At 39.9% G+C, this 72,089-nt stretch overlaps 1 protein-coding gene and 1 non-coding gene across 3 annotated transcripts; both read left to right on the top strand.

Moving 5' to 3' along the window:
* Nucleotides 1-39,963: 39,963 nt before the first annotated feature.
* LOC142161690 (F-box/FBD/LRR-repeat protein At1g13570-like) lies at nucleotides 39,964-42,304 on the top strand. 2 transcript variants are annotated; one of them, XM_075236615.1, is made up of 2 exons: nucleotides 39,964-40,188; nucleotides 40,872-42,304. In XM_075236615.1, exons 1-2 carry the CDS (start codon nucleotides 40,108-40,110, stop codon nucleotides 42,075-42,077), a joined length of 1,287 nt encoding a protein of 428 aa, XP_075092716.1. In that variant the 5' UTR covers nucleotides 39,964-40,107; the 3' UTR covers nucleotides 42,078-42,304. The 2 variants fall into 2 exon arrangements, with proteins under 2 accessions (XP_075092716.1, XP_075092715.1); XM_075236614.1 differs by having other exon boundaries at nucleotides 40,771-42,304.
* Nucleotides 42,305-43,870: 1,566 nt separating this feature from the next.
* Nucleotides 43,871-50,672, top strand: LOC107831998 (uncharacterized). The gene is made up of 7 exons (XR_012701901.1): nucleotides 43,871-44,372; nucleotides 44,996-47,469; nucleotides 47,979-48,042; nucleotides 48,149-48,248; nucleotides 48,355-48,840; nucleotides 50,185-50,470; nucleotides 50,581-50,672. It is a non-coding gene; the product is annotated as an uncharacterized LOC107831998 (transcript).
* The last annotated feature ends 21,417 nt before the right edge of the window (nucleotides 50,673-72,089 follow it).

Below are 72,089 nucleotides of genomic sequence, written 5' to 3'. Positions count from 1 at the left end.
TTGGTCTGAATTTCTGGTTTGGATCAAGTGGGCTCGGGTGTTGACTTTTGTTTACTTTTTCAAAAAATGACCTAAATTGAATTATTTGCAATCATGGGTAGTTCCTAAAGCATAAATTGAATCGTTTGGTTGGTCATTTGCTAGATTCTATTGGTCCAAAGGCTTGTGTGAAAGGATTAGCTGTGATTGAGTATTGAGTGGCCTTCGTAGCGAGGTAAGTGTCATGGTTAACCTTAGCTTGAGGGATTAGGTATTATGTGCCTATTTGCTATGTGTTTGTATGTTGAGTACAATGGATAGGTGAGGTGACGAGTACCTATGCGTTGTTGTCAAGTCATAACATATGAGTGAGTCTTATTATTGTAATTGTGGTATTCTTTGATCATATTGTTCATGATTAGACCAGCTATTTGTTATGTTGAACAACTCTTATCATGTTTTACGGAATCTGGTATTGATTGGATATTGACTCCAAAGTTGAGGTTAGTAATGTGGGACTAAATGTTGAAGTAAGACTTGTTCTTGATATTTCTACCTCCCTGTTGTTATTGTTCGTTATCTTGGTGAGGGAGAGTGTTAAAGCACAAAAGGGTAATGCCGTGTAATGTTTAGTGAGTGATAATGCACGAAGGGTGATGTCGTGCCATATTCTTTGAGTGATAATGCACGAAGGGTGATGTCGTGCCATTTTCTATGAGTGATAATGCACGAAGGGTGATGCCGTACCATGTTATGAGAGAGTTAATGTACGAAGGGTGATGTCGTGCCGTTTCTATTGTTTCCTATGATGAGGTTGAGAGTAAAAGCACGAAGGGTGATGTCGTGCACTTTCCCTTACTGTGTTTACTTGTTTCTTTATGTTAAAGATATATCGATTAATTATGTTCTCATTTTCGCTGTGATTCCTTGTCATGTAACCCCCTCAGCATGTCCCCTTCCCAATATTTCTTGCCTTGCTTCTTTAGTTGTTGTTATTGTTGTATATATTGATATATTGTACAGATTTATTTGTAGGTGTCTTGTCCCAGCCTCGTCACCACTTCGTCGAGGTTAGGCTCGACACTTACTAGTACATGGGGTCGGTTGTACTGATACTGCACTCTGCACTTTCTGTGCAGATTTTGGTACCGACTCGGGTTGATCGAGATTTTAGCTGTTGGACCGGTTATCCGGAGACTCAAGGTAGATCTATCGGCGTTTACAAACCTTGAAGTCCCTGTCTATCTTTTTTGTTTTACTGTTTCTTTCATTCAAATAGTTGTATTTCTCTCAGACTATTACTAGTAGTAAATTCTAGAATGCTCGTGAATTGTGACTCCAGATTCGGGTGGTAGTAGTTAATGCAGTGTTTATATTATTCCGCACTCACTATATTTCATCTTAGCTAATTTTCTGTTATCTACTGAATGGAATAAGGATTGGTTTAATGATTCTCTAATGTTGGCTTGCCTAGCAAGTGAAATGTTAGGCGCCATCATGGTCCCGACGGTGGGAATTCCGGGTCGTGACATAAACATATCCCAAAACTTGGAGTCACAAATACATGAGCATCTAGAGTTCTACAAATAAGGTCTGAACAAAGTACAAGTGTTTTGGAACACGATAAAATAGTAATGATAGAATGGAGGGGGACTTCAGGGCTGCGGACGCCGTGAAACTATACCTCAAGTCTCCAAATGAGACAAAATCCAAGCAGAAAGCTACTAAGCGCCGCTAGGACCAATACCAAAATCTCTACAATAAGTGCATAAGTGTAGTATGAGTACAACCGACCCAATGTACTCTGTAAGTGTCGATCCTAACCTCAACGAGGTAGTGACGAGGATATGACAAGACACATACATAAATACACATGTACAAGCATATATAAAGTAGCAGTAATAACAAAGAATGATAAAATACTAACTAGGAGGGGACATGCAAAAAGGGGAAGATATAGTAAATACGGCAAGTATGAAATCACAAAATAATCAAGTAAATCACTAAACGGAAAATCAATTAAATCATTGATATGAAAATGGCACGACATCACTCATCGTGCTTTACTCCCGTCCTCACCATGTAATAATATGAATATAATGGCACGACATTACCCTTCGTGCTTTTACTCTCGTCCTCACCATGTAATAATAATATGAATTAAATGGCATGACATCACCCTTCGTGCCTTTACTCTCATCTTCACCATGTAATAATAATATGAATGAAATGGCATGGCATCAACCTTCGTGTTTTTACTCTCGTCCTCACCATGTAATAATGATAATATGAATGAAATGGCACAGTATCACTCTTCGTGCTTTTACTCTCATCCTCACCATGAAATAATATAAATCTGAATAATAAACAATGTGGGGAATGATTTAATTTCAATTATGGTGCCAAGACATCAAACTTCCAAAATATTCAACATCTTTAAAATAAGCAATAACTACGAATTAAATAATTAAAGAAGTAATAATCTAACCTAATCATGGATAACATATTTAACGAAACAATATAATACAAGGAAACAAGTTCCACCTGCATGCTTTAACCCAATGACAACGTATAAGTACTCGTCACCTCACATATGCATTGTCCCCACACATAAAACACGTAGAAAATAGACCAACAAATCCCAATCCCTCAAGTCAAGGTTAACCACGACACTTACCTCATTCCGTAATCAAAGAAATCAATCAACTATGACTTTCCAATTTAAACAAGCCTCCAAATCAACCAAATATAGCAAATATAGTTTAAATAATTCAAAATAAGCTTTAGAAACTACCCACGAGTGTAAAAGGTTCACTCTTTAATGTTTTTGGAAAAACGTCAACAAAAGTCAACCCCAGTCCCTCTTGGTCAAAACCCAAGATTCGGACCAAAACCTGATTACCCATTCACCCTCGAGCCCGGTTATGTGATTTGTTTTGAAATTCGACCTCGATTTGAGGTCTAAATCTCAATTTTATAAAAATCTCCAATTCTACCCAAATCCCTAATTCCTACCATGGAAATCCTAAATTTGATGTTCAAATCTCATGAAAAGTGATGGATAATTGAAAGGAAATGTATTAAAGTCACATAATAATGAATTTGGAAAGACAAGTCTCTTGAAAAATCGCCTCTAGAGTGTTTAGGGATGGGAAATTGTGTAAAATGAGGGAAGTTCAGTTTTCTCCCGCTTTTACCCAGTTGCAGATGTCACAATTGCGATGTCTTGTTCGCAATTGTGAGCATCGCAAATGCGAGATAAGGGTCACAAATGCGAACCCTGCCTCGAAACACCAGAAGTCGCAAATGCGACATCTAGCTTGCAAATGCGACATTTAGCTCGCAAATGCAAACAACCCACCTTCGCAAATATGACAAGATTCTTTGCAAATGCAAAGATTTCCTCTCAGTGCACTGAGTCGCAAATGCAACTCTGTGATCGCAAATGCGATATCTGACAGTTCACTAATGCGATATATTGATCGCGAAATCGAGGCCAGCTATTCCAACTTAAACAAACTCATCCGAAACACGTTTGAATGCCCATTGGGCTAAAAAACAAACATGCACACAAGTATAATAACATCATAAGAACTCGCTAGCGTGATCAAAATACCAAAATAACACCTAATTATGAATCGGACATCAAAATGCATGAAATTTTAACTCAAGAACTTTCAAATTCACAATCGAGCGTCCGAATCCTATCAAATCAACTCCGTTTTGCACCAAATTTTACAGATAAATCTTAAATAGTAAAATAAACCTATACCAAGTCCTGAAACCGAAATTCATACTTGATAACTATTAAGTCAACCTACGGTTAATCTTCGGAAATCTTTATACCTTCAAATTACTAGTTTTCAACAAATAACGTCAAATCAAGTTAGGGACATCTGGATTCAATTTTGGGCATATGCCCGGGTCCAAAATCACGATACAGGACCCACCGGGATCGTCAAAATACCGATCCGGGTCCGTTTACACAAAATATTACCTGTAGTCAACTCCAATCATTTTTAAAGCTAAAATTTATATCGCTTTTCAATTTTTCACATAAAGGTTTTCAAGAATAAGACACGGATTGCGCACACAAATCAAAAATCACTAAACGGGGCTAATTGAGGTTTCGAAACTCGGAGATAAAGGCTAAAATTCAAAATGACCTATCGGGTCATCACAATGATAATGAATGCAAATAAGGCACGGCAATCCCTTTGTGTTTTTCTCTCTTCCTCACCAAGCAACTATACAAATCCGAATAATAAAAAAATAAGACGTTAAACAATTTCAATTCAATTATAGTGCCATGATATCAAACTCAACTTTCAAAATATCCAACATCTTTGAAGTAAACAATAAATGCGAAACGAATAATTAAAAGAAGTAATAATCTAACCTAAGCATGGAAAACTTAATCAACGAAACAATACTGCAAAAAAACAATTTTCACATGCATGCTTTAACCCAATGACAACGTATAGATACTCATCACCTCATATATACGTGTCCCCACGCATAAAATAAGTAGCAAATTGACCAATGAGTCCTAATCCCTCAAGTCAAAATGAACCACGACACTTACTTCACTCCGCAACCAAATCAATGCTCAACCACGACTTTTTCTCCAGAATTGGCCTCTAAACCATTCAAATCTTACCAAATATAGTTCAAATAATTCAAAATACGCCTTAGAAACTATCCACGCGTGAAAAAGATTCAAATAGCAATGATTTTGGAAAAAGTCTAAAATATTAAACCCCGAGCTTGCTTGTTCAAAACCTGAGACTCAGACCAAAACCCAATTACCCATTCACCTCGAGCTCGGTTATGTGATTAGTTTCGAAATACGGCCTCAATTTGAGGTCTAAATTTTAATTACTCAAAATGCCCAATTTCTACCAAAAGACTTGATTTCTACCGTGAAACGGCATAGATTAAATGTTTAAAATCAATGGGTATTTATGGAAATTAAGGAAACGAGTTAAAATCTACTAACCTATGAAGGTGGGATGAAAAATCTATTCAAAATAACCTATAGGCCGAGCTCAAACATGAAAAATGGTGAAAAGTGAGGAGAACCCCAATGTTTAGATGTTTTTAAAACTGCGCGTCAGGTGTTCTTCGCGTTCGCAAAACACCTGACACGTTCGCGAAGGAGACTGGACATTTGGCCTACGTGTTTGGGGTAAACATTTCACATTCGCGAAGGCTTATTCCCTCTTGCCTTCGCGTTCGTGATCTAGGGCCCGCATTTGCAATGAGTGTCAGCTTAGCCTTACCCAGAACCCCATAACCTATCGTGTTCGTGTAACTACGTTCCCGTTCGCGAAGGGTAATCCCTCAATTGTTTCGCGTCTGCGGCCGCATCCTCGTGTTCGCGACTGCATCATCCCATTCGCATAGAAGGAATCTGCCCCTAGCCCAACTTCCCCTTTGCGATCGTGAGAGTATCTTCATGATCGCGAAGCACAAGACACCAGATATCATCAAATAACTGAAACCAGCAACTCTAAGTCCAAAAATGATTCGTAACCTATCTGAAACTCACCCGAGCCCTTCGGGCTCCAAACTAAACATGTGCACAAGTATAATCACATCATACGAACTCGCTCGCGTGATACAAACACCAAAATAATACATGGAACTATGAATCGGATATTAAAATGCATGAAATTTGCAAAGAAACTCAAGAACTTTGAAATTCACAACCGAGCATCCGAATCCTAGCAAATCAACTCCGTTTTGAACCAAATTTTACAGACAAGTTTTAAATAGTAAAATGGACCTATACCAAGTCTCGGAACTGAAATCCGAACACGGTTTACATAAATCAATCTACGGTTAAATTTAAAAAATATTTAAACCTTCAAGTTACTAGCTTTCGACAAATCAAGTCAAGTAAAGTTAGGGACTTCCAAACTCAATTACGGGTATATGCCTAAGTCTAAAATCATGATACGGACCTGTCGGGATTGTCAAAATACCTATCCGGGGTCGTTTATACAAAATATTAATCGTAGTCAACTCAAATTATTTTTAAAGCAAAAAATCATGCTTTCTTCAAATTTTCCCATAAAAGTTTTTTGAAAAAATACGTGGTATGTGTACGCAAATTGAGAAACACTTAATGAAGCTAATATAGGTCTTGGAACACGGAAGTAAGGGCTAGAACTCAAAACGAACTATCAGATCATCACATCTTCATTTTCGTAGTTACTCTCTAATGTCCTATGTTTCAATATATTAATAGAATCTGAAGATCAAGTTACACCGTTGAAAATTAAACCAAGATTAATTAGTATTCCTATAACGACCCGATCAGTAGTTTTGAGTATTTTAGCCTCGTTCCCCTATTTATTGCCCCCTCTATGTTATATTGTGGTTATGTGACTTATAGGGGTGGTTGGTTTGGTTTCGGGTGAGTGTCAAAGTGGATTAGGACACTTAGTCCCAAGGTTGGAAGCTTAAATTGGAAGAGTTAATCGGAGTTTGAATTTTGAGTAGACGAATCCGGAATGTAGTTTTGATGATTTAGATGGCTCTGTATGGAGATTTTGGACTTAGAAGTGTGTTCGGATATTGAATTGGAGGTCCATAGGTCATTTTGGCTTGAATTGGCGAAAGTTGAAAATTTGGAACATTGAGAAGTTTGACTAAGAGTTGACTTTATGGATATCGGGTCTGGATTTCTGTTCCGAGAGTTGGAATAGGCCCGTTGTGTCAATTATGACTTGTATGCAAGATTTAAGGTCAATCGGAATTGGTTTGATATGAATCAACGTTAGGTTTGGAAGTTCAATGTTCATGGATTCAATGGGTTTGAAATAGGGTGCGACTCGTAGATTTAATGTTGTTTGATATGATTTTAGGCCTCGAGTTGGTTCGTTATGTATTTTGGAACTTGATGGTATATTTGGAAGGGGTCTCCGGGTATGATTCAGATTGGTTCGGGTCTATTTTGTGGCTTAGAAGGATTTCTGTCCAGCTGTAAGTTCTGGTGCAATCGCACCTACGCACGTTTGGGCCACATGTGCGACATTGCAGAAGCGGTCCAGTGGCCGAAGGTGTGAAATGGGCTGGTTGATGCTGGGTCCCTAGGTGCGGACAACCTTGCGTAGGTGCACATCTGCATATGCAGTTTTCCCACCACAAAACCGAAGTCTGGTCAGCAGCCTCAAGACTGCAGGTGCGGTCAGTAGTCCGCAGAAGCGTGCTTGCAGAAGCGAGGCCTTGTCCGCAGAAGCAGAAGCATAGATGCGGATTTTGCTCCCCAGAAGCGGAAGGTCCCTGACTTAGTTAAAGCCATACCTACGATGGAATTTCCGCAAGTGCGGAGTCGTAGAAGCGACCCTATGATCGCATAAGCGGAATAACTGGATAGAAAATGGACTAAATCGAGGGTTAGAGTTATTTTTCATCTTATGAGTTAGAGAACTCGGTTTTGGGCGATTTGGAAGGGATTTTATGGACTAGATCGGGGTAAGTGTTTTTGACTCGGATTTGATTATTCATGAATCCATCATTGTTTTTATCAATTAATTAGTGTTTTGAGTTGGAAAATTGGGGAACTATGTGAAAACTTCCTAAACTATATATTGATGATTTGAAAGTCGATTTGAGGTCGAAATTGGATAATATTTGTATGGTTGGACTCGTTATTGAAAGGGTATTCGAATTTTGTAAGTTTGGTCAGGTTCGAAGACGCGAGCCCGGGGTTGACTTTTTGATTTTCTCGAAATATTGTAACTTTATTATCCGGAATAGTTTCTTATGGTTTGTATTTATGGTATTAAGTTATTTTGGCTAGATTCGAGCTGTCCAGAGTTAAATGTTTGCGGGAAAGGTTTATTAGGGGATTGGTTTGGCTTGTTTAAGGTAAGTATCATGCCTAACTTTGTGTTGGAGAACTACCCTTAGGATTTGGGTTGATTGTGGTATTTGTGATATGTGAAAGTCGCGTACGCAAGGTGACGAGTGGGTACACGAGCTATGTTTGGTATTTGACAAGTTTAGACTATTTAGACTCTTTTCATGCCTTTAATAGATTTGTCATAACATGTTATATCTTTCATTGTTAATATACCCTTACATGTGTTAATCTATCCTTACATGCTATATTTGACATTGTTAACACTTGCTCTATCTCTTACTTATTATTTTGCTCTTACATGCTTTAGTTGAAGTTATTACATCCTTATTGTCCTTTTAATTATTTAATTATTGAGTTACCTTACTTGAAGTTGTATTTCATTGAACACCTTCTTGTTGAGTTGTTGGTGTTGAAGTTGCAAAAGTCGTTATCACATTGAGGCAAAGTTGTTAAGTTGTCGAGATATCTTTCATGTTGAGCTTTTCACTTTTATTTCGTTATTGTTGAGCCATGGACTATTTCTTGTGGTTATATTGGTATTGTTGGTTCTTTGGCAAGTTGTGGCATATGGGCACTTGTGGTGTGAGTTTTTATTGTGTTATGATATTGATGCGCATGCAGCGATATAAGGATAGGGGTTAATGTGCATGCGGCGGCATAAGGTGGAATTTATGTGCATATTGTTAGTAAGGGAATTACTTGAAGCCATGGGCGACATAAGATGGGCTAAAGTGCGTGTATCTATTTTTGGAAGAATATTTTCAAACTATCTAAATGTAAGGCTCGCGCAGTGGTATAAGGAAAGATTATGATTGTGATTGTGGAATGAGGTCACGAGGCGGTACCTCGATTGTGATTCTTGTTGTTATCTCTCATTTAACTCACTTGTTTTAGTCCGCATTATTTTCTTGATATTCTTATTATGTTTTCCTTCCTTGTTTCCCTATTTCTTTAAATTCAATTGTAGCTTACCTTGTCATATTGCTTTATTGCCACTATTCCCACTTTTTCAGTACTAGTGCATGCTATACTTGTTCAGTTTTTCTTATCCTAGTAGGTGTCTTGACCTGACCTCGTCACTACTCTACCGAGGTTAGGCTTGATACTTAATGAGTACTATTGTGGTGTACTCATACTACTCTTCTGCATAATTTTGTGCAGATCCAGGTACCTCGACCCAAGCTAGGCACCTGTGAGTAGAGCATTCATATCGGAGACTTCAAGATATACCTGCCCGGCGTTCGCAAGCCTCGGAGTCACCCTATGTCCTTGTTTTGTTTCTACTGCTTACTCTTTATCTTGACAATGTTGAACTAGGGATTTTATAGTATATTTATGTAGAGTTTATGACTCAGCCTCACCAGATTTTAGGAGTTATTGTCAGCAGTATTGTTGAGTTCTATTGTAGTAACTAGATGGTTTAAATTTGAAGTTATATTATTATTTCTATTATTTCTCCATGCATGTTAGGCTTACCTAGTCTTAAATACTAGGTGCCATCACGACATCCTCCGGTGAAAAATTGGGGTCGTGACAAATCTTAAGTTGTTTAGGATTTGGTATTTAGTACTTTGTTTAAATCATGTCTAGTTAGGTTTTATTTACCAAATTCAAATTGGAATAGGTTTTGTCAGTCTAGTCAAAATTGGATTGTAGTATTATAAATATGGGTGGTACTACATATTTTCTATGTTGAAGAGGTAGCTATGATATAGAGAGATTCAAGAGTTTTTGAGTTATGAAAAAACCTTTTACCACGCTCTCTCTCTAATTTGATAAATTACACCTATATAGACTTTGTTGTATTTTTGTGCTTGTGACTAAATTGTTCTTCGGGGTATTTTCAATCCTTCAAATTGGTATCAGAGCTCGTATGAGATTCTTCAGAGCCTTTGTGAGATCCTGAAAAAAATATGGAAACTCTATTATTTGATTGTCCCATTTTTGTGTTTAATGGCAAAAAATAATTATGAAACTTGGTATCAACATTTGAAGAATTATTTTAAGGCTATTGACTTATGGTCCACCATTGATGAATGATTTGAGGAACCCCCCAGAAGGCAAAACGTTGACAGGTGATGCAGTTATGCAATTGGAAAAGAAGAGATATTCAGATTATAAGGCACGCTACTATCTCGCTATCAAGGTCGAATTGCATGTATCTAAAAGATATTTGCATGCAAAGTCATCAAAGGAGGATTGGACAATCTTGGTGAAGTCATAATGAACAGTTTTTGACATAAAGAAGGAGAAACTGCAAGAGTTTAGGCGTCAATATGAGTTGGCTTATATGAAGATAACAAAGTCCGTCAGAGAATTATTTACAAGAATTGAAGAAATAGTCAATGGTCTAAGGACCAATGGAGAAGTATTGGAAGAAGTTAAAGTTATTGAAAAACATATTGCAGTCTTTAAGTTAATGTTTTACAACCAGAAAGTTATTTTTGAGGCTACCAAAGATCTTAGCACAGTCAAACTTGACGATTTAAAAGGAAAATTGGTGACATACGAGATATCATTGAATCAATATAAAGATGAGACAGTGAAGGATGCATCACAAGAAAAAGATGATCAACCAAAAGAAAAAGAAGACACATCAAATTTAACAGAGATAAATGAAGAAGGCCAAAATTCAGCTATAGAGGAGAAAATAAGCGAAGGTACATATAATTTTTGTTGTGGTAGAGATTTCACTAAATACGAAGGGAAGTTAAAAAAAATATCAAAATTGATGTGCCAAAAATTCTTGCAATGATTAAAAAGGATTATTTTATTGGAACTAATTTCCTTTTGAAAGAGGTTGATATTTTAAGTCATGATACGTGTAATTGGTCCATACAAGGTAGGGCTGTTGGAAAAGGAACAGAACTATCCCATGTTGTTGAAGAAGAGAAATTATTTTATAGTATTGAAGATGAACCCAATAGTGAAAGAAGCAAAATGGTTCATTAAGAGAAAGTTTCTGATGATCTACCCAAGATTAAGCAAAAAATAACTTGGGATCCAAAACCACAACAACACATGATTATAGATATTGAAAATGTAATCAATTTTGTGCCATTTTTCGGGATTGCCTGTTTCAAGGAGCATAACAAAATATTTATTGATAGCATTACTCTGCAACCTATAGGTTGGCCAATTGGAATTGAATGTGTATATAAGACCAACTGCAAGGCAATTGGAGAAACAGATGATATCAAAGTAAAGAAAAACATATGTTGACAATATTTTGAAGGAGTTTACCATTGGTAAATTCAAATCATGTATGAGCAATATTGAAGAGAATTCGAAATTGACTAAAGATGACACCCGTAATTTTGTCGATGCTACATATTTTAGAAAATTAGTGGAAGACCTACAACATTTGACTTCTAAAAGGCTTGATGTTATTCATGGCATACTCAAGTTTTAAGATCTTGGTTTAAAGGAGGCTGTTGGAAATTAAATCAATATTAATTAGTATTCCTAAGTTGTCTATGATTTGGTAGTTTGTTTAATTCATGTCTAGTTAGGTTTTATTTACTAAATTCAAATTGGAATAGGTTTTGTTAGTCTAGTCAAATTTAGATTGTAGTATTATAAATAGGGGTGGTACTACATATTTTCTATGATGGAGAGGTAGCTATGATGTAGAGAGATTCAAGAGTTTCTCAGTTCTAAAAAAGTCGCATATCATGTTCTCTCTCTTTTTTGATAAATTTCTTTTATATAGCCTTTGTTGAATTGTTTTGCTTGTGACAATATTATTCTTTGGGGTATTTAAAACCTTTATACACTGATTATTTAGCTTGAAGTTAATGATGAATTTCTACTGCTGATTAACTAAAATGGGTTAGAATAATACAACTTGTTGTGCGAACTACAGGGAGAATCAGAACCCTTTTTAGCTTTCTTCGAACTCCAATTTTTTAAAATGGAATTCCAGGAAATTTTCTAGAGTTGCACTTGTAAAAGTCCAAACTGCAGCAATATATGTTTAGATTCCATAATATTTGTGATGACCCAAATTTCACAAGTCGTGTAGGCACCTAACCTAACTCACTAGGTAAGTCAACAATCAATGATTAACAATAAAAATGAGATAACATGGTGTAATAACTCTACAGCAGAAAAATGTGATAAAATAACTGAGAATATAGTCAAAATGCTACTACAACCCAAGCCCAAAATCTGGTATCAACAAGTATACCAGCACTACCGAATAACAAAGTACGAAATAAAAACTCCAATACAACTACCTGAACCTAAGAAACAATAAAGATAAAGATAATGGGAAGAGAGCTTCAAGGACTGCGGACGGATTGACAACTATCTCGTAGACTCCCAAGCAAGGTGGCACAACTCAAACCGAAAAATCACCTTGACCGGCACACGAAGTGTAGAGTGTAGTATAAGTACAATTCACCTAATGTACTTAACAAGTAACAACACTCACCTTAGTTTGAAAGCAGTGACAAGCTCTGAAAAATAGTCAAATGCCTTTACCGATAATCGATAACAATTCGAAAAATACAGGATAAACCATGGAAACAATAAATCAATGATATCAAGTATAACTCGTTCTCATTTTAGGAATTTAGGCATGCTTTCTAGTATAACAATTTAAAACCTAGCACGGATACATTAGGTCAATTACTAGTTAGCATGATGAAAGTACATGTCTATGCCTACATGTAAACTATACACGTAAATCAACGGTATCACAATGGATCCATCAATAGTATTTACACATATCACTGTACGGGTGCCTGTCATAACTGCCCATCATCATGCAAATACATGAAACATTGTGCATGTGCCCACTGCTGGCATATCAAACTCCGTAGGGGCGGATCCTGCCCAAGTGCTAATTGTAATAACTTAGCCCAATAATGAGGCCCGGTGCATGCGTCGCATCAAAACAACAACACTCAGCTCAATATCGTCCTGGCATACGCATCACCTCAAAGTCAGTACCAAACCGGCTCTACGGCCCAAACTCAGTCATTTACCATTTAAGTTTCAGATGAGCACATCTCAAATATTCAATTAAATAGTTTTACCATTCAGCAATATCATCAACATATGAGTAATCAGATAAGAAGTACTAAGAGAGAGATATCATACACAGATATAGTATCATGACTGAGAACATGTGTGAAAATAAGATATATAACCTAGAAATAGCAAGAATAGCCCTATCAAGTCTCAAACAGTTAGCACGTGGCCTAGATATGATGTCTAACATGATTCATAGTCCAAATAATACAACAAGTAGAGGGTATGCGGGGGTAACATGGTATGATAACAAAACAAACCCGGTATTAGCCTACAAACCTCCCAACCTATGAACAAATCGGTGCACACACACACGCCTATCACCAAGCACGTACGTTACCCCAATATATTTCACATAACGTAGTCCTTAGAATTAAATACCCTCAAATCCAATTATAGAGGTGTTACTTACCTTAAACCACGCAAATCACAACTCCAACAAGCCCTTCTCACGCGTATCCCCCTCCAAATGACTCAAATCTAGTTACAAACAACTCAATATCAATAAATAATGCCGTATGAAACAACTTCAAACAATAAGGTTTGTTTCGTGAAGGTTTCAGAGTGAATTAGGACACTTAGTCTTAAGGTTGGAGGCTTAAGTTCAAATAGTTGACCGGATTTTAACTTTTGTGTAGACGATTCTGGAATGGTGTTTCGATGTTTCTGATAGATTTGTATAGTTATTTTGGACTTTGGCGTATGTCCGAATTTTGATGTGGAGGTCCGTAGGTTGGTTTGGTGCTTTTGGTAAAAGTTGGAAAGTTGAAGGTTTGGAAGGTTGAGAGGTTTGACTGAGAGTTGACTTTGTGGATATCGAGTTCGTATTTTAGTTCCGAAAGTTTAAATAGGTCAAAAAGTCAACCCAAAAAGTCAACCTCGGGATCATGCCTCGGAACCCAACAAAATTCACAAAATTCTAACACCCGTTCAATAACGATTCCAACCATATCAAAGTCATCATATTCCAACCACATATCAACCTTTAAATCCCCAAATCTTACTCTCCAATACATATACCACAAATCCCCCGAATTTCACCTCAAAAACACATAATCTAGGTGGAAAAACCAACGGGTATTCATTATTAATGAACAAAAGTGATCAAAACTTTCATACCTCGTGAATTATGGTGAAATCCTTCTCCAAAATCGCCACTAGCCGAGTTTTTAAAATCCAAAAATAAGAGAAATGTCCAAACCCTCGATTATAACATCCCGTCCAGGCATCTCGCATCTACGGACACATAGGGCACACCTGCAGTTCCGCATTTGCGAAAAATTCACTGCTTATGCGAAGCCTACTTCAGTCCCGACTAGTCACTTTTGCGGCCCTTTCCCCGCTTCTGCGAGTCCACTTCTGTGGAGCCATCTCCGCTTCTACGACAAAAGCCTCCAAGGCCAAATTCTGCTTCTGCGAACAACTGCCCGCACCGGTGAGCTTGCAAGTGAGGAATTTTCCTCACACCTATGCAACCACCTAACTCGACTTAGGACAGCTTTTGCGGCTCCGTACTTGCAGTCAAAGCACTTACCTTGATAATCTCTGAACTGGTAAAAACTCCAAATCAGCAACCACCGTGCCCAGAAATACCTCGATCTGCACACGAAGTGTAGAGTGTAGCATGAGTACAACCAACTCAATAAGTAACAAGTCTAATCTTTTGGCTGAAAGCAGTGACGAGCTCAACCAATACAGTCCAAATACATAATTTAACAGTATAGAAATGACAGGAAATAGGACAATAATATCTCAGAGGAAACCCGTGATCTGTTCATACACAGTACAAGAAATGTAGACATGCTTTCAGGTTTAGCAATTAAGCTCAATAAGGATAAAATATTCCACGCCTGACTGATACGAGGAATATGACATATTTATATCTATAGGCTAATATTAATACCGTATGTGATGAAACAAAATGAAAAGCTCAAGTACTCACACTCTTAGAGCACTCAATCTGACTGTCTCAATTTTCGCTCGTCACACTCAGTCACTAGCACTGTACGGTACCTATTGCGGCATTCAGCCCGATCCTATCATGAATCAGTAGAACATGCGGTCACTGCTGGTTTGTCAGACTCCAAAGGGGCGGATCCTGCCCAAGTGTTAATAAAACCTGCTATGGCGCAGCCTGATCCCATCATGAATCAATAATGCATGCTACAGCGTGCAGCCCGATCCCAACATGAATCAGTAATGCCTGCTACAGACGTGCAACCTGATCCCATCATGAGTCAATAGTACCTGATGCGGCGTGCAACCTGATCCCATCATTATCACTCACAAATAGGCCATCGGCCTCACTTAGTCATCAATCTCTCCAGTCTTTCGGGCTCACAACACTCATGCTAAGCAGCCCAAATTAACGATACATGATGTGGAAACATATGATAACAGATATTGAGATATGATATACAATGATGAATGCGACTGAGTACATAACTGCAATTAAGAAAATAACTCAACAACAAAGAACGACCAGTGTGGGTCCTAATAGCACCAACACATAGCCTAAACATGATTTCTGACATAAATCATAGCTCAAATTCTCTAACACATAGAGTACAGTAATAATACTCTGATAAGATGACTACACAGATCCACAAAATCGACTAAATCACAATTACTATGGTGCACGCCTACACGCCCGTCACCTAGCATGTGCGTCACCTCAACACCAATCACATAACACGTAATTTCAGGGGTTCATACCCTCAGAACCAAGTTTAGACGTGTACCTTACCTCAAACCGTGCAAATCTCTACTCCAATAAGCCTGTGCCTCGCGAATCGGCCTCTGAATGCCTCAAATCTAGCCACAAACAACTTGATACAATCAACACAAGCTATAGGAATCAATTCCATATGAAAAATGCTAAGTTCTTATTCAAAAGTCAAAAAGTCAACAAAATATCAACCCCGGGCCCACGCCTCGGAATCCAAAAAGGTTACAAAATCTGAACCCCCATTCATCCACAATTCCAACCATACCAAAATTACTCAAATCCGACCACAACTCGACCTTCAAATCCTCAAATTAAAGCTTATGAAGTTTCTACAATTTCTCTCCAATTTCCCACCCAAAACACTAACTAAATGATTAAAACAATGATATATTCATTTATATTAACCAAATCAGAGTTAGAATCACTTACGTCAATCAATTACTTGAAAATCCCTCCAAGAATCGCCTCAATCTGAGCTCAAGTCCAATTATGAAGTTTCACTCTAACCCTCGTTTTGATATTTTTTTATTCTGCCCAAAAGTCCTCTTTCGCGATTGCGGGAAACTCTTCGAGATCGCGAAGAACAAATCCTCAAGTGCCAAAAACTACTCTACGCGAACGCGAATAAGCCCATGCGAACACGACTCACAGAATCTTGACCTATGCGATCGCGTCTCTCTTCACGCGATCGCGAAGAACAAAGCGTGTGACCTTAGCTTCTGCCTCATTTCCTCTTCGCGAACGCGGCTTAGCCCACGCATTCGCGATTCATTGCCTTCTCCAGCTACGCGATCGTGAATACCTTCATGCGATCACATAGAACTAAATCCCCAACTACCAAAATAAGACTTTGCGATCGCGGAACAACCCATATGATCGCGTATAAGGTAACCAGACCTGTAACATCAGAAATCTTCTAAGTCCAAATTCCAACCTGATATCCATCCGAAATCCACCCAAGGCCCCCAAGACCCCAACCAAACATACCCACAAGTCCTAAAATATCATACGAACTTAGTTAAGGCCTCAAATCACATCAAACAACATCAAGAACATGAACCACCTTAATTCAAGCATAATGAAATTAATGAACTTTCAACTTCTACAATTGCTGTCGAAACCTATCAAATCAACGCCGATTAACCTCACATTTTGCACATAAGTCATAAATGACATAATACACCTATTCCAACTTCCGAAACTAAAATCCGAGCCCGATAACCACAAAGTCAACTCTCTGTCAAACTTCAAATTTTCCAACTTTCGCCATTTCGAGCCAAAATCTCCTACGGACCTCCAAATCACTATTTGGACACACTCCTAAGTCCAAAATTACCCTACGGAGCTATAGAAACCGTCAAAACCCCATTCCGGAGCCATTTACATCTAAGTCAATATCCGATCAACTCTTTCAACTTAGGCTTCCAATCTTAGGACTAAGTGTCCCAATTCATTTCGAAACATCCCCGAAACCAAACTAACTGCACGGGCAAGTCACATAACAACAATTGAGCACAGAATAAGCAGTAAATAGGAAAACAAGACTACAATACTCAAAATAACTGGCTGGGTCGCTACAGAAGGTGTTAGGCATCCATCAAGATCCACAAAATGTGGTTCATGTGGATTCGATCAAATAAGTGAGGGAAGGTTCAAAAGAATTATTAATTTAGTGTTTACAAAGAATTATGAAAATAATTTGGAATGAAAAATAATTGAATGTAAACGTCACACGGTAAAACTAGGGATATTTATGTGCAATAGAATATGCGCAAGGATGTGGATTAATAAAGTATGTGAAAGAGTTAAAATTTTTAATGACCAAGTGAAGTATATCATCAAGTAAAGTATTTACAAATTAACCAAATGACTTTGAGTTGAAAGGAATAATCTCGAAGGAATTTGGCTGTAAACAAGATTAACTAATGTGAGAAAACGTGTCTAGAAAATGATTGATCAGGAGTGAAAAAAGGAATTACCTTTGAATAGTTTTTTTTAATGTAATGAATAGGGTAAGAAGAGAGTTGATTAATATTTACAAGAAAATTATAAAAATAAATTAACTAAAGGATAATTAATTATGGAAAATGAATAATGAAATATGTTTATATTTAAAAAATATATGAAATGACTTTCATTTTTTTTTTTGAATTCGGTGCACAAGATGTGTGGAATACAATTTTATATTTTTAAAAGAATGGATTAGGTAAGAAGAGAACAATATATTATTTGACTAAAGTACAAAGTTTAGTGAAGGATAAGACACAATGTAAGACAAGGTTAAAGGATGTACGAACATTATATCTTACACTTTTAATCTAGTAAATAAAGTATGAAAGAATTTGTTTTAAAATGAATGAACATGTATAAGAAGTTGCTCTAGAAATGATGATATAAGAGAATATATAAAGGATAAGTGAAATATTCGTAACTTGACTAAATGAATAATAATTAAAGATATACTTTGGAAAAATACTTTATGCACAAAGATTAATTATTTAAGTGAAAAGCTAAAATATAAAAATAGAAATTTACTCTAAATGATTGGTAAAAGTGAAAAAGAATAACGATTGAGCAATCTTAGTATATAATGGATAAACTAAAAGAATTGATTTGATGAACAATGAATGAATATGGTATAGAAAAGATGTATCAGAATACTTATGATATAAATAATTATTGTATAATACAAGAAAAATATTTGTGCTAACAATGAATTATGATTCGATGAGTAACAAAAGACCGTTTTTAGAGTCGCGGTCTCGGAACACAATTATGTGAGCCAAAAGTGAATGACTATAAGGCCTAAGTCTCTCAAAGAATGGTAAGATAGTCCAACTAAAATTCCCTACTTAAGATTGTCAATTAAAGAACAATTTACATATAAAATGATTCAAAAAGGTGCTCATACAAATGTAAGACAAAGACAAAATTATATATTTTTTTTAAAGATGACATGTTTTCATTTTATGTATGTCTAATTTAATGTAACGATTCGGCTGGTCGTTTTGGGTGTTGTAGCCCTGTTCCCCCATTTACTGCTTATTCTATACTCAATTGTCATTATGTGACTTTCCGGGGGTAGTAGGTTCGGTTCTGGGAATGTTTTAGAAAGAGTTAAGATATTTAGTCTCAAGGTTGAAAGCTTAAGTTGAAAAGGTTGACTGGATGCTGACTTATGTGTAAACGACGAGTTTTGACGGTTCCGATATCTCCATAGGGTGATTTTGGACTTAGGAGTGTGTTCGGATAGTGATTTGAAGGTCCGCATTTGATTTAGGCTTGAAGTGACGAAAGTTAAAAAATTAGAAGTTTTGGAAATTGAGAAGTTTGACCGAGAGTTGACTTTGTGGTTACGGGGTACAGATTTTAGTTCCGGGAGTTGGAGTAGCTCTGTTGTATCATTTATGACTCGTACGCAAAATTTGAGGTCAATCAGATTTGGTTAGTTAAGTTTCGGCATCGAATGTAGAGGTTTGAAGTTCATGAGTTCATTAGCCTTAAATCGATGTACGATTCGTGGTTTAAGCATTGTTTGAGGTGATTTGACGCTTTGGGCGAGTTCGTATGATGTTTTAGGACTTTTTGTATGTTTGATTGAGGTCCCTGGGGCCTCGGGTGGATTTCGGATGGTTAACAGAGTGAAATTGGGACTTGGAAGACAGTTGTACGTTGATGGTGTTCAGGTCAGGTTTCCTTCTATGCGATCGCGTGGAGAGGTCCACGATCGTGAAGGCTTGTTTTGTGCAGCTGCATTTTTACTCTATGTGTTCGCGAGTTAAGGGTTGTGATCGCGTAGGTTAGTGAAACAGTGAACCGTGAACGCGTGGGCTAGGTCGCTTTCGCGAAGAGGAAATGAGCCAGGAGCTGAGTTCACGTGATTGCGTGAAGAAGGACGCGATCACATAGGTCTAAGGAGGCAGTGTTTCGCGTTCGTGTGGGACTTTAGGCGATCATGTAAGGTTAATTCTTGGGCAGCTGAGTTTGTGCTTCATGATCGCGAAGCATTTTCTGCGATCGCGATTAAGGGATATCTGGGCAGAATTTAAAGTCTAAAAAAATGAGGGATTGAGTTTATTTCACAATTTGATTTTGGGAGCTTGGTTAATGGCGATTCTTGGAGAGATTTTTAAGGGAGTGATTGGGGTAAGTGATTCTTACTTAGTTTTAGTTAAATTTCATGATTATATCTTTTATTTCATACTTTAATTAGTGATTTGTTTTGAAACATTGGGGAAATATGGAGAAAACTTCTTAGGCCGAATTTTGCAGTATTCCGAGACGTGGGCCCGAGGGTTGACTTTTGAGTTGACATTTTGACTTTTGATTAAGAACTTAGCATTTTTATATGAAATTGATTCCTATAGGTTGAGTCGATTGTATCGAACTGTTTGTGGCTAGATTCGAGGCATTCAGAGGCCGATTCATGCATATGGGATTAGAGATTTGCACGATTTGAGGTAAGCATCACTTCTAAACTTTGTTTTGAGTGTATGAAACCCCAAATTACGTGTTGTGTGATTGGTGTTGAGGTGACGCACATGCTAGGTTACGGGCGTGTGGGCGTTCACCGTAGGAATTGGGACTTGGTCAATTCCATGGAACTGTATAGTTGAATAATCTTATCGTTATCCGTATATTCTCCATGTTTTAGAGAAATTGAGTTGCAAGTCAAGTTAGAAATCACCCTTAGGATATATGCTAGTACTGTCGGGACCCACAAAGGTCGTGTTGCATGTTGAATTATTTTCTTAAATTTCAAGTATGTACTCAGTCACAGCTATTATTTGCTTATCATATCCCAATATCTATTGCCATTTATTGATATATCATATCATCATTGTTTGGGTTGATTATCATGACTCTTGTGAGCTCGATAGATTGGAGAGATTGATAACTGAGTGAGGCTGAGGGCTTGATTATGAGGATATTTATGGGATCGGGTTGCACGACCCAACATGTTTTATTGATTCATGGCATGATTGGCTTATTATAGTTCTTGGGATGGATTTACCCCTCTAGAGTTTGCACACCCACAGTGAGCGCATATACCTACTGAGTGCATGTGCCGAGCGATTGGGAGGATTGAGTAGCTGTGAGGAATGTGTGAATGTGAGGATGGAGTGAATGGGAGGCCTGAGTGATTGATACTCTGAGAGTATGCATATGATTTCATCACTGTTTTTGTATTACAGTTGGAATACATAACTGACATGTAGACATCGAGATGTATCATTTTTCATTTCAATTGAACTTGACATATCTTACTTGTTTGAGCTTAAACTGTTAAACTTGGAAGCATGCCTATATTTGTTTACTGTAATTCTGTAATTGAACTGTAGTTGTGAAGCTCATCACCGCTTTTAGCTCAATAGTTAGACTTGTTACTTACTGAGTTAGCTGTACTCACGCTACACTATGCACTTTGTGTACAGATCCAGGTGTTTTCGGACATGGTGGTTGCTGATTATCAAAGTTTTTAGTCATTTGGAGATTATCGAGGTAGTTTCACTGGCATCCATAGACCTTGACTCTCCTCCCCTATCCCTTAGTTTTATTTATTCAGTTTCTATTTTTATTAGACATTGTATCAAACTTTGTATTTGTATAGATGCTCATGTACTCAGTGACACTCTGATTTTAGGAAACTTGTGCATCGAGTTATAACGGCTTTATCCAATTTTTATGAAATTTTTCACTCGTTTAAACCATTTTTAGTATATTCTCAATCTGAAAGTGTCGGTATGTATGAGTTGTCGGCTTGCCTAGTATCATGATAGGCACCATCACGACGGCTTGAGATTTGGATCTTGATAAGTTGGTATTAGAGCCTAGGTTACATAGGTCTCACGAGTCATGAGCAGGTTTATTAGAGTCTTGTGGATCGGTACGGAGACGTCTGTACTTATCTTTGAGAGGTTGTCGAACCTTAGGAAACCTTCACTTTCTTGCATTCTTGCCGTGCGAATATGTTGATCTCGGGAACTAAATTTCTGTTATTCTATTCTCTCACAGATGGTGAGGACAGGTGCTACCGGACAGGACGAACAGCCAGCAATACCACCGGCTAGGGCCATGAGAGGCCGGGGTCATGGTAGGGGCCGAGGTGCAACTCGTACAACAGCTAGAGCAGCACCTGCAGATTCACCAGTTGCTCCAACTCAGGAGCAAGTTCCAGATGTGGTTGAGCCAATGGGGCTAGCTCAGGCACCTGTTGTGCCCATTGTAATTCCAGGCCTTCAGGAGGCTTTGGCTCAGATATTGACTGTGTGCACTAGCCTTGCTCAGGCGGTTTCTATTCAGACCACGCCATCCACTTCTCAAGCTGGAGGAGGTAATCAAACTCCCACTGCCTGTACTCCAGAGCAAGTGATGCAGGGACTTCACACACTGGGGGTACTACCATCCCAGCCAGTTACAGTTGCTTAGGCCCAGGTGGGTCCCATTATGACTGATGAGGAGCAGAAGAGGCTGGAGATATTTGGGAGGCTCAAGCATCTATCATTCAGTGGGGTTGAGTTAGGGGATGCTCAGGACTTTATATATAGATGCCAACGGAGTCTTCGCACGACGGGTATTCTGTAGACTAGTGGAGTCTCCTTTACTACTTTTCAACTATCAGAGGCTACCTTCACATAGTGGGAGGCCTTTGAGAGGAGCAGGTCAGTCGGTATTGCATCACTTTCATGGCATGAGTTCTCTGTTCTTGTCACGACCCAAAATCGAACTAGCTATGATGGCACCTAACCTCACCTGCTAGGTAAGCCCAATAACAATAATCCGATTCAATTAATATTTAACTGACTCTAATTCACTCCCAAAGGACTGGTAGTAGAAATCATGAGCTTCTAAAATTAGAAATTCCAAATCTGGTATGAAATAAATACATCATCTGTTCGAAATGTATATAAATAGATTTTTATAAATCTAAGGCAACCATGAACAAGAGGTAGCTACAACCAGAATGCAGGTACGTCTTCAAATCCATCTCTCAACGATCACAGCAACATCAACATCCAATATCTACACGCAAGGTGCAGAAGTGTAGTATGAGTACAACCGACCTCATGTACTCAATAATTAACAAACCTAACCTTAGGTTGAAAGTAGTGATGAGCTTGTACCAAGGTCAGGGTCCAGCTCCAATAACCAACAACAATTCATAACAACAAAAGGCGAGTAATAAAAGAAGTAACTCAAAGAATAAATGCTCAGCTACATCATTATTTTTGAAAACAATTTTGCATTTCCAGTGTGTCAGTGAAAATCCAAATTGTTTACCAAAAATATAAGTAAGTTTGAAAACAGTATTTTTTCCCAAAAATCCTTTCAACAATGATAAGATGTTTTATTTTGTTTCCAGATAACCAGTGGAAAATGCATCAATATGCCTGTATATCAAATGTGCATGTCAATGCTATACAACTCAATGATAAAATCATATGCATACTCTCAGAATATCATTTTACTCAGTCCTCACAGTCACTCAGTTCTCCCAATCACTCAGTTCTCCTAATCGCTCTGCACTCGGCACTCGCACTCAGTAGGTACATGCACTCACTGGGGGTGTGTACAGACTTTGGAGGGGCTCCTTCATCCCAAGCGCTATAATCTGCACGGATAACTCACGTGCTGCACGAACAACTCACGTGCTATAGTATCAATATCTGTATCTGCAAGGACAACTCACGCGCTATAATAAAGCCTAAAAGGCCTGCTGCAGGCGGACATCCCCGATCCACATAATAATAAAGTATATAAAGCCAATATGGCATGCTGCGGCGTGCAGCCCGATCCCACAGTTATCCTCACAATCATGCCCTCGGCCTCACTCAGTCATCAATCTCTCTAGTCTCTCGGGCTCAGAATGTCATGAAACTAGCCCAAAACGATGATATTATGAATCAATAAATAGCAACAGAGACTGAGATATGATATGTAATGAAATGAATATGACTGAGTACAAATTTTCAATTTAAACAAATAATTCACAGCAATATGACCTCTGTGGGTCCCAATAATACTGGCACATAGCCTCAACATTATTTTTAATATGATTCTCAGCTCAATTTACTTTAACACATAAAACTGCATAGAAAATGCCAAGATTATTTGACTACAAAATTCCGTGAAAACAATTATGTCACAATTTCTATGGTGCACGCCCACACGCCCGTCACCTAGCATGTGCGTCACCTCCCAACAATTCACATAATACATATATTTAGGGTTCATACCCTCAGCACTAAGATTAGAAGAGTTACCTACCTTTTACAAGACGAATCCAATGTCGAGCAAGCTAAACAATGCTCCAAAAATTCCATTATGCCCGTATCAACTTCCGAATGGCGCGAATCTAGTCACAATTAATTTGATTCAGTCCACAAAATCATAGAAATTAACTCCATATCAAAATACTAAAATTTTCCAAAAACTCCGAAATTACACCCCAAAATTCACTCGTGGGTCCCACGTCTCGGAACCCGACAAAAGTTATAAAATTAGAAAGCCCATTCAACCACGAGTCTAGCCATACCAATTTTACCAAAATCCGACCTCAACTCGACCCTCAAATCTTCAATTAAACCAAGAGGGTTTTCTAAATATTTCAACTTAATTCACCCATTAAATGATTGATTCAAAGGCATAATCATGGAAATTAATCAAAACTGGATATGAATCACTTACCCCAAACACCCATGCAAGAATCTCTTCAAATATTGCCTTCTACCGAGCTCCCAATTTGATTTTTGTATTATGAACTCAAAACCCCCGTTTTGGAACTTTTAATACTGCCCAGAAATGCCTTCATCGCGTTCGCGAAGCACAAAAATGTGTTGCAAGATTCCTTCTTCGCGTTCGCGATATCCTCATCGCATTCGCGATTCCTTCCGACCTCTAACCTTCGCATTCGCGAGACACGAGCCGCGTTCGTGAAGGCTTAACGCCAGGCAGGCCCCCGGCTCCCTTTCCAATTCGCGTTCGCGTCCGCCCACTCGCGTTTGCGTAGGCTTCCCCATCTCCCTTCTTCGCGTTCACATCTCCTTCATCACGTTCGCGATGGGCAAATCCCAGCAATCCAAAATCCTTCTATGCGAACGCATGAGACCCTTTGCATTCGCGAAGAACAACACCAGACACCAGTTCCAGCAGTTGCAAAACAAGGAAAAATGATCTGAAACCGTCCCAGAACTCACCCGAGCCATTTGGGACCTCAACCAAACATACCATCAAGTCCCAAAACATCATACGAACTTAGTCGAACCTTCAAATCACCTCAAAGAACACTATAACCACGAATCATACCCCAATTCAAGCCTAATGAGCTTTGAAATTTCAAATTTCAACAAACGACACCACAAATCAAGTCCGATTGAACTAAAAGTTTTCACAAAAGTCATAAATGGTATAAAGGCCCTATCAAAATTTCCAGAATCGAATTCCGACCCCGATATCAAAAAGTCAACCCCCTGGCCAAACTTTCCAAAAATTAAACTTTTGTCATTTCAAGCCTAATTCCACTACGGACCTCTAAATAATTTTCCGGACACGCTCCTAAGTCCAAAATTACCATATGAAGCTACTGAAATCATCAGAATTTGAATCTGAGGTCGTTTACACATAGATCAACATCCGATCGACCTTTTCAACTTAAGCTTTCCATTTAAGAGACTAAGTGTCTCATTTCACTCTAAATTCTCTCTGGACCCGAACTAACTAACCTGATAAGTCATACAACAACTATAAAGCACAAACGGAGCAGTAAATAGGGGAACATGGCTGTAATGCTCAAAATGACTGGCCAGGTCGTTACATTCTCCCCCACTTAAACGTACGTTCGTACTCGAACATGCCAAGAGTTGTTTCCAAGCCATCAAATCACTATTCCATATTACCACACACGTACCCGGAGGTGATCTCACGTCGCCCTATTCTACATAGGCCTAACAACACAATACAACTGCAAATCCTTAATTTAACCTTAGCCCAAAAATCTTGGAATTCAATTCCCAACATTCTGAATTTCTTACAAGACCTGAATCTCACATTTACATACTATATAAGTCTGAACAAGCTGCATCGAGCCATAATCATAACCACGGATACAATCACATAACATACTACATAACTTGCATGCTCGTAGCACCATTCTTGATTACAGTAACTACTCTAAAACCAACCCGGTACTAATATTAAACCCTATATCAAACAAAACCTCGTTCCAAAACCTTCGTACACTGCTGATAATGAAAGAAACACGTGGAATCTCATGACCCCTTATCAGATCAACAAGTCATGGAGCTTTCTCGCCCCAACCAAAATCATAATCACCTTGCTAAGCCGACTTTTAATATTATCCTTCCGAATATACTGTAATCAAACATGATAGTACCCATTCTAGGTCTAATGACCTTATATTATTAAATACAACTATCCCACAGACACGCCATATCAATATAACTGCACTCACAACTGCACAATTAGTGTACCCAAATATGGGAGATGTCTCAAGGAAGAGAACCATATTGCAAGTTCAACAAGCACCACCATAACCACAATGTTACAACCAACTCCTCAAATTTCGTGAAGAGGATAACCGTAGGCGCATGTGCACAATTGTAGAGGAAGAAAATTAAAGAATCAGATAAATTATCATAGAAATAAAATTCCCATACACGGCACAAACAAGTCACGTGCCAATAATATAAATCGCCTGGCATGGTCACAAGCCTCCAGTCCCAGCATATCATACAAGAGAAATTAAACAAGTACACATATATATGATAATGAAATAAGATTCTGATGCTCCTGGACTGGTATAAATAACACACCATAGTGTAAGCATGTGCAAAGTTTGCTATCACACTTCAAATCGGCAATTTAACGCAGAAATAGTAACTACCCTGTTTATTCAGGGAATTAGCCTCTTTGTAACCTCAAGTGTAGCCCAGATAGTTCTCAACAAAGGTAAGAACATGAGAAACGTTATAACATTACGCTTAACAATCAACTCTAGGCATATCATAGCCTAAGCATTCTTTGGAGTATAAATACTTCCCCCGATGCCTGCATATTGTCTCAAACCTCACATATATGCACACTAATAGTGCGTTGCTATCACAAATAATTAACGCAACTAGCCCCTCCATTGAGTTTAAATAAAATACTCACCTCAAACAGGCCGCAACCCGAAACAATATGCTTCTAAGAACTCCTAGTCTCCAAATTCATCGAGCACATAAATCACCGTAACTGATCCCAACTTCATCACTAGAATGACTAACACATCCTTCATGCACGATCATCCCACGAGGAAATCTTTCATAATTATTCTGTGCCACATAGCAATAATTTGAATATCAGTAGTCTATCAACCATGTGAGTACCGCAATACTAATTAAACATCCATAAGTCAAAATACAATGCGCCTTCTGAAATCCGCACCCTTCTCATACAACACCAAGTAGTAATAGTATTCATCTAGTTATTTGGAACCGCCCATGTTGTCTAAGAATTCATGACCATTCTGCCCAAACTTCATGACCTTCCTTTAAGACTGAACTGCCACCTTGTATATGCAAATCTAACTTCTGCACAACACATAACATCTATCTTGCCATCATGTGAAAAGCACAAGAATCTCATTATCAACTCTGGGTCACCAGCAAATTACATACCCAGTTAGTTAGAAACCTTCCTCGTGCTTCCTTCCATGAGGAAATCACAATACACAACACGTTTCCTACACAAGTAAAAGATATCCGGTTCAAACCATGGTAGAAACCATCAAGAACACTTTAAAATCAATCTGCACATAACCAAGCTATTAGAACTAAATTCCTCTAACTCGACCAAACTACGTAGGTCACCGAAACCCAAGAATATTGCCACCAAAACATCTGTAGAGTCTCACTACATCATAATTACCCCTATAAATACCACAACCGAAACACCCACTCTGAAAATACCTTATGTGAATTTAAAATTGTTCCTCTTCCCTTTTATTATATTGAAATGTATAATCCATAGTTATATAGAATTACCGCAAGTCCCGACACCATCCAATGTAACTATCAGATTCTAGCAATATACCAATCCGAAAAAATTTCAATTGCCATTTATACATTTTTGAATTCATTAGCACCTTCTCGAGAGTCACTCACTTTGCTCAAATCTAAATTGCACCGCCCAAATGGGCTGAAAGACACGTGCCCCATTAGCACAACAACACTCAAAGAGGTAATCCTGCCTTAATACCACTGATCAAATTCAAACTCCGTGCGTATTATACTATTCACAAATAACAACTCACTCACCCCGTGATTTTCATATACCCATAAAGTGCAATATAATCCGTATTTAGAAATTTCAGTACTCTAGTCATCCTCGATCTCAACCTATGCAAGTCATAACTAATCCACAAGTATGCCTCAGACCAAACTAAAATTTAACATATAACCATCAATTGAATTGTCAGTAGCAGGCTCCCCCACTTGGCTCAAAGCCATAGATTAAAACACTTCATAACTCACAATACCCATATTTTACTACTGCCATAATACTACAATCAGTCCAACGAAAATTCTTCTCAAGCTCATAAACGCCAACCATAAAATACCTCAATCATCCACTAAATTCACATTTATTCCCTTAACACTCAAGTCAACTTTCTCAACCAGATTCAAATTCAAGTCTCAACACATGCGCCCCGCTGGCAGAAAAGAAACTCTATATTCACATCATAAGGAACACTCCTATGTAGATTACTCTGTAGGAGATAACTCACCTGCTTAGTCTCAAATTGGCATCTTGTTATACCCTTTCGTAGCCATAATTACTATGAAATCACTTAATCTTTCTGAGTCCAAACTCATTAACCAGACATGAGAATTTAATTTATCCCTAAATTTAACAACGTGAAAGGTCCTTCAAAACATTCATACTCGAGACTGTACGTCACATCAAAATGAAAATCAAGCACCCAACGGCCCTCTTTACATTCCAAGGAAACACTTCTCGTCACATTCAATCCATCTTAACACATCTCGCAATCGCATCATCCTCATCATATAGCCATTTGACCGCTCATCAAGCCATAAATTTTCCACTCATATGGTTACTACCAGACATATGAGTCCAAATATACAAGTTACAACGGAAGATACCGAGCCTAAGCTACGGTACAAACCTGGCCTCAAGTCCTCCAGACTGGCCCATCACCAAAACATAGCATACATATCTCGCACGTCATCCCTGAAATCACAAGCCGGCAATACACAGCTGATACCGAGTGCTCACATGCGCATACGAATGCGTGGAAGGAATTCAAAGAGTTATATTTCAAGCTGAATCAATTCTGCACGATAAGGAAAGAAAGATGGGAAATTATCCTAAATTCCCTGTAGCCTCTCGAAGATAAGTATGGACATTATCATACCGATCTGCAAGACTCTACTAGACATTTGCTCATGACTTGTAGAACCTATAAACCTAGAGCTCTGATACCACCTTGTCACGAAACAAAATCCAACTAGCCGTGATGGCACCTAACCTCACCCTCTAGGTAATCCCAATAACAATAATCCTAATCAATTAATATTTAACTCACTCTAATTCACTCCTCAAGGACTGGTAGTACAAATCATGAGCTTCTAAAATTAGAAATTACAAATCTGGTATGAAATAAATACATCATCTGTTCGAAATGTACATAAATAGATTTTTATAAATCTAATGCTACTATGAACAAGAGGCAGCTACAACCAGAATGCAGGTACGTCTTCAAATCCAGCTCTCGTCGATCACAACAACATCCAATATCTGCACGCAAGGTGCAGAAGTGTAGTATGAGTACAACTGACCCATGTACTCAATAAGTAACAAACCTAACCTTAGGTTGAAAGTAGTGACGAGCTTGTACCAAGGTCAGGGTCCAGCTCCAATAACCAACAACATTTCATAACAACATAAAGCGAGTAATAAAAGAAGTAACTCAAAGAATAAATGCTCAGCTACATCATGATTTCTGAAAACAATTCTGCCTTTCCAGTGTGTTAGTGAAAATCCAAATCGTTTATCAAAAATATAAGTAAGTTTGAAAATAATATTTTTTTCCCAAAAATCCTTTCAACAATGATAAGATATTTTATTTTATTTCCAGATAACCAGTGGAAAATGCATCACTATGCCTGTATATCAAATGTGCATGTCAATGCGATGCAACTCAATGATAAAATCATATGCATACTCTCAGAGTATCATTTCACTCAGTCCTCCCAGTCACTCAGTCCTCACAGTCACTTAGTCCTCCTAATCACTCAGTCCTCCCAATCGCTCTGCACTCGCACTCAGTAGGTACCTGCGCTCACTAGGGGTGTGTACAAACTCCGGAGGGGCTCCTTCAGCCCAAACGCTATAATCTGCACAGACAACTCACGTGCTACATGGACAACTCACGTGCTATAGTATCAATATTTGTATCCGCACGGATAACTCACGTGCTATAATAAAGTCTATAAGGCCTACTGCAGGCGGGCATCCCCGATCCACATAATAATAAAGTATATAAAGCCAATATGGCATACTGCGACGTGCAGCCCGATCCCATAGTTATCCTCTCAATCAGGCCCTCGGCCTCACTCAGTCATCAATCTCTCCAGTCTCCCGGGCTCAGAATGGCATGAAACTAGCCCAAAATGATGATATTATGAATCAATAAATAGCAACAGAGGCTGAGATATGATATGTATTGAAATGAATATGACTGAGTATAAATTTTTAATTTAAACAAATAATTCACAGTAATATGACCTCTGTGGGTCCCAATAATACTGGCGCATAGCCTCAACATGATTTTTAATATGATTCTCAGCTCAATTTTCTTTAACACATAATATTGCATAGAAAATGCCAAGATTATTTGATTATAAAATTCCATGAAAACAATTATGTCACAATTTCTATGGTGCACGCCTGTCACCTAGCATGTGCGTCACCTCCTAACAATTCATATAATACATATATTCAGGGTTCATACCCTCAATTCCAAGATTAGAAGAGTTACTTACCTCGAACAAGACGAATCCATTGTCGAGCAAGCTAAACAATGCTCCAGAAATTCCATTCTGCGCGTATCAACTTCAGAATGGCTCAAATCTAGCCACAATAAATTTGATTCAGTCCACAAAATTATAGGAATTAATTCCATATCAAAATACTAATATTTTTCACAAAATCCGAAATTACACCCTAAAAATCACCTGTGGGTCCCACATCTCGGAATCCGGCAAAAGTTATAAAATCCGAAACCCCATTCAATCACGACTCTAGCCATACCAATTTTACCAAATTCCGACCTCAACTCGACCCTCAAATCTTTAAATTAAACCAAGAGAGTTTTCTAAAATTTTCAACTTAATTCACCCATTAAACGATGGATTCAAAGGCATAATCATGGAAATTAATCAAAACTGGATAAGAATCACTTACCCCAAACACTCACGCAAGAATCTCTCCAAAAATTGCCTTCTACCTAGCTCCCAATTTGATTTTTGTGTTATGAACTCAAAACCCCCGTTTTGGAACTTTTAATTTTGCCCACAAATGCCTTCATCGCGTTCACGACCATAGCTTCGCGTTTGCGAAGCACAAAAATATGATGCAAGATTCCTTCTTCATGTTTGCGATATCCTCATCGCGTTCGCCTTGCCTTCTGAACTCTACCATTTGCGTTCGCGAGACACGAGCCACGTTCGCGAAGGCTTAACGCCAGGCAGGCCCCCAGCTCCCTATCCTCTCCGCGTTCGCGTCCGCCCACTCGCAGTTGCATAGGCTTCCCCAGCTCCTTTCTTCGCGTTCGCTTCTCCTTCATCGCATTCGCGATGGGCAAATCCCAGCAGTCCAAAATCCTTCTTCGTGAGCGCGTGAGACCCTTCGCATTTGCGAAGAACAACACCAGACACCAGTTCCAGCAGTTGCAAAACAAGGAAAAATGATCTGAAGCCATCCCGGAACTCACCCGAGCCCCTCGGGACCTCAACCAAACATACCATCAAGTCCTAAAATATCATACGAACTTAGTCGAACCCTCAAATCACTTCAAACAACACTAAAACCACGAATCATACCCTAATGTATAACGGACCTATCAAAATTTCCAGAATCGAATTCCGACCCCGATATCAAAAAGTCAACCCCCGATTAAACTTTTCTAAAATTCAGCTTTTGCCATTTCAAGCCTAATTCCACTACGGACCTCTAAATAATATTCTGGACACACTCCTAAGTCTAAAATTACCATACGAAGTTACTAAAATCGTCAGAATTTGAATATGAGGTCGTTTACACTTAGATCAACATTCGATCGACTTTTCCAACTTAAGCTTTCCATTTAAGAGACTAAGTGTCTCATTTCACTTTGAATTCTCTCTGGACCCGAACTAACTAACCCGATAAGTCATACAATAGCTATAAAGCACAAACGGAGCAGTAAATGGGGGAACGGGGTTGTAATGCTCAAAACGACCGTCCAGGTCGTTACAGTTCTCTTCTTGGAGAAGTTTGTGCCACATACCTGCAGGGAGGAGCTGCACATACAATTCAAGAAGCTACGTTAGGAGGGCATGTCTGTGACCCAGTATGAGACGAGATTTTTAGAGTTGGTTGTTCATGCAGCTTGGTTGGTTCCCACTGAGAGGGAGAGGAATAATAGATTCATTGATGGCGTCACCTATCAGTTGCGGTTTTCCATGACTCGGGAGAGTTTATCAGGTGCTAAGTTCGACGAGGTGATTGATATTGCTTGACGTCTAGAGATGGTTTGTAGCCAGGAGCATGAGGAGAGGGAGGCCAAGACGCGTTGTGGTTCAGGTTGCTTCATCGGTGTTCCATATGTGGGTTAGTTCTACCACCTCAGGGGTCCTCCTTGTAGGCCCGCTCAGATAGCCCGTCCAGTTCATCGTGATGCATCATTTAGCCATGGTTCATACAGTGCCCATCCATGCCAGTCATCTCTCAGTTCTCTCCCAACTTAGAGTTCATCTTGTGCACCGTCAGTTTAGGGTTCATTTGTGCCAGGTCCTTCTAGCAGTTATTCTGGTACTCGGGAACCGATTTAGTCCCCACCACCACCATCGGGGAGTTGATTTGAGTGAGGGGGGTTTTGGCATATGTGGAGACAGTGTCCCCGTTGCTCGGTAGGTCCAGTTCAGTAGAGGAGACAGGTTGCGACTTCCGCACCAGTTACTTCACCACCTATCTAGCCAGCTTGGGGTGGCCCCCAGGAAGCTCGAGGTTGCCCTAGAAGGGAAGGTCGATCAGGTGGTGGACAGGCCCGATTCTATGCTAAGCCATAGAGATGCTTCCACATTATTTGACCCTGGTTCTACTTATTCCTATGTATCATCCTAGTTTACTCGTTATTTAGATATGCCACATGATTCCTTAGTTTAACCTGTTCATGTATCTACGCCTGTGGGTGATACTATTATTGTGGACCATGTATATTGGTCATGTGTAGTGACTATTGGAGGATTGGAGACTCGAATTGATCTCTTATTTCTTAGTATGGTTTATTTCGACGTGATCTTGGGTATGGATTGGTTGTCTCCATGTCATTCTATTCTGGATTGTCATGCTAATACGGTGACGTTGGCGATGCCGGGGTTGCCAAGGATCGAGCGGAGAGGTTCTGTAGATTATGTTCCAAGCAGGGTGATTTTATATTTGAAGGGCCAACTGATAGTTGGGAAGGGGTGTTTATCTTATTTCGCCTTTATGAGGGATGTTGGTGCCGATACTCCTACTATTGATTCTGTTCCGGTGGTGCGAGATTTTCCAGATGTGTATCCTGCAGACCTGCAGGACATGCCACTCGACAAGGATATTTACTTTGGTATTGACTTGGTGCTGGGAACTCAGCCCATCTCTATTCCTTCGTATCGTATGGCGCCAACTGAGTTGAAGGAATTGAAAGAGCAGCTTCAAGAGATTCTTGATAAGGGGTTTATTAGGCTTAGTGTGTCGCCTTGGGGTGCACCAGTTCTGTTTGTGAAGAAGAAGAATTCTATTTGATGATGTCCAAATCCACAACTAAAAAGTAAATGGACACGGTTGCATGCAATATATAATTTACCCAACTATGAGCCAGGTTCGAATCCCACAGAGGACAATATGTAGGCGATTAGGCGCGTAAGGGAATTATCACTTATTATGCTAAGCCAAACACTTACAAAGGTTTTGAGAAAATATTTATAACTAATTGCGAAAATGTAAAGTAACTTAAAAAGCAAATAAAATGATCAATGGCTACAAGCATGGATGCACTGGGAATTACACTCAAGTAACGATCCAATGTATTTCACAATTTTACAAATATGAGTGAGTTTATTACTAAATTAGCCTCGGGTAGTAATTCTATATTAGCTTCTTCCGAAGACTAACAGGACTTCCTAATTGAATTATCCCTAAAACTATTAATAGATTAAGCACACCCGAATATGGCTACAAGTAGTTCAATCCAATCCCTAGGTAGAAGCTATAAAGTGAGAGTTAACACATCTAGTTCTTGTTAATTAACCTTTCCCGACCCCGAATTATTTTTTTCAAAATTAATTTGAAATGAATGGGCGAGTCCTAGGGTTAGCTAATCCCTTTGGAAACTTTGAAGAACAAGAATAATTAAAGAAACAATAACTCACTTCATAATAAATAAAAATCATTCAATACATAAGCACAACAAGATATTTAATCGACATTTTAAATATGAATATTTTCATAAATAAGATTTAAGTGCTGAAAAAAATACATACACACTTAGATATTCAATACAAAGCAAGGAAATAAAGAAATGAACATAATTGTGTAAGAAATTCTCAACCAAAAGTTTCAAATCTTCAAGACCCAAGTGTGTGTGCAAGAACCCCTAGCTCCAAAATTGCCAAAAATCTTCCGTGCAGAGACTAACAAAAGCTGTTAAAGCTGCCAAAGATATGTTTTCAATAAGATAGGTCGTGTATTAAATGGTTTGGGGTCAAAAACGTAAAATTCCAGAATTGCCTAGATTTCTGCCCAGATTATGTTCTATGCGATCGCATAGTGATAACCGCGATCGCGAAGAGCAACGTCTGCAAAGCTACGCGATCGCGTGGAGACAGACGCGTTCGCATAGAAGGTTTGACCAGTGCTGGCCAATTTTACTTCTTCGTGATCGCATGACTTCAACCGCGTTCGCATGGCTTCTTTCTCCTGGGTTATGCGATCGCATGTAGCCTTCCGCGATCGCATAACTTCTTTTTTCTGGACTTCCGCGATCGCATAGAGAAATAACTGGCAGTAGTCCATTTTTCCCAATTTAACACATTTTGACTTGTTTTCTTCCGTATCTTCTCCAAATCATATGATACCTGAAATATGGCAATAATCCTCAATAAATACCTTAGTTTCTCAACAAATCATGCAAAAGTCTAAATATCAAGAAGAGGTAAGTTGGTAAAATATCAACTTATCAAACCCCCAAACTTAAACTATTGCTTGTCATCAAGCAATTCAACAACTAAGAACATCCTTTAATGAAATCATCAATTAAGCTCAATGACATACCAAACATCATTTCAAGCCAAAAAGGTTCAAAATAAACACAATCTAGTGACTTCAGTTGGTACCAACAATTAATCCAAAGCATATGAATCGCCAACAACTTCTCAACAATTTCATTTCAAATCAAGTGCTCAAACACCACATTAATCAAAGTAGCAACCAAGTCATAACACTAAAGCTTCAAAATTTGCCACATTATCATAAATAATTTTCTTTTGTTCATTCCTCCCAATTGGAGATTGGATTAAGTTTGCAACTCAAAATTTCATGTGCTCTCACACTTAAGAGAGAATTCCAACTTATAAATTATAATTTAAACACAAATGAGGTATCAAATGGAAAGAATTAACTCTCTCTCCCTCTCTCTCTCTCTCTCTCTCTCTCTCTCTCTCTCTCTCTCTCTCTCACACACACACACACACACACACACACACACACACACACAAAGATATTCAGATGCACAAAAGTAGCTCCATAGGCTTGTCTTCATGTATTTCTCCACTAATATATACACACTTGGTTCAAAATCAAGTAGGACTTAAGGGATTGCAATGTTGGTTTTTGGTTAAGGTAGGGCACAAGTTGGATAAAAGTGACTCAAAACCTCCCTAAGCACTATAATTTGCAACAATTAAAGCATATTTTCTTTAAAAACTTTTTTCCATCATTTCTTCACTTTTCATTCCACACCTAATATTCCATTTTATTCCCAACTCCTTATTTTTCCTTCCTTTATCTTCTTTCTTACTCATTTTTTATTTTTATTTTTTATTACCTTTCACCTTTAAAGCAACTTCCATATCACAACTTTTTCAACCTTCACCCCTAAACTTGGGCTTTTAGCCTATATTTACACTTTCAAAGTACTTAGGGAGGTAGGATGCCAAAAGCTAGATCAATAAAGAATGAAGGGTTACACCTTGTAACATGGTTGCCAAAGAAAAAGTTTAAAGGCTCAAAAGAGGTTGACTAAGGAAAATATGCAAGGGTAGGAAATTTAAGGCATAGTAACGATCCCGGGAAGGCCTAACACAATTTTTCAAACCAAGTTAGTCTAGGATTTCGCCTTGAAGCACATTCCAAAAAAGTTCTAGACTACAAATAATGCAAGAGAACTCACAACAAATCTTAACACACATGGCACATGCAAACTCGAGTGACATATTAAAACTAATGAACCCAAAGAAAATCACATATAGCCTTAAAGACTATTTAATGAATCAAAGAGCCAAATATATAACCTAAAAGTCACAACAAGGATTTTCACATCAATCATTTTTCATTTTAAAGATCAAAGTTTCATATTCCAAAGGTTTAAATCATGTTGGTACCAAACAAGCCACATGTTGGTTTATGGACAAAAATATCACACCCAATAACCAATTTATTAACTACTAGCTACTAAACTAACTAACAATATTTACGTAAAATTTTTAAAAAAGAAACTAGATAAAACTAATCGCTTAAGAAAGTTGTCACGCTATCCATCAGAGGGAAAAATCACCCGGTTCGACACAAATTATTTTTTTGGAAAAGAACCGCAACATAAAGAAAAAATAAGGAGTTTTATTAATACTAATACGAGTAAATAAATCAACAAAAATAAGAAACTAAAAACTAATGCCGTCATGCTAGAAATACACTACAAAATATCACTAATAAACTACAAACGGTTACCAATCTACACAAGTTCATTTTCCAAAAAATTAAAAAATAAAAATATAGTCATGCTCTAAATACACCATCACATATAAACGAGCCACCCCCAACCTAAAGTGTTGCATTGTCCTCAATGTAACTAAACAAAATAAGATAAAATGAAAGAGGTGCTCTCTGAAACTGTATCACTCGGAATTGGAGGTGGTGGAAAATTTGAGGCATCTGATGAATAGTGTATTTCAACCATATCTTGAATCATTTGTCATAGAATTCATTGATAGTATCCTGGTATACTCACATAGCCAGGATGAGCATGCACATCATTTGAGGATTGTACTACAAAGGTTGAGGGAGGAGAAGCTTTATGCCAAGTTCTCAAAGTGAGAGTTTTGGCTCAGTTTAGTGGCGTACTTGGGGCACGTGGGGATTAAGGTGGACCCAAAGAAGATAGAGGTGGTTCATAGTTGGCCCATACCATCTTCAGCTACTGATATTCAGAGCTTTCTCGGCTTGGCCGAATATTATCGTCACTTCATGGAGGGTTTCTCGACTAATACAGTGCCTCCGGTGGGATGGTTTGAGCTGGGTGAGGCTAGGCTATTAGGTACTGGTTTAGTTCAGGATGCTTTGGACAAGGTTAAGTCAATTTAGGATCGGCTTCATACGGCGCAGTTTAGACAGAAGAGTTACGCCTATAGGAAGGTTCGTGATGTTGCTTACATGGTAGGGGGAGACGATACTCCTCAAGGTTTCACCCATGAAGGGTGTTATGAGATTTGGGAAGAAGGGAAAGTTGAGACCTCGGTATATAGGGCCTTTTAAGGTGCTTCAGAGGATTGGAAGGGTGTCTTACAAGCTTGACTTGCCGCCTAGTCTGTCGAGTGTTCATCTAGTGTTTCATGTTTCTATACTCCAAAAGTATGTCGGTGATTCGTCTCATGTTTTGGACTTCAGCACGATTCAGTTGGATGATGATTTGACTTATGATATAGAGCCGATGGCCATTTTGGATCGGCAGGTTCGAAAGTTAAGGTCAAAGAATATAACTTTAGTGAAGGTGCAGTGAAGAGGTTAGCCAGTTGAGTAGGCTACTTGGGAGACCGAGCAGGAGATGTGGAGCAGATATCCTTGCCTATTTGAGACCCCGATTATGTTTCTAGACCCGTTCGAGGACGGACGTTTATTTAATAGAGGGAGGATGTAACAACTCGGCCGGTCATTTTAGGTGTTGTAGCCCCCGTTCCTCCATTTACTGCTTATTCTATGCTCAATTGTCATTATGCGACTTTGCCAGGGTAGTTGGTTCGGTTTCAGGGATGTTTCGGAATGTGTTGAGACACTTAGTCTCAAGGTTGGAAGCTTAAGTTTAAAAGGTTGATCGGAGTTTGACTCATGTGTAAACGACTCTAAAATGTAGTTTCAACAGATCCAATAGCTCCGCAGGGTAATTTTGGACTTAGGAATGTGTCCAGATAGTGATTTGGAGGTCTGTAGTTGATTTAGACTTGAAATGGCAAAAGTTGAAAGATTAGAAGGTTTGAAAATTGAGAAGCTTGACCGAGAGTTGACTTTGTGGTTATCGAGCTTAGAATTTGGTTCCGGAAGTTGGAGTAGGTCCGTTGTGTCATTTGTGACTTGTGTGCAAAATTTGTGGTCAATCAGACTTGATTTGATCGAATGTAGAAGTTGCAAAATGTAGAAGTTGGAATGTAGAAGTTGCAAATTTTCGGTATCGAATGTAGAAGTTGGAAGTTCATGAGTTCATTAGCCTTGAATTGATGCATGATTCGTGGTTTGAGTGTTGTTTGAGGTGATTTGTTGCTTTGAGCGAGTTCGTATGATGTTTTAGGACATGTTGGCATATTTGGTTGAGGTCCCAGAGGCCTCCAATGGATTTCAGATTGTTAACGGAGTGAAATTAGGACTTGAAAGACTGTTGTAGGTTGCTGGTGTTCAGGTCTAGTTTCCTTCTATGTTATCGCGTGGAGAGGTCCACAATCGGGAAGGCTTGTTTTGGGCAGTTTGATTTTTACTCTACGTGGCGATCGTGTAGGTTAGTGAAGCAGTCAATCGTGAACGCGTGGGCTAGGCTGCGTTCGCAAAGAGGAAATGAGGGAGGAGTTGAGTTCACACGTTTGTTCTTCGCGATCGCGTGAAGAGGGACGCGATCACGTAGGTCTGAGGAGGCAGTGCTTCACGTTCGCGTGGGCATTTAGACGACCACGTAAGGTTAATTCTTGGGCAACTGAGTTTGTGCTTCGCAATCGCGAAATATTTTCCGCGATCGCGATTTAGGGATATCTAGGCAGAATTTAAAGTCTCAAAAACGAGGGTTTGGGTATATTTCATAATTTGACTTTGGGAGCTCGGTTAGAGGCGATTCTTTGAGAGATTTTCAAGGGAGTGATTGGGGTATAGAAAGATTTATACCTTATAGCCTATTGAAAGATTTACAGCCTATTGAAATATTTACAAGTTTATTAAAAGGTTTACAGTTTATTGAAATGCTTTTAATGTTTATTTATTTTCATTATTCATTTTATGAATTATCATACATATTTTTACATATCCCTAAAGTATCGTTCCAACCTTATCGGAAGGAGTCAATGATACTTATGGGGTACGATTTCTATGAAATTGTGCTCAGCCTCCTACGCGGGCAATTTATTTTATATTTCAGATATTGTGACATTGGAGTTGACAACACGAACTAGATATTTTCTGCATTCTCTATTATACTTGGTAAGCATGGTCTTTTATTGGTGGGTCTAGTGATTTTATCCCTCCTATATCTAGTGATTGTATTATATCCATATAGGTTCTAGTGACTCTATATGAAGGTCTAGTCATGCACATGATATTAATATATATATATTTTTAAACTGTCATGTTCATTCCTTTATGGATCTATCTAAATACATTTCAAGAACTTATACTTGTTTAGCTTTATTTTGTAACTCAAATATATTATTTAATAATATATTTTTAATTATATATTTATTAATATAGGCAAAGGCGTAAAGCGCATTACAAAATATTATTCACCTTTTTAAATTCAAATATAAATTTTATAAAATGAAATTATAGTTACGGAAATAGAGTAAACACGCAACGCCTATCCTAAGATTTAATTTGAGGAAAAAGCAGATCTAATTTCCAAAATCCGAATCCCAATAGATATATAATTCCCAATCCGAATCACAGTCGAATTTTCCTTTTTTCAGATCATATATGTATGAGTTCATATATGTGTGCCTGTGTAAATCCCCTTCCGCCGTTCTATTCACTCTCCAACTCCTCAAGCATTCATCAAACCGTAAGTTTTTCTTTTCCTATCCTTTTGAATGGTAAATAGGAAGATTTTTCAACAAAGTTAACTTATCTTTTTCTTACTTAGTGATATTGACAAAAAAACTTTTAACGTTTATTTTGATGAAGTCCAAAAAAGCTGTAATTTTTTTATCTACTAAAGCTGTCTGTAAATTTTTTTATCTACCAAAGCTGTAATTACCATTTTGTGTAGCCCAAAATTGTTGTTCAGCTTTTGGATGCTTTGATTATCTGTTATATTGGATCGAAAGATTGACCAAAAAGCTGTAATCTTTTTTATCTACCAAAGTTGTAATTAAGCCCAAAGTTGTTGTTTCAGTTTTTGGATGCTTTATTGTGATAATTGGTCTAACAGCAGCGGCCTTCAGTGTTCTCGAAATATGTGAAAATTTCAACAAATATGAAATCTGAAGTCGGCCTTTGTTGTTTAAGAGTTATTCTAGCTAACTTTATTCATAGATTCATGGAATTATTGTGGTAGAAATGAGTCATATGCAGCATATTGAAGCATGTTCTCACTTAAATGCTGACTTCTTTGTTCCCCCCCCCCCCCCCCCAAAATAATCAGGACTGAGAATCACAATGATTCGCTGTAAGAGAGTTAAAGTTGAAGGGGACAAACTTAAACTTGATAGACTGACAGATCTTCCCATCAATGTCAAACACCAGATTCAGGAGCACTTGTCTATTGAGGATGCTGCAAAAATGAGTGTTTTGTCTAGACCGTGGAGACATGTTTGGGCTTCAATCCCCAAGCTTGTATTTTCTGCTCAGTTTTGCCGGAGCAAGCCACCAGACACATTAGTAGATGTCATTAATACAATTCTGTCGCAGCACGTTGGAGCCATTAAGACATTCCTCCTCAATATTTCATCAATACCTTCTTCTCAGCACCCTGTTATAGATCAATGGATGCTATTGTTGTCAAGAAATGGTGTCGTGGATCTTACCCTTCAGAATCTATACAATGCTCCTTATAAATTGCCTTCCTACATGTACAGTGTAGCACTGGAAAGTTTGAAACTGTCCAACTGCATTTTCAGGCCGCCATGCAGCTTTAGGGGTTTCTGCAAGCTCAAAAAGCTTTCACTACTTGAAGTCGCCTTAGAATTTGACGTTTCAACTTCTTGCTTGTGGATGCCAAACCTTTTCAGTCTGAAGGTTAGGGTGTGCGGTGGTCTTCCAAAAATATATGCTCCAGAGCTTTTGCATATATTTTTCTTTACCAGGAGCACCAAAACCCTTATGTTGGATCATTTCATGGACTGTCGGAAGCTGAAAACAGTTATACTTGCAAAATCAGAAAAAAATCAAGATAAACCGATGAACTTGACTTATCTTCTCAACTGCTGGCCTATGATAAAGCGTCTTTCTTTGGACGGTTACTACCTCAAGTCTTTGGCTTATGGTATTGAAGAAGAGAGGCTACCCACATGCCTCAATAGGTTGAAGGCACTTTCTTTATTTAACTTCAATTTTAATGATGAAGATCAATTATTTTCTCTTCTAAGATTGTTTGGAAGTTCTCCCAATTTGGAGGACCTTCTAATTTTGTTGACCTGGAAGAAGAAAGGAGGCATGGAAGTCGAAGTAAATCATTTTGAACGACCAGCCTACAGGACACTAGGACTCAACAAGCTTCAAAAATTTAAAATAGAAAACTTCCATGGTTCAAGAACCAAAATGCTCTTTGTAAGGTTTATACTTGCATCTGCACCTTTACTCCAGGAGGCCATCCTTCTGGAAGATGCAGAAAGAGTTCATGAAAGCCAATGCTTGGAGATCTTAAAGGAGTTGGTGGGGTTCCCTCGGGCATCTCCTAAATTGGGAATAATATGTAAACCATCAAAAATAGGCAAGGAAGTGCTTTATTGAGATGGCCGGACCCCCTTTCTCACTCTTTATCATCATCTTGTCTCTTGTCTGTACGAGTGACTAGTGTAGAGGATCCTATATTATTTATCTTGAATTGCATGTTAACCTTGGATATTTATATTTCTGGTTCCTTAGTGACTAGTGTAGAGGACCCTATATTTATCTATCTGAATTGCATGTTAGACTTGGATATTCTATAATTCTGGTTCCTCATCCAGATTTTTTAATGTTGGTTCTTGGTTTTCGACTAACATTATTTGATCGTCAATTAATTGAATATACTCCTTTGCTCATCTTTTCTATGCTAAGAGAGCTAGTTTGTGTATGCATTTACTCCCTATTTTAAGTTAATAATTTGTTGATTTGCATTTAATTTGAGCAAGATAATCACTTGATTAATTTCAGGTGGTGACTGATTCAATGAAGCACAACTCTTAATTACCTATACCATATATATACACACACACACACACATTAAATAAAGGTAAAAATTGGCAAAAGTAATGGTAACTGTCGTGTTAAGTACACTTCATTAATCGATCTTTGACAATTGCCTTAACAACAATTAAACCGGTCTTCTAATTTAAGGTTTATCCTGTGTAATATACTGGGTTTGTTGCTGTTCTAATTTTAGGTTTATGGTACGCATTGTCATTGTGAGATAAGCTGCAGAAGCGGAAGTGGATGCATTCCACTGTATATTGTTCCTTTCTTCCTCACTAGCAGCAACAACTTCCTCCTTGAACCTCTTCCAATCGTTAGCACAATATCGGAGCAGGTAGCTGTAGTGTTTTCCAATGGCAGTTTTGTTGTGTAAGTATGGGATCTTGTTATGTGTTCGTTCAATTTCGATAAAACAAAGAGAATTTGAAGGATTTCCATTCATACTGTTGAGACACTCGGTGCAAATTTTTTGAAGGATTGCATTTTTTCGTGTAGAATATCCCGAGCTGATGTATGCAGAAAGAACTGATGTAAATAACGAGATATTTACAGTTGTACAATATTTTTGAAGGCAGAGGCTAGATACAATTTTTTTTTTTAATTATGAGGAGATTGTGCTTTTAATTCCTGCTTTTTATTAACTATTATAGTTTTTCTTCTTCTATTTGTAGCAACCACAGTGAATGCTACAAACTACTTGCCTTGTGACTGCTTTATCCCTTCACTGTTTATTTATATATTTCATAACCATCGACATTGTGATGGCAAAATGAAAATCCAAATTGGATACACCATTTTTGGACTGAGTTTAATAGTTCTGATAAGGATCATAGTATCACCGACACAATTAACCATTCAATTACATGCTTCAAGGTACATAATATATATATATTCAGAAATAAAACAGGGTGAAATACCACCTTTATGTGCATTCAGAAATAAAACAGGGTGAAATACCACCGTAGCTATAAGAGGCACTCATTAAAGGGTGATGTAGACAGTGAAGTGACTATTGTTTCTACTCCATCTGTTGTATGTTAATCTACATGAGGAAGAGTCTCAACAGTGGCATATCCTTTAGCATTCTCATACTTGCCAGTCCCTCCAATGATGGCAATGTGAGAAATAGGTGAGGCTGTCCTGTGAACTCCAAAATGTGCTGTCGAGGCTCAAGTGTGGCTGGTGCCATTCGAAGATCTCATGGAGTAAAATCCTTGTGCCTTGCAAAGAACAGATGATCCCAGTTCATGCACCTCAGTTATTTCATTGTCAACAACAGATTGAGCCAAAGGTGAGCTGGCGAAGGGACAAGCCAGCAGGAAGCCGTCCAGCTGTTACAAAAGGTTGGTTGTTAGTTTCCACCCATTGATTACGTTGTTGTTGCCACATTCTTTTGTAGGACAGTGTTAGCTTGTTGCTAATTGAGGCCTAAAAAGAGTGGATTATTTAACATGGCACTACAATAGCTTATTGATGAAATGACTATGGAAATATAGCAAGGGAAGAGAATGCACTTTGGCGGAAAGTAGTGTGTTTCAGTGATGGAGGTAGCTACTGGCACTGCACCGACGAACCTGATTCAGCCAGTAAATCTGCTGGAGGAGCCATGTGGAAGCAGGGACGGAGGGATCAGCAACAGGTGCTACGTTGGTATCAGAAGTAGTGACAGTAGTTGGTAACTGGTTACTTGGAAATGTGGCAATTGGTGCCACCACAGTAGCCACAACAGGATCAACCATTCGTGATGGATTAGACACCGGGCGTACATCATCAAGGATTCTTGCTGAGTTGACACAGCCAAAGCTGAGGGCTAGGAGCAAAATGCAGAAGGTCGCTTGGAGTGTGTTAGAGGTGAGTTGGGAAAGTTTAGCCATCTATTTTCTTGTGAAAAATTCTTGGATGATAGATGAGAACAAACAAATGAAGAGTTTAGTAGATGCTTGATTGATGAGGAAAGAGTGAAGGCTTCAATGATTAGTTTGACTATGAGGCGTTTTCTATAAGGAGTGATCGATACCCTTATATATATCTTTTGTTGCAAAACACCAAATCTGAAACTTCATTGTCAAAAGAGCAAGTGGTAATATATGATATTGATAAAGTAAGGTAGATTATTCAATCTCAAAAAAGGTAAGGAAGATTATTTGGACGCAAATCAAGGTAAAATGGCTAACATTTAATACTCTTTTTTCTTTGAATGAGCTTGACGGAAACTTTTAGGTGAAAGTCATGATTCTTGTGAACTTAATGATTCTTTACTTGTTGTCAATCAAAAGGAATGATACGAGCATGCACTAGTTGATTCTATTTGTGAAAATCATGTTGGAAAAAAATGGTGAATCTAAATAAGTCCCTCTGGCAATGAAATTATGCATGAATTGTAAGGTTGGAGAGTCACTTTCTGATTAAATGTGATGTTATTGATCATGGCTTTTCCTTGATACTAATCAAGCATTTGGGTAAAAATTAAACAGGTGCTTTCCAAGAGTAGCTTGTGACAAACTGGGACACAGATTCCACAGAAATTAAATCCTTTCTTCCCGTAGACATTTCCACAAACACTTGATGGCCATTACAGAAGCAGCAACCAAACAACAGGAGAGTAAATATGGCAGCTTGTTCTAGCAAAGGAGGGTGCCCAAGTGATTATGCACTATATAGCACTTTCAATTTTGGTAGTGTCGTTGATCTTCTATGTTTTCAGCTAAATCCACCAGCCTCTAAGTTTATAAGGCTGCATATACTAAAAATATTTGCTTCTCACTAAATAGATGTAATCAATATATTGTGGTGTAGTTTATCTCCTGTTTTGCTCCCTTTAAATAGATTTTAGCTTTAATTGTTACCTTGCTTTATCTGATTGATGAAGATGGAATCTTTGACAAACTGAAGGTATTTTTTTGTTTTTTATATTTCTGCTGAATTCAAGAAAACATCGGATCTTGCTGGAAACTTTTTCCCCTTAATATGAGTTATAACCAGTGGCAGAGCTAGGAATTGAAGAAGGGGATTGAAAAAAATAAGAATGTTACACTTCTGCTCTGAACATATAACCTAAAACAATTTTCTAACCCTTTTTGCCATTTCACTATAATTTTTCCTTATGCTAGATTCAACAATTTATTATGTATAAGCAAAAAATTCATATTTGCCCTATTTGCATTGTATAATTTCCCGACGAAGGGGATGAAATTGAACTCCCTTGTGCCCCTTAGTTTCGCCCCTAGTTATAACTAGCGGCAGTGCTAGGTGGAGGCAAGGGGGTTCAATTGATTCCTTTGTGCCGGAAATTATATTGTGCGATATGGGCAAAAACGATTTTTTGGTTATATATAACTCCTTGACATAAGGAAAGATCCTAATTTAGTGATAAAAGGAGATTCAAAAGTTGCTTTGGATTATAGGTTCAAATCTTAGATGTGATTCTAGTCTTTTTTTGAATCCTCTTATGTGAACTCCTTGCTCCTCTAATGGTTACAACGAGTCTGGTTGAGATGGAAGTGATCAAGCTCGGGAATATGAACCTAGCTTCCTTTTCTTTCGATCATTTGACAGAGCAGGATGAAGAAGGTGCATTTTATGATTTTTGTGTGTTTACAACATCTATTGCTTCTGACTAGATGGATAAAATGGAGGTGGGAGGAAAATACATAAGTAGAGCTAGCTTCCACCTGTCTTCTTCCCACTTTGAGTATGCCAATGGGGCAAGGCGGGGGAAGTCTTAGCAGGACGGGGCAGGATGGGCGTTAAAAATTATGAACTTTAAGGTTTTTAACTTAAGTTTTTCCTGATTTGATTCCTTTTAAAGTTTCCAATTCTTTTGGTTTATGCTAATAGTGGATGTAAAACTAGCATCTTTAATAAATTGATATTTTGCTTATCTCCCTTAAATGATAAAGAAAATGTGTTATAGAAAAATGATATTATTGAATGGTGATACATCAAAAGGAATTTTACGTAATAAAAGAATTACAACAACATCATACCCCGTGTATTCCCTCAGTGTGGGGTCTGGGCTAGTAAAAGAATTAGTAATGATAAAAAAAAAACAACAAAAACTAATGAAAGAAGAAAGCTTAATATGGCATAGTAGAATATAACATAATGGGATGGGGTAAGGTGAGATGTGTCTGGTGAAATCATACCTATCCCTTCCCATCGACATCCCTAACATTTTTTCTTCTTAAACTTGCTCCTATTTGCAAGGACGAAGCTGCCAAAATTTTGTTGTCTTGTCCCTTTCTTTACTTAATAGGGTGGTATGGGTTCAAAGACTTATAGCATATCCAGAGGCATGATGGTGATAGAGGGTAGGATGTAAGCGAGGGAGAGAGCAAAATAATAGGAATGTGCTCCATCTTTTGAAAACTGTAAAGGGTGATACAAGAGGAGGCTTGGTAGGTTGGGAGTGTCTTACGGTTTTGTAGTTCATTCCGTTGGTTATTTTCCCTCATGCTTAATGCTTTTTGGCTTAGTGCTTTTCGCCGACCTCAACTTGTTTGGGACCGAGGCGTAGTGGTAATAGTTGTTGTTGTTGTTATGCTTTTTGCATGTCTAGGTGTGTGATTGTGTTATACTATTAACATTTAACGCAACTTTTAATATACATGTGTGCCATTACAATAATGAGATGCTCACTGAATGCTTGTCGTTTATTTATTCATCAAGTAAAGCCAATTTCAATTTTTCTTGTGCTGGAGCTTTTTATGATTAATTTTCCCTGTTATTGTTTAAAGTTTCATTAGTATGTATATCCATTCAATGCTTTAGCTTTTACTTCCTTTCAGGTTACATAAGATGTTGACATTAACCACTTGAGTTTCCTCACTTTTCCTGAAAGCGACATTATCTTACCTGATTCACAAGATTCCTAGGCCTAAAGACAGTAGCTTTTGGCTTGTGGCAATTCAAGTTATTGCGAAGCTTCAATCTTTTGTTGTCCACTGTGGTAGTTACTATTTCCTTTCCCTTATAGGTGTTATACTTCAGACTCCAGTTTAATATCCCAAAACATTAAGAAGTTGTTTGGTTTGATGTATTAGCTCAAATAGTCATGGTATAAAAACTTGCATTGTTTTATCCATTGTTTGGTTACTAATTTCAGTCTCAACGTATCCAATCCATGTATAACTTATACACCAATTCATGTTTAACAATACCATGATTACGGTATACATTGATAAAGCATTCAAAATGTCAAAACTACCCTTGTGGATCTCCTCAAACCCTTTTCTAAACCCTTATTCAGTTTTAAACCAAACACAAGTTTAAGTTATACACTGTATATCCAATTTATAATACAATGAACCAAGTGCCCGATAAAAAATTATCTTTACATTACAATCACCTGCATTATTAATCCATGTATCACAATCCCAGTAACTTGTGTCTGAACCAAACAACCCTAAGGGGACTAGATTTTAATTTTCCATGTAATATTCATATTGGCTTCTGCAGATCTTCCTCAATTTTCCGAAGTTCAGAAAGAGGCATTGGTGGAGGTCTTGCTATCTATGGGCAGGTTATTTACTCTTCAATCCATAAACCGAATATGAATTGGTCTTCAAACTTCTTGCTTTTGCCTTTATCTGGTGTTTACTTGATTGTTTATTCTACAATATATACAGTCTTCCTCGCTTCCAGAATGGAGTGAAGGTCCATTTTATTTTGTTTGCTGTTGAGCTGCCATATTACACAAGTGTTCCAACTCTATTATATATTTGTGAAGTAAGTTTAATCTCTTTAAGAAATCATCAGAAACTTTTGTTCTTTCTGATTGATGAGATGATTATGTAACAATTAGCCTGATCAATATTTAATTGAGAAGCTGTAGAATTATGCAGCCTCCTCACTCCATCACCCGTTTCCTGGAAGAAAGTAATGGAATAGAAAACACCTGCAGATCTCCAGAGGAAAATAAAATATTGGACTGTCTTTGAATAGTACACCGACCTTGAGATAAGGTATAACTAAAACTGCCTGGTCGCTTGACCCTCCTAATGATGTGTGGCAGCTGAAATAAAAAGAAAAAACTCATCTACTGTGTCTTTTCTGTACTTCTCTTTCTTTGCCTCCTTCTCTCTCTCTCTCTCTCTCTCTCTCTCTCTCTTACTCTCTCTCTCCTTTCTACTTTTTTATCTTAGGAGATATTGAAAAACTAGCATTCAGAGGGTCTTTTTCTTTGTGCTATTATTGATGCAGGTCACATTGAAAACCTCATTTTCTTGTTTTGTATGATGTTTCTGGAGACGTCTGCCAACAATTAAATCCTATATTTTTCTTTCACTGATTCTCTTGGCCTGGATAGCTGGTGTTGCCTGTAAGAATCTTCAACTTGAGTTTTATAAACAAGTATCCTTTTGAGTTTCGTCTTGAAATATTAATATTTTGTTTAAAGATAATGAAAAATGAAAACATATGGGAAGTATGCCTTGTAAACCTACACTTTTTCAGTTGTAATACTTTAAGCATTTTAATTTTGTGTTTTACTATTTGGTTAGTCTATCTTTCAGTTGAGTCATGGCCAAACTTTGTGCAAGTGTATGAACAAATTATTTGACTTTCATTACCAAGTGAGAACTTACTAATTTTAACTCAATCTACAATAACGACAAACCCAGTACGTGGGGTATGGGGAGGATAGTGTCAACGCAGACTTTAGAGAGGCTGTTTCCGTTAGACCCTTGGCTCAATGATGTTAACTCAATCTAAATTTGGATAATTGGCTTTTATAATTGTTAGAAAATTGCAGAACGATTTTGATTTTCAATTGTTGATTGTTTTTCTTCTTCTCTTTTCAAAATGTCTCCTTGGCATGTGAATTAATTTATGTTACTTTCATTTGCAGTAATCCCCACTATTGATATTATAAGCTTTGCTACACATATTTATGTAAGAAAGCCTTTGTGAGATTAATACAAGGTTTGTTTGATGTAGTTATTTATATAATAAAGCCTCTAAATTACCTATGCCACATGGGGACTGCGTGGATCATATCTGTTATTGTCTTCATGCATTATATGTTTTAGCTTTGATTTCTTTTACTGGGGCATTGCATCGTGTGGAATTCAGATTTCATGAACTCAAAGAGCTTTGGAGATGAATTCTTGTCTCTGCAGCTTCCATTATTTTGTCCATTTTCTTTGTTTTGCCTCTTTTGTGGCATGTTTCCATTATGTTACTTCATCTGTGTGCTCAGCTAGGTGGAACAACTGATTAAGGTATAAAAGTTAAAAAGACTTGAGTAGTCTCGAATACCCATTTTTTCCCTCTATGGTCCAAGCGTCTAAACATAGTTCTCACATATCGGAAGCACAGGCAGTCCGTCATAATGCTGTGTGAAATATTTGTAATTTCTGTCAAGGAAAAATAACTGGAGAAAAGTTTTAGGTAAAGTGACTAACGTGATGCCATCAATGGGCTTGACTGTCATGACTGAGACACCAATCTAAAGTACTTTTTCAAGTGCTCCTCTCTATTTGGATAATAGAAAACGTACATATCCAATTTGTTACAAATAAAATCCTGTTTGTAATGGGTTGCTTATGTTATGAATGAGGTTCATGAGGATATATCATGGCTAGAAATTGCCTCTAGATTTTTGTTATTGGTTATGGTACAAATTTCCTGATCTTGTGCTATTTTGGTAATATGTGGGCATCAGAATCTTTTTGCTGATTGCCTACAGTATTTCTCTCGTTATTTCAACAGACAAGTCTCCTTGTGCTGGCATTCTTCTCTTTCTCGATTTCTCAACCTCTCGTATCACTTATGAGCTTGAGGAAGAAGGATCATAAGGAGTACACAACAATGAGTTAGGCATCAGGCATACATGATAGCGGGATTCTATTACAGAGGGAACTGGTGAGCATTTTATATCCCAACCAACCTTTTGATAAGCTCCTGCTGAACTGAAGGTTCCGGCAGTCCTTCATGACATCTGAGGACAGGTTTTATTCTTTCTCCTTTTCTAAAAAAATACCATATGATTTAGAACTGCGATGACAAAACATGGGGGCTCATATCTTTCCAACGTGATGGAATTGCATATGTTAAGCAGTGAACAGGAAGAGTAGGGAGCCTAAAATCCATATACCAATAGATTGAACAGAAGAGACATGTAGGAAGGTTACGGGTTCGAGCTGTGGAAACAACCTCTCGAGCTGTGGAAACAACCTCTTGCAGATAAGGCTGTGTATAATGTATATTAGACCCTTGTGGTCGGGCCCCTCTCTAGACTTCGCGCATAGCAGGAGCTTAATGCACCGGGCTGCCCTTTTATGCTCCAGCAGCCCGATTCTTCCGTTCCTAATGATACGAGCTAACGTTCCGGACAAAATTTTGCTGTGATGGATTAGAACATCCAGGGTGTATTTTACCATACTTTATATAAATCAATATGAAATACCTTTGATATCCATCACTGCTTTGTGAAAAATCGAAAATTATGATGGCGTCTATGCTGACAGCCCTAACCAGGAAAATGTAACTTACGGAAATGAATTAAGTATATTGCAGATCAATCATGCACCCAAGCGTGTGACCTAGTGATCATGAAGTTGGTGAAAACCATGAGACCAGCGTCCAGCTGAGATAATGCTCAGAGGTTTCTGACAAATTGCCTTACAGAGATGTTGCATGTTGGAATACAGTGAATCAAGCTGTTATCAATGTGGGAACTTGCCAAAGTACTTGTGCTGATGGGAGATTAGGAAGTAGCAAGTACCCTGCGGAATTAGTCGAGACGAGCACAAGCTGGCCCGGATATTACGGTTATAAAAAAAATAACTGTAGGAAAATATTTTAAATTATTGGGTTGAAGGAATGATGTTTGTTCTTAACCTTGATTTCCACCTTTATTCTTATTCCGTGATTTTATGTTCACAGTTCCTGGAGTTATCTTGTCGAATAAATTCTGATGCTTTCTTTGGAAAGTCCATTTAAATTTTGCTTGCCGACTTTAGTAGTTGTTTTACTAAACTAATATGAATTAGTTCTTTTAACAGAAGGATTTGAAGTTTGAAGAAATTCGTCCTCGAAAAGTGCAACTGAAGCACCAAAGGAACCTCTTTTCTGTTTTGTTGGTGTAGTTATTTAAAGAAGTTCCGTTTGTACATGTTACAATCCTATTTTCTCTTTTGATAGGAGTTGACAAATGCGACGAATAGAGTACAATTTTAGAACTTAGAACTATATTTGTGATATTCGGCTGCTTTTGTTCTCTGCAATTAATTATTAAATTTTATATGAATATTGATTATTTTGTATGTTTTTGGGTGTGTATTTGTATATATAGATATAGTGAGTTTTATATCTTTCCAATAATAACATACAATGATAAAGTTTTTTGGTTGTTTAAAGTTAACAAACAATTAGCAAAGTAAAACTGAAAGCACTTTTAACAATCTAAAGTTTGTAACGACCGGAATGACATTTAGTAACTAAAAGTATTTTAACGATTGGATTGAAATCTGGTCATACGGCTAGGCTATTAGTGATCGCTGATGACTTCAATTGTTTCGGCTGTTATTAGCTAATTTTCCTTGGTTCAAGTCTTTTCTTGTAATGATGCCTATGGTGTTCAAATGTGCCCAATTAATTATGGAAGAATTTGTGTACGGGTAAAATGGGGATAATATTACCCCCGATTCCCAATAAAGAAACGAGAGGGAAGCATGATCTGATGCAACCTCGAGCGAAGCCGAAGGATCCCTCTTTTCGGAGCCCGGGGGGATGAACGGTGCATCCGGGATTGGGCACGGCTAAACAACGGATCCGGACCAAGTAAATTTTTGAGACCCAAGGAAAAAGAGAAACGGTTGAGCATGACGAGCAGGGAGCCGTAATACTCGTCCTCAACCGGAAATTACAGCACAAATCCCGTCCGATATCAACTGCAGATCGACATTTACCGAAAAAGGTTTTTTTTACCTTATTTTGACTTGTAGTAGGATTGAAATTTCCCTACTATTTAAAGGGGAGAACTTTTTTAATTTTAAACCACTGTTGACACGCATATCAAAGCAATACAAGTTCAATTGTGTCTTCTAGCTATTATTCAAAGTGTTCTTCAGTTATTCTCTTTTTTAATTGCAACGGAGCTCATATCACGGGCTCGATCAGAGCTAGTTTTCAGTGTTCAACTTAAAACCAGGCTTGATTGTTCCATCGCGATTGGTTTGATCGTTTATTCTTTCTTTAATTTAAGAGGCCAACGACAAGAAGGTGGAAGCTTATAATTCCAAGGTCGATCAGATCCCAGAGCGCCTCTGATATTGAAGAGGCCGGATTCTAAAAAATTTATTCAGTAGCCTTTCCACCGAGTGCAGCGCCGAAGCCAATCCTGAAGCGATTCCGAATGCCCGACATTCCCAAGTATAATGGGACCACAAATCCAAAAGAGCATGTAACCTCCTATACATGCGCAATCAAGGGTAATGACCTGGAAGACGACGAGATCAAACCAGTGTTGTTGAAGAAATTTGGGAAAACCTTGTCCAAAAGAGCAATGATATGGTATCACAACTTGCCTCTGAATTTTATTGATTCTTTTGCTATGCCCGCGTAAAGGCCCATGCCGGCGCCATCAAGGTCGAGACGAGGTAGTCAGACCTTTTCAAAGTCAATCAAAGAGATAACTAGATACTTAGGGAATTCGTGTCGAGGTTCTAGATGGAACACATGGACCTACCCATGGTCGTGGATGATTGGGATGTTCAGGCGTTTACTCAAGGGCTCAACCCCCGAAGTTCTGTGGCTTCTCAACAATTGAAGCAAAACTTGGTGGAGTACCCGACGGTCACTGGGGGACCCTCTCGGGGTCTGTTTACCCCAACAGAGCGAATAATAGATCTAAGAGAATCATTGACCAGGAGCCAAGGCCAGAGTACAGTTTCAACCTGGATGCTGCAAGTATAGTGTCGGCTATAAGGCACATCAAAGAGACCAAGTGGCCTAGACCATTGTAGTTCGATCCCTCCCAGATGGACCATAACTTGGTGTGTAAGTATCACGGTACTCATGGTTGTATGACCGAAGATTTTCGACAGTTAAGGGAAGAAGTAGCTCGATTATTCAACAATGGGCACCTTCGAGAATTCCTAAGCTAACGGGTCAAAAATTATTTCAGAAATAGGAACGCCAACAAACAGGCCGAATAAGAGGAGCCCCAACACATGATCAACATGATCATTGGGGGAGCGGATGTTCCCCAAGGGCCAATGATAAAACGCACAAAAGTTTCTATCACAAGGGAAAAATGCACCCCGGATTATGTCTCGGAAGGGGCCATCTCGTTCAGCGATGAACACGCCGAGGGAATCATCCACCCTCACAACGATGCACTAGTAATATCCATACATATCAATAGATCTCGACTTAAACGTGTGTTGATTGTTCCAGGTAGCCTGGTCAACATCACCCGATGGAGGGTCGTAGAACAACTGGGATTGTTAGACCAAATCGTAGCAGCGGTCCGGGTATTAAACTGATTCAACACAGCGTGCGAGACGACGAAGGGTGAAATAAATTTACCGGTAAACACTGCCGGGACCACCCAGGAAACAAAGTTCTATATAATCAAGGGGGATATGAGGTACAATGCCTTGTTCGGAAGGCCATGGGTTCACAACATGAGAGCGGTGCCTTCAACCTTACATCGAGCGTTGAAATTTCCCACTCCAGGAGGAGTCAAAACAGTCTACGTAGAACAGCCGGCTGCAAAGGAGATGTTCACTATCGATGAAGTAATCCCAGTTTTCGCGGTTTCGACATCAAAAAGCAGGGAACTAGCTGAAGAAAAGGAAACCAAATAGCTATCAATGATACCGACCTCAACCGCACCGGAAACATAGGAGGAGCACATAGCGGACGGAGAGGATGATTATGGCATCCCAAGATCTTTTATAGCACCCGATGACACCAATGCCACTAAGTCAACAATCGAGGAATTGGAGTAGGTTATACTGATCGAGTACCTACCGGATCAAAAGTTATACCTAGGCACAAGATTAACTCCCGAGCTCAGGAAAAAACTTATTGATTTTCTTAAAGCTAATGCTGATTGTTTTGCCTGGTTCCATTTATATATGACAGGGATCCCACCGGAGGTAACAACTCACAAATTGAGCCTGGATCCAAAGTTTCACCCAGTAAGACAAAAAAGAAAAGGCCGCAGTCCGAGATCAAACACGCGTTCATCAAAGACGAGGTATCTAAACTTTTGAAAATAGGTTCCATCCGGGAAGTTAAATACCCAGATTGGTTAGCTAACGTAGTAGTCGTACCTAAACAAGGAAACAAGCTTATAATGTGTAGATTATAAGGTTCTAAACAAGGCGTGCCCAAAAGATTTATTCCCTTTGCCTAACATCAATCGAATGATCGGCGCGATGGCCAGACACGAGATACTGAGTTTCCTCGACGCTTAGTCCTGGTACAACAAAATTCAAATGGACCAGGGTGATCGAGAAAAGACTTCTTTCATAACCAAATTCGGAACCTACTATTATAACGTGATGCCGTTTGGGTTAAAGAATGCCGGTGCCACGTATCAACGCCTAGTTAACCGGATGTTCGAAGAACAAATAGGGAAATCAATGGAGGTTTATATTGACGATATGTTGGTTAAGTCCCTGCAATTAGAGGACCATTTGAAACATTTGCAGGAAACCTTCGACATATTGAGGAAGTACAACATAAAGCTAAATCCAAAGAAGTGTGCTTTCGGGGTTAACTCGGGAAAGTTCCTCAGGTTCATGGTATCTAACCGGGGAATAGAGATCAACCTGAACAAAATAAAAGCTATAGAAGATATCACCGTAGTTGACAACGTTAAGGCAGTACAAAGACTGATCGAGCGGATAGCCACGTTGGGCCGGTTTATTTTGAGATTGTCAGATAAGAGCCACCGGTTTTTCTTATTATTGAAAAAGAAGAACAAATTCTCTTGGACCCCGGAGTGCCAGCGAGCTTCAGAAGAACTCAAGAGATACCTATCAAGCCCTCCCTTGCTGCTTACTCCGAAGGCGGACAAATTTCTATATCTCTACTTGGTAGTTTTCGAGGTGGCGGTAAGTGGTGTCCTGGTCCGGGTAGAAGAGGGTGCGCAATTTCCTATTTATTATGTTAGTAGAGCACTATGCGACGCCAAAAAGGTATCCACACTCAGAAAAATTAGTGCTCACCTTATTAAGCATATCTAAGAAATTTAAACCATACTTTCTATGTCACCCTATATGTTTCGTTACCTCGTACCCGCTGAGGAACGTTATGCACAACCCGAGCTCTCAGGCCGATTGTCCAAATAGTCCATAGTAATTAGCGGGTATGATATCGAGTACAAATCCCAAACCGCCATAAAATCTCAAATTTTGGTAGATTTCATGGCCGACTTTTCGTGGCCTTGATCCTCGAGTTTGAGAAGGAATTACTACTCACTTCGGGGACTAGCTCGAGGATCTAGACCCTATTCACGGACAGTGCTTCCATCGCAAAGGGGTCCGGGCTAGGCATCATACTAAAACAACATACGGGTAACGTAATAAGGAAGTCTATTAGAACTATAAATTGACTAACAACGAAGCCGAATATGAGGCTATGATTACAGGTCTAGAACTGGCTAAGAGCCTGAGGGCCGAGGTGATCGAGGCCAAATGTGACTCCCTCCTTGCCGTCAACCAAGTTAACGAGCATTTGAATTAAAAGGGGAACAAATGTTGAGATACTCGGATAAGTTGCAGGTAACATTACACTAATTCAAGGAATGGACTTTACAACACATACCTCGGGATCAAAATAACAAGGCCGATGCATTGGCGAATTTAGGGTCGTTAGTCGAGTTCGATGAATTCCACTCTGGAGCAGTAGTACAGTTGATGAAATCGGTGGTAGAAGAAGGACACACCGAGGTGAACTCGACAAGCTTGACTTGGGACTGGAGGAAAAAATACATAGACTACCTGGAGAAAGGGAAATTTCCATCGGACCCCAAGGAGTCAAGGGCCCTACATACTCGAGGGAAAATTGTACAAAGAATCCTTTTTCGGGCCACTAGTTAGGTGCTTGGTCCAGAAGAGACCGACTATGCCATGAGAGAATTACGCGAGGGTACTTGTGGGAACTATTTGGGAGCGGAATCCTTGGTTCAAGAATTGATCAGAGCTGGTTATTATTGGAACGAGATGGAGAAGGATTCAAAAGACTTCATACAAAAATTCAACGAGTGCCAAAGACACGTCTCGATGATTTATCAACCAGGAAAAATGCTTTACCTGGTCCTATCGCCATAGCTGTTTATGAAATGAGGGATGTACATCGTCGATCCCTTGCCATAGGCACCTAGTAAAGCCCAATACATACTACTCATGACCAATTATTTCTCCAAGTGGGTCTAAGCATAGGCGTTCGAATAGGTTCGGAAAAAATAGGTCATCAACTTTATATGGGATCATATAGTATGTCGATTCGGGATACTGGCCGAGATCTCTTGCGACAATGGGAAGCAGTTCATCTATAACAAGGTAAGTAAGTTTCTCGAAGACCACAAAATTAAAAGGATCTTGTCAACACCTTACAACCCTAGTGGGAACGGTCAAGCGGAGTCAACAAACAAAACTATACTCCAAAACATGAAGAAGAGATTGACCGATTCGAAGGGAAAGTGGAAAGAAATCTTTCCAGAAGTCTTATAGGCATATCGAATGACTTTAAAGTCAAGCACCGATGCAACCTCATTCTCTTTAGTCTACGATGTAGAAGCTCTAATCCTAGTCGAAGTAAGAGAACCAAACGTAAGGTTCCAGTACGCTACCGAGGCATCAAATGGTGAGGCCATGGATGCGAGCTTGGACTTATCGGATGAAAGCGAAAAGCCGCCCTCGTCCGATTAGCTACCCAAAAGCAGCGAATGGGGAGATAATACAACTGAAGGCTAACCTTCGACATTTCCAAGTCGGGGACTTGGTATTAAGGAAAGTTACACTACACACCAAGAACCCAAACGACGAGAAACTAGGCTCGAACTGGGAAGGTCCATATAGAATTGCCGGTATAACCGGGAAAGGTTCATATAAGCTCGAATCAAGGAACGGTATACATCTACCGAACAACTAGTGGCACACTTAAATCAGTACCACTGCTAGGGTACGAGTACAATTTCCTTTGAAATTTTTTATGCTTTGGACTAACTCATGTAGGTATCCAGTCGAGGATAAATTTGAAAATTAGGTCTGAAAGCACGTGTTGTATTCTTTTTCCCTTGGACCGATTTTTCCTGAAGTGGGTTTTATGGAAGGATTTTTAATGAGGAAACAGTAAAATGTCCTACCTTAGTTTTGAAGACTGGCCTGAGGACGGAATTGCTGACCACCCATACTGGACCGATAGTATTTGAGCCCTCACAAGCTCAGTCTCGAATATTTATTAGAAGGCATTCTTATTTGATATTATGAGCCAAGGCTTGAGTATTAGAATTCATTGTAAGGGAAAAACGGTTATACAAACCGTACCCGTGTAGCTCATTCTTGCCATGGCAGAAAGCTTCTGCGCCTTCGATCATGAACTCTACATGCAAAGTAATGAAAGAAATTTACCCTCTATATTTCATCAATTTGCATTTGCACCATCGAATCAATTCGTTAAGTTATTTAGAACAAATAATGGGTCCAAAATCCTAGAGCCCACGGACCTCCCCAAGTCGGGGACTGTTGTCCGATAATAAGATCGGACAGTTCGGGCTATCGAATCCCGGAGGCATCGAGCTTATTAGTCAGGAGCCAAACATGAAAGGCTACGACCAACTTAAAACGGCTCGGAGACGTCCGAGTCCGTACTTAGAAAGTAAGGTCCTTACTGTTACGCGGCACCTTCCTGAAGTTCCTTGGAAGGGCGACGTAAGGCTAGGCAACCGATGTCAGTACGGTTGCTGTCCGCCAACTGAGGTCCCCTTCGTACGCTAGACTAGATTGTCAGTGCCGTACGGGAAAACCAATGTCATGAGAAATTGAAAGAGAGCAGAAAAGAGAATTGAGAATGAAAGAAAGCTTGATTGCATTGAATGAAAGCTATTACAGAAAACAAGACGGTGTCAGGGGGAGAGACACCAGTACAGAGAATTGTTTGCTTGCTTGAAAGTTTTGATTGCTTGGTCCCCCTTAATAATGCTTAAAAAAAATAAACCAAAGTTACATGACTAGACCTATGAAAGCTGGAAAATCATACTTAAAGAAAAATGCAGCAAAACTACTCTATATTTACAATGAAAAGGACTTAGTCTTCTACAAAGCAGCAGCAAGTCCGTTGGCAGTAACTTTGTCTTTAGCATCAGGGGCTGCGCGCGCGGCATTGTCTGCGCGCGCGGCGCTGTTGGCTTTTGCCTGTGGCTGGGCGCTGGCGATGGCTATCGGTGGGGCGACAGAGGCACATGCGCGCTTGTCACTTGGAGCTGCCGAGACCACGGGGCCGACCGTGGCGACGGGCGTTGGGAGGCTGGCCAGGACGCCACGGGGCGCGTCCAAGGGATCATGGGGCATGGCTGGAAAGCCGCCCATGACATTCTCCCCCACCTGAGTTGGCGACGTCCTCGGCGCCTTCCTTGCAAGGTAATCATCAATCAGGCTCTTGTAGGCTTTGAGGTTTGTTCCCCTCTCCCAAGTATTCTCCTCTGCATCACATCCCTGCCATTTCACCAAGAACTCCTGGTGATCTTTTCTTGAGGCGTGAATCACTCGATCATCAAGAATTTCTTCAGCACGCCTTTTCCCGGTTGAATTGGGGCCTCGAATACTTGGTATTGTGAGTTGGCTTCGTGAAGGATCCTCCATATCTTCCCGAAAAGGTTTCAGGAGACTGACATGGAAAACAGGATAGATTTTCCACCAAGCTGGGGTATCCACCCGGTATGCAACTTTCCCAATGCGCCTTTCAATGGACAAGGGTCCAATATATTTTTGCAATAGGCGAGGGTCATGGACCCCTGCAAACAAGTACCACTTTGGGATTTTGACCATCACTTTGTCTCCCACCTGGTATTCCACAAAGCGGCGATTCTGATCAGCATGCCTCTTCATCCGCTTTTGGGCTTTGACAAGATAGCTCTGCACTATCTCCAAATTTTGCTTCCATTCTTTTGAGAAGCTAGCAGCCCGAGGAGATTTTGACATGTTTGGTGCGTTCACTGTGTGTGGGAGTAGCGGTTGCTGTCCGGTAACAATTTCAAAAGCGCTTTTGTTGGTACTTGAGCTCTTTTGTGAATTGAAACACAGTTGAGCAGCATCCAGAAGCTTCACCCAATTCTTCTGCGATCCGGTCACAAAGTGCCGGAGATATTCCTCTAGCATGCCATTGAATCGCTCCGTCTGGCCATCAGATTGCGGATGAAAACTCGAGCTATGACTCAATTTTGACCCGAGGCACTTAAAGAGTTGGGTCCAAAAATTGCTAGTGAAGCGTGAGTCGCGATCACTAACAATGTCTTTAGGCAAGCCCCAATACTTGACGACATGAGAGAAGAATAGTCGAGCTGTATCTTCTGCTGATATATATTGTAGGGCTGCTATAAAGGTAGCATACTTGGAAAACCGATCCACCACAACCAAGATAGTTGTGAGATCTCCGACCTTGGGCAATCCGGTGATGAAGTCCAGGGAAATGCTTTCCCAAGGTCTTTTTGGTACAGCTAGTGGTTCCAAGAGCCCTGCCTGCGTCAAGCGGTCTGACTTATCTTTCTGGCATACTAGACAAGTCTTCACATACTGAGCGACGTCATCGACCATTTGAGGCCAATAATATGCACGGCGAAGTAATGCCATGGTGCGTTCCTCGCCAGGATGACCGGCCCTCAAAGTATCGTGGCATTCTGCAAGAAGAGTCCGTCGCAGATCTCCTCCTTTAGGAACATAAAGTCGGTTCCCTTTCACCTTCAGGAACCCATCTTCGGTGTAGAACTGGCGAGTCTTGCCCTGTCCTACCAAATCAACCAAATACTGTGCAGCAGGATCCTTGATGAGTAGATCCTGTATCTGGTCTTTTATGGTGGTGGTTACTTCGCTTCCCTTTAGGGCGGCGAGTACACACATCGATGCTAGATCAGCTCTCCGACTGAGTGCATCAGCAACATGATTGGTCTTTCCACTTCGGTACTCCAGGTTGAAGTGAAACTCCGCTAGGAGTTCCTGCCACCTAGCCTGTCGTCCATTCAGCTTTGGCTGGGTCATAAAATGGCTAACGGCTGTGTTGTCTGTCTTGACCACGAATGGGGCTCCCAGTAGATAATGCCTCCAAAGGCGTAAGCAATGAACGACAGCCAATAGTTCTTTCTCATGGGCGGCATAGCGCCGCTCTGCATCCTTCAGTTTCCGGCTCTCGTACGCTATGGGATGCCCTTCTTGTAACAATACTCCACCAAGTGCATAGTCGGAGGCATCCGTTTGCACTTTGAATGGCTTGGCCAAGTCAGGGAGGGCCAAGACTGGGCTACTAGACATAGCCATCTTCAATGCGTCGAAGGCCTCTGCCCGCTTGGGGCCCCAATCCCACGAGGTGGCCTTCTTGAGAAGTTCTGTCAGCGGCACTGCAATGAGGGAGTAACTTTTCACAAACCGCCGATAGAAGTTGCATAGGCCAAGGAACGACCTCAAGGAATGTATATCCTTAGGAGGCGGCCATTCTGTAATGGCCTGAATCTTCTGCTGGTCCATCTTGATCCTCCCTTCCTCGATGACATGTCCGAGGAAGTCAATTTGTTTCTGAGCAAAGGAGCACTTGGATAGCTTCGCATATAATTCGTGCTCCCGCAATCGGGCTAGGACCTTCCGCAAATGCTCCAGGTGTTCTTCTAGTGTCTGGCTATATACCACAATGTCATCCAAATAAACCACGACGAATTCATCAATGTATTCTCGGAAGACTTGGTTCATCAAGGTGCAAAATGTGGCTGGCGCGTTAGTCAAGCCAAAGGGCATAACCAGGAAGTCGTACGACCCATATCTTGTCACACAGGTCGTCTTGTGCTCATCACCATCGGCAATCCGAACTTGCCAATAACCTGTCCTCAGGTTTATTTTGGTGAATATCATCGCACCACCCAGTCTATCAAACAAGTCTGCCATTAGCGGAATAGGGTACTTATTTTTCACGGTGATTTTGTTTAGAGCCCGGTAATTCACGCAGAGTCGTAAACTACCATCATGTTTCTTTTGGAATAGCACAGGGGACCCGTATGGGGACTTAGAGGGCACAATGGTCCCTGTGTCTAGCATTTCCGTCAATTGTCTCCGAAGCTCGGCGAGTTCGGGTTGTGACATTCTGTATGGCGCCCGGGCAGGTGGCTTCGCACCCGGCACCAACTCAATCTCATGGTCCATAGTTCGCCTAGGCGGAAGACGCTTTGGCATGTCTTGTGGCATGATGTCTTCAAATTCCAGAAGTAACTCCTTCACGGGTGCAGGAATGGGACCCGAGGAGCGTTCTATATCTTCCATGCAGAGAGTAGCCAGGAACGCGGGTTCATGTCTTTTTACCCCCTTCTTCAACTGCAAGGCCGAGATGTTCTCGGCTGCCATCTTCATGGGAATGCACGGAATAATGCAGGGCTTGGCCCCATTTGCCCCCATCATCAGTAGCATATCTGCATACGGTGCGGGCATGGTATTGGTCTATCTCAGGAATTCCAACCCCACGATTAACTCAAAGTCATCTATGATCACTACGCGCAGGTTCAACTTTCCTTCATAAGGGCCAAGCTTCACTGGTACTTCTTTGGCTATTCCACCCACTGGTTGAGGTGGTGAGTTGATAGCCTTCACACGACCTTTGCCCTTTCCTACAACTAGTCCAAGACGCTCCACCTGAGTCGAGGCTAAGTAGTTATGGGTGGCACCCGTGTCTATCATTGCCCGAATGGGCTTGCCATTTACCTTCATGTCAACGAACATTAGGGTCCTCTCTTGATGAGGAGGAGTCCTCAAATTCGCCTTCTTATTTCCTTTCTTGGTAATTGGACAGGGGTCCTTCTTCTTGCGGATACCGGCACTGGTTCCTGCTAAGGGCTCAGAAATGGAGCCAACAATTGCATTGAATGCACCTACTGGCTCGGTCTGGTCCGCATCATCGGCGTCGTCATCCGTCCCATCCTCAAAAGCTTGATGGGCATTCATCTGTGCATGTGGACATTCATTATTCCAATGTGGTCCGCCGCAATGGCGACATCCTGAGGGGGGCTTCCTCCCCCGATCATTGTTGTTAGATGCAGCACTAGTACTGCCGGAAGAGGGAGTCTTGGATTTGGGTGCACTCCGGTCTCCTCCACTTCTGCTAGGGCCACTAGGTGTTTGGTTGGCCCCCTTTGTATCCTCCTCGGATAGGCTGTTGAGGCCTATCCTTCCGGGCTTCCACTTGGTAATCCCCAAGGCACTCTGCTGCTTGGATTGCCTTAGGCAACGTGTCTACCCTTTGTCTCTGCAACTCCATCCGGGCATAAGGTTTCAACCCTTCCAGGAAGGTGAAGAGTTTGTCTTTGTCCCCCATGTCACGGATGTTCAGCATGAGCGCGGAGAATTCCCGCACGTAATCTCGCACTGATTTGGTCTGGCGGAGCTCTCGCAACTTTCTCCTGGCATTGTACTCCACATTTTCGGGGAAGAACTGTAGGCGTATGGCTGCCTTCAGTTCCGCCCATGTGTCGAGGGCATCTTCACCTGCCTTGATGGCTTCGTACTTCACCCGCCACCAGAGTTTGGCATCACCCTGAAGATACATGGCAGCAGTTGCTACCTTCTTAGCTTCTTCCAGGCTTCCCACGAAATCGAAGTATTGCTCGATGTCGAAAAGGAAATTTTCCACTTCTTTGGCATTCCGAGCTCCACTGTATGGCTTTGGCTCAGGAATTTTCAGCTTTTGTGCCATGGGGGCGAGGTTCACACCACCCCCAAATTGGTTTCCGCCTCCTTGAAGTAGGCCTTGTAAAGCAGCATTGAAAACATTGAGCTGGCCTGTCAAGTTGTCAATGGTTTGTTGCATGGCAGTCACCCTGTCTGCCTCTTGTTCCCTATTGGCTAAATCCTCGGCACGCTCCTGCTGGAGGACCTCAAATTTACCAAAAATTTCAGCTGCCTCTGTGGCTGCTGTTTGCCGGTCTCCTTCAGAGTCGCGGCTGATGTTTTCTATGTCAACTTCGGCCTGGATGAGTCTGCGGTCCAGGTCGTCCAACCTTTGCACTAGGCTGGTCTTTAGATCGGGCACCATTTCCACGATGGGCCGTAATGCGTCAACTGTTCCCTCAAGGGTCGCGATGCGATCCCCATAATTCACCATGGTCAGAAATGGTGGTAATTGCAATGTAATCCCTCGTCCGATGTCGAGCCTAGGCTCTGATACCAACTATTACACGGCACCTTCCTGAAGTTCCTTGGAAGGGCGACGTAAGGCTAGGCAACCGATGTCAGTACGGTTGCTGTCCGCCAACTGAGGTCCCCTTCGTACGCTAGACTAGATTGTCAGTGCCGTACGGGAAAACCAATGTCATGAGCAATTGAAAGAGAGCAGAAAAGAGAATTGAGAATGAAAGAAAGCTTGATTGCATTGAATGAAAGCTATTACAGAAAACAAGACGGTGTCGGGGGGAGAGACACCAGTACAGAGAATTGTTTGCTTGCTTGAAAGTTTTGATTGCTTGGTCCCCCTTAATAATGCTTAAAAAAAATAAACCAAAGTTACATGACTAGACCTATGAAAGCTGGAAAATCATACTTAAAGAAAAATACAGCAAAACTACTCTATATTTACAATGAAAAGGACTTAGTCTTCTACAAAGCAGCAGCAAGTCCGTTGGCAGCAACTTTGTCTTTAGCATCAGGGGCTGCGCGCGCGGCGCTGTTGGCTTTTGCCTGTGGCTGGGCACTGGCGATGGCTATCGGTGGGGTGACAGAGGCATATGCGCGCTTGTCACTTGGAGCTGCCGAGACCACGGGGCCGACCGTGGCGACGGGCGTTGGGAGGCTGGCCAGGATGCCACGGGGCGCGTCCAAGGGATCATGGGGCATGGCTGGAATGCCGCCCACGACCAACTTAAAACGGCTCGGAGACGTCCGAGTCCGTACTTAGAAAGTAAGGTCCTTACACATGATTAAAACCTATTAAAAAAGGCCATCCTCGGCAAAACACCATTGTGTCCGATTGAAATATTCAAGTATCTTAAAGTCTTCATTTTTTATTAGATATTTCGAAGCCTAAGCAACTCAGAGTTGTCATTGAAACCAGGCCTAATTCGGGCTTTGGGATAATGAGCACTCTAAATTATGTCCAATTTTATGCTAAGGAATTAATGACATTCTTCAAATAAAGAGTTGCAAACGGATACTGAAAGTAAAAGACACAGTATAGACGAAAGGAATTTTTTATATATATTCCAAAAATATTTACAAAGGCACGATAAAACGGCCTCAAAATAAACAAAAAATAAACTAAGGTATCTCTGCCTAGTCTTCGCCAGAGCCCGATTCACTGGCGAAACCCTCGGGCTCATATATCTCTTTAGCCTCGGCCTCGAGCCTTCTTAGCCTCTTCAATCTCGACCGATAGATCAAACCTCTAGGCGTGAATCTCCTCGAGGGTATCCCTCAGGGATAACCACTTTATATATTCGGCCTTTTGTTATTAAGTGGGCCTCGGTTATCTCCATGTCGTTCTTCTATTGGGCGAGCATATCCTGGACCTCAGAGGAATTGGTTAAAGCTGCCACTAACTTGGACTTCAACGCGGTATACTCCCGGCCGAGGGCATCCCATTCTGAGATAGCCGAACCCAGTTGTGCTTGGAGCTTATCATTCAGTCGAGACCATTTGTCGGCCTTATCCTTCATCACCCTAACCTGGTCCTTGACCGATGCCAACTCCTCTTTGGTAGCCTCCTTTTCCAAGGCCAAAAGATCCATCCTGCTCCTCAACGCCTCGACCAAAGCTTTGAGCTCGTTCATCTAGGCCCGGAGCTGGTCGATTAGGTCTATCATCTCTTGGACCTGCAAGGTTGCGGCGTTAGCTATTACGCTTAACCTCTCGTTATTAATCTCAAATATCCTTACTTTCTCGACTAGTACGGCATGCTCCCATTTCATCGACGAGGCCTCCATTTGAGATTTTTCCAGCTCTGCTTGGAGAATGGGCAGGTCCTTGAGGGCCTCGTCCCTTTTCTCACTGAGAGATTTGTACATGTCCTTCTGCTGAATCTGCTCCTTAAGCTCAAACTCGAGCTGGATCACCTCTATCCAAAACCAATGAAAGCTTTCATGTTGAAGCACCGAGGCCTGAGAAACAAATTGATGAGATCGTGAAGATACGCTAAGGTTAAATGAGCTACACGAAGGACACAGAGAAAGAGAAGCATACCCGGTTCAGTGCCTGTTGTGCCTCGTTGAAGAGGCTCGGTGCACTCACCTCGTTCATCTTTGCCTGATCCTCTTCGGTCACCAAGCATCGAAGATAGCTGGCAACACCAACAGGTACGAACAGCACCCGAGTATCCGCCGAAATCGTAAACACGACCGTTCTTTTGCTGTCGGGATCCAAGATCAGGGCGGGGAACTACTTCACCAGCTCCGGCTTGAGCACGGCCCGCCTCACTCCTACGACACATCTTTTTTTGGGATCTCCAGGTGACCGAACTCGGAGTAGTCCTCCAATGCACCGATGTCCATGCCATCAAATGAACAGGTTGAGGGCCTCGTCTGCGGCCCGTGATGTCTCGTTTGGTTTCTCTTTGATGGCTTGAGCCTCGTCAAATAAAGACTATGTGTGAGACGGCGACTTCGTGATGTCAAGGACACTGAAAACTTCTCTTGGAGTAGGAGTGGCTTCTCGGGAGGCCGTAGACACTAGCTTTCCTTCGGGCTTCCGAGCCAAAGAGGGTTCGACCTCCCGGTCACTTCCCCCTGATTCTTCCCGATCTTCTTCATCAACGGCCAGCCAATGGGAAACGAACTCGAAATCGTCATCTTCAGGGTAGTCCCTAAGCCGGTAAAAGGATTCGGGGTCTGGTACCCTTTCTCTGATACTTTTCTTGTTGCTCTTTTGGACCCGGACTACTATTCTCTTCTTCTTGGCCTTGGCGTCCGCATTCGGTGAACCCGAAGACTTTCTCTTTCTTCACCTTTTCTCCTCCATCTTCGCAGCGGCTTCTGGCTGTCCCAAAGCGGAAAGTTATCGGGTGAGGACGAAGCCTCATCCTAGTCCACTGCCCAGAGCTCAGTGGTCTTTGGCAAACCTGTTAAAGGAAATGAAGGACTTAGTGAAATTGGCAATTGAATATAAAAGGAAACTTGGTTGGGGGGAGAGCACTCACCATGGGAACGGGCCTCCCAATTGCCATTCGGGAGTTTGCGCCATTCACGCTCGAAGTACGATATCTGTTTGCAAATCCCCTCGAACCACTATTTGAAGCGGGGAACTGCATTAGAGACTCGGGCAACCACTGCACGATGATAGAACCAGGCGATGAGAAAGGAGAACAAAAATCCAAAAAGAATTCTAAATACTCAAAAAGGAGAGGAACTTACAAGCTAGATTCCACTTTTTAGGGAACTGTTGGAACTTGGGGAGAATGAGATCCTCGGTTTTCACCCAAATGAATCTCCCCTGCCAGCCTCGATCCCTATCTTCGTTGATGCTCGATATAGAGTTTTCTTTACCCGACGAACGAGCTTGATTAATCCCCTTTGAAAGATTCAGGGACTGTAGAGACGAAGCAGATGGTTAAAGGTAAATTGGGGTGCCTTAGTGTTATTGAAGGAGTGGCGGAGGAGGATCACGATCCTCCAAAAAGACAGCTGAATCTGCCCGAGGCAGACTCTCGTACCTTTTGCAAAAGTCGAGGACTATGGTATATACCGGGCCAAGTGTGAATGAGTATGTATAAATACTTAGATACTCCTCCACATGTTTGGTGATGTCCTCATCAGGACCAGAGATGAGCACTTCTTTGCCCTCCCACTTGCAGTCCTCCCGAACCGTAGAGAGCATATCCTCGGTGATAGAGCATATGTACCTCCACACCTCCTCGCCTCGATCCCCTTGTCTGGAAGCTTTTTCGACCTTGAAGTCATTTTCTATAGAGCAGCCTCTGGGGATGAAATTCTTTAGAGAAGGTTTCCGGTCCACTTCAAGTACGACCACCTCAGCATCCATGACTAGGTTAGAAGTTGAAGGGACAGACTGTTAGGGCATAAAATTCGAAGTCTTCGCCATCGAGTTATGGGAAATATGAACGTATGAAGGCGGGTATGAAGATTTGAAGATGAGGATGAAGGTTTGAAGGTCAAAATTGATTATTCAAGGATGAAGTATAACGATTTAAAGTTGGGAAGATGAAGCTATGAGGATTTGAAGAACAATGTATGAAGATTTGAAATGGTTAAGAGCATGAACGGTGCATCCGGGATTGGGCACGGCTAAACAACGAATCCGGACCAAGTAACGTTTTGAGACCAAGGAAAAAGAGAAAATGTTGAGTGTTGCTCCCAAACGCACACGCAAGTATACATGGTCGTAAGAGTAATAAAATGATAAGTCGAGTGTCGAACCCACAGAGACTTGTAATAACTATCCATTAAATTCACCAAGATTGTTATTTAGTCAAGCCGATTCGAGTTCAAGAGTGTGATTATACTAAACAATAATTCTAACTAGTAACTAAATTATCAAGCAGCAAAATAATTGTTGTGTTTTCTGTAGTGACAAATATTCTAGGGTTGTGATCGATTCATCAATCCTATTGTGTTCTAGTTAACTCTCCCTTTCATACAATTCACTCATGGTTGCTAATTAATTGAACAATTGCTCTCATAGCCTTCTCCTGAAGAACTACTCGCCTATTCAAAATAGATTAATGCCTATATTCTTATGAAATCAATCTATTAAGAATGCATTAAGATTACAATATTTAATTAAGTATGGTGACTAGGTATACTCCTATCCTAACCACAAATCCGCCCCCTCTTAGAGTTAAGATCGTGCTCTCTTCAATTTTTCTCTAATCTAAACATGACTTTCCCAAGCATAGCATAGATAGTAAATAGAACCTATCTGCTGGCCAGAAAATTAAGCAATTAATCACATAATTGAAGAAACAATCGTATATTGGTGAATTATAATCAAGGTTAAGTCAATGTTAAACAACAATATTCACGGCTAAATCACAACCGCAAAACTATGGGTTTTAGCCACTCATGATAGTATCAAACAAATTCATAAGTGTTGGATAATTGAAAATACTAAGAAAAGATGAAGAAAACTGAGAACTCCTCGCTCCCAAATGTTTCTCGTGTGTATTTTTCCTTCAAAGTGGCGTCTCTCCTCCAAAAATAAACTTAGTCTTGCTTTTATACGCGTTGGGTAGGTGTAGGGCTGAAATAACCTTGTCCCAGGCAAACTTGGATAACTTTCCCATCACCAGCGTCCAGCCCAGTGCCCCACGCTGGCCCTAGCGCTGGCTTATTGATGTTTCTGCCACTAGCGTCACATGTGGCGTGGAGGGCTGCCTGTGCGCTGAAAATCTAACTTTTTCCGTTTTCCTCCGTTTTGGCTCTAATCTCGTACTTTTCGTCCCCAATTGTTTTCGGATGATTCCTACACATAAAAATACCCCAAATCAATATAAATCAACATATTTTACATTCGAAATCCATGAAACACGAGCAAAATATGAGGCAATATACATATAAATATATATACTTTAAGCTAAATATCAACACCCCACACTTAGACTCTTGCTTGTCTTCGAGCAATGGGACTAACAACTCTATCCCAACTACATACAAATCTCAAATATAGAGGAGCACTTCAATTTTTAACCATACACTTTACCCTTGACTATGATCGATACCGACAATCAAGGATGAACATACAAAATTCACATTCTTCCCGTTTTAAACATGCTCAAGTATAACATTTCAATTCAAACAACCTATCCGTAACCACCCAACCTCAAAAGTCGACTCGTGACCACTAAGCACTCTCAACTAGTGCACTTACCCAACAAGAGAAGTTTACAACATTACCAATCATTCATGAGATCATGTGCCCTCACCAACAAATGAAAGATTGAATATAAAATAGTCCACAAATTCAATTATGCTTTTGAATATAAATTAAGGACATCATACAATTGAACAAAATTTGCTCACTCTCGCAAAGAATTCATACGCATCTCGTGGTCGTACCATAAGCTTTTCCATAATGTACATCTCTACTAATCTAAGCTAGCCAAATTTAGGATCAACTAGGACTTTAAGGTTGTAATGTAGGCTAAAGGATGTGTATGATACATTTAGGAATAGTGACTAACCCTCCTAAGCACTTTAATACACTATACTCACAATTGCACATATTCTTCTCAACCAATTCACTTTCCACAAACCATATACAACATAGCCCTTATTTTCGTTAAGCACTTCTATACTCCCACTAGCACAAATTAGTAAGATTAGGAGATGTGCATTGTTTTCTACATACTTTGACTATCATTTTTTTTTATCTTCTTGAAATTCTTCTTTTTCTTTCTCTATTTTTTTGTTTTTTTTTTATTTCTACACACACTCCATACATTAAAGTTCATCAGCTAGTGACTTTTGATTTCAACTTTAGTGCAGCAAAGGGCCCTTCCATGGTTCCACTCAAAAGGGACTCCCCAATCTCTCATCTTACTTCTTTTTAGCGACTAAGAGCCTTAGGAGGTAAAGGTTCAACAATCTAAAATTAAGAATAAAATAGGGGGACGGCTTGTAATGTGGGTGCCAAAAGAAAGGTCTATAGGCTCAAAGGGGCTAGCAATAGAAAATTTTATCTCCAAGTGACAAGCATATCTATGCTCTAGCAAGAAACGCCTACGTCATCTCCTAGATTAGCACAATTTAACAATTTTGCTTTGATTAATACATGGGGAAAGTTCTAGACTACACAAGATAGCACAGAGAATTACAATTCCTCACACACATTGCACATGACTCAATTAAGACGGTCTTGTTCAACTCTCAAGTCAAGCAAGTACATATAATTGAGAAATTTAATCATGCACCATGTGGCATACAAGTCGAACAACTGAGAAAAAGTATCACAAAATAGGCTATTTACTTAACTTAGACGTCACAATTCAAACCAAATGCATAGGAAGGTAGAATGTATGTCATAGCCTAATGTGCCAGCACCAAACATCTCACTAGGTATCTCAGAGCAACTCAGTTTCTTCCTAACTTACTCCTAAAAAATAATAAAGTACCCGGTTCGATCTACACCCTTGGAAAAGGACTGGCGCCCAAAGAAAAACCAAGGGATACTACCTAACTATCCTAAAAAAAATCTTTTTGGCATTTTTAATCGGACTTTATCCCTCAAGAAAATTGTCCAACAGATCCATCGTCGAGAAAAGTCTGAGCTTTTATGATACATTTTTTTTTCTTTTTGCATTTTTGTATTTTTTTTCTTTTTATTTATTTCCAAAACAAACTAGACAAAAAACTAGACTAAGTAAAACTAATAAAAGAAACAAAGTGATACAATTTATACTAAGTACATCGCAATTAGTAGTCCTCCCACCCCACACTTATTTTACGCATAGTCCTCGATGCATGATCATAGATAAAAATATTAAAACAAGGGTGAGAATATACTCCCTAAGACCCTCTTGGGACTAGCTTGCACATGATCCTCAATATTAAGGATCGGGGCAACCCCACACTTAAGCTCAAACATGCTCATCAACTTCAACTTCAGGTACTCAGACTTCCCCTACTCTGCAAAACAAAAACAACACAAAACTTGACACTATATAAAAAAAGATTAGAATACAGGATGTGTTGCCTCCCAACAAGCGCCTTATTTATAGTCATGGCGCGACTCTGCTATTCTGCTCAGGCTGGGCGCTTTCTGTTCTTCTTTCTCCCATGAAGTCTATCCTTTTTTCACGCTCTCAAAAGGTCTCTCCTTTCATCTCTGGCTCTTTTCTCAATAATCTTTACACACTTAGCTTGCAATACCACCTTCTCTAACTCAGTTGTCCCATCTGGATCACTACAATTCATGTAAGGACTATGCTCTATCCCCTTCAATTCTACCACAATAATCATGCACAAGTCTTTATAATGCTTAGGGAGCTTAAGTGCCTTGTACACATTAAAAGTAATTTCCTCATCGTCAACTCTCATCTTCAACTTTCCTTCCCTCATATCAATAATCGCTCCACCAGTAGCTAAGAATGGTCGCCCCAAGATAATGGGTACTTCCTCATCTGCCTCGTAGTCAAGAACAATAAAATCAGCAGGAAGAATAAACTTTCCCACTCGAACTAACACATCCTCAATAATTCCTTCTGGCATAGCTAGTGACTTATCTGCTAACTGTAAAGCGATTGTAGTAGGTTTAAGCACCCCCAATCCGAGTTGCTTGAACAAAGAGGATGGCATCAAATTTATACTAGCCCCTAAATCACACAGGGCTCTACCAACTTCTTATTTTCCAAGAGACAGAGGAATTGTGAAACTCCCAGGATTCTTCAACTTAGGAGAAAGTTTACTCTGAACTCTATAAC

Source organism: Nicotiana tabacum, chromosome 18, assembly GCF_000715075.1.
Source record: "Nicotiana tabacum cultivar K326 chromosome 18, ASM71507v2, whole genome shotgun sequence".
Lineage (NCBI taxonomy): Eukaryota > Viridiplantae > Streptophyta > Magnoliopsida > Solanales > Solanaceae > Nicotiana > Nicotiana tabacum.
The sequence above is the reverse complement of the archived record's forward strand: the minus strand, read 5'-3'. Positions and strand labels throughout refer to the sequence as shown.

Bases quoted from the DNA above. Each gene is read 5' to 3' on its own strand.
- LOC142161690 (XM_075236614.1), top strand. From the start codon at position 40,104: ATGTATGAGTTCATATATGTGTGCCTGTGTAAATCCCCTTCCGCCGTT. The intron at 40,189-40,770 runs GTAAGTTTTTCT...CAAAATAATCAG, and splicing joins CCTCAAGCATTCATCAAACC to GACTGAGAATCACAATGATT.